This window comes from Ovis aries, chromosome 22, assembly GCF_016772045.2.
Source record: "Ovis aries strain OAR_USU_Benz2616 breed Rambouillet chromosome 22, ARS-UI_Ramb_v3.0, whole genome shotgun sequence".
NCBI lineage: Eukaryota > Metazoa > Chordata > Mammalia > Artiodactyla > Bovidae > Ovis > Ovis aries.
In genome coordinates, this window is record NC_056075.1 from 42,290,075 (window position 1) to 42,361,189 (window position 71,115).

General features: G+C 42.1%; 2 protein-coding genes across 7 annotated transcripts; one reads left to right on the top strand and one right to left on the bottom strand.

Moving 5' to 3' along the window:
* Window positions 1–6,851: 6,851 nt before the first annotated feature.
* Window positions 6,852–24,834, bottom strand: IKZF5 (IKAROS family zinc finger 5). Of its 4 annotated transcripts, XM_060404572.1 has the most exons (6): window positions 24,448–24,570; window positions 23,640–23,738; window positions 23,075–23,196; window positions 13,602–13,792; window positions 11,480–11,662; window positions 6,852–10,887 (listed from the first exon to the last, which is right to left on the bottom strand). In XM_060404572.1, the coding sequence occupies exons 4-6, from the start codon at window positions 13,732–13,734 to the stop codon at window positions 9,944–9,946; spliced, it is 1,260 nt and encodes a 419-aa protein (XP_060260555.1). In that variant the 5' UTR covers window positions 13,735–13,792; window positions 23,075–23,196; window positions 23,640–23,738; window positions 24,448–24,570; the 3' UTR covers window positions 6,852–9,943. The 4 variants fall into 4 exon arrangements, with proteins under 4 accessions (XP_060260555.1, XP_011958485.1, XP_060260554.1 ...); XM_012103095.4 differs by lacking the exons at window positions 23,640–23,738; window positions 24,448–24,570 and adding an exon at window positions 24,733–24,834; XM_060404571.1 differs by lacking the exon at window positions 23,640–23,738.
* Window positions 24,835–24,970: 136 nt separating this feature from the next.
* On the top strand, window positions 24,971–60,322 carry ACADSB (acyl-CoA dehydrogenase short/branched chain). Of its 3 annotated transcripts, XM_060404570.1 has the most exons (12): window positions 24,971–25,095; window positions 26,258–26,383; window positions 43,091–43,250; window positions 43,469–43,569; window positions 46,854–47,060; window positions 48,433–48,603; window positions 49,803–49,928; window positions 51,271–51,363; window positions 55,092–55,181; window positions 56,589–56,726; window positions 59,087–59,186; window positions 59,917–60,322. In XM_060404570.1, the coding sequence occupies exons 3-12, from the start codon at window positions 43,232–43,234 to the stop codon at window positions 59,985–59,987; spliced, it is 1,116 nt and encodes a 371-aa protein (XP_060260553.1). In that variant the 5' UTR covers window positions 24,971–25,095; window positions 26,258–26,383; window positions 43,091–43,231; the 3' UTR covers window positions 59,988–60,322. The 3 variants fall into 3 exon arrangements, 2 of the variants coding, with proteins under 2 accessions (XP_060260553.1, XP_027816120.1); XR_009597995.1 differs by lacking the exons at window positions 26,258–26,383; window positions 59,917–60,322 and adding an exon at window positions 58,277–58,357 and having other exon boundaries at window positions 56,589–57,790; window positions 59,087–59,206; XM_027960319.3 differs by lacking the exon at window positions 26,258–26,383.
* The last annotated feature ends 10,793 nt before the right edge of the window (window positions 60,323–71,115 follow it).

Sequence of the window (71,115 nt, forward strand, 5' to 3'; positions counted from 1 at the left end):
AAGACGCTTACTCCTTGGAAGGAAAGTTATGACCAACCTAGATAGCATATTCAAAAGCAGAGACATTACTTTGCCAACAAAGCTCTGTCTAGTCAAGGCTATGGTTTTTCCAGTGGTCATGTATGGATGTGAGAGTTGGACTATGAAGAAAGTTGAGCGCTAAAGAATTGATGCTTTTTAACTGTGGTGTTGGAGAAGATTCTTGAGAGTCCCTTGGACTGCAAGGAGATTCAACCAGTCCATCCTAAAGGAGATCAGTCCTGGGTGTTCATTGGAAGGACTGATGTTGAAGCTGAAGCTCCAATACTTTGGCCACCTGATGTGAAGAGCTGACTCATTTGAAAAGACCATGATGCTGGGAAAGATTGAGGGCAGGAGGAGAAGGGGAAAACAGAGGATGAGATGGTTGGATGGCATCACCCAGTCAATGGACATGGGTTTGGGTGGACTCCGGGAGTTGGTGATGAAAAGGGAGGCCTGGTGTGCTGCAGTTCATGGGGTTGCAAAGAGTCGGACACCACTGAGTGAACTGAACTGAATTGAACTGAACTGAACTGAACTGAAAGACCTGTTTAAAAAAAAAAAAATCAGTCCATTCTTCAAACAAATTCTTAGAAAGGTACAGTCTCCTTAGACGGAAACAGGAAGAAATAGAAAATATGAACAGAGCAATCACAAGCACTGAAATTCAAACCGTGATTAAAAACCTCCCAGCAGACAAAAGTCCAGGACCTGATGGCTTCACAGGCAAATTTTTTCAAGAGAAGAGTTAACATCTATCCTTCTGAAACTGTTCCAAAAAGTCACAGAGGAAGGAAAACTTCCCAACGCATTTTATGAGGCCACCACCACCCTGATATCAAAGCCAGACAAAGATACCACAGAAAGAGAAAATTACAGGCCAATATCACTGATGAACATAGATTCAAAAATCATCAACAAAATACTCGCAATCCATATCCAACAATACATTAAAAAGTTCATACACCATGATCAAGTGGTGAATCCCTGGGACTCATCCCAGGGATGCAAGGATTCTTCAGCATCTGCAAATCAGTCATTGTGATACATCATATCAACAAATTGAATATAAACCATATGGTCATCTCAATATATACACAAAAAGTTTTTGACAAAATTCAGCACCCATTTATGATAAAAACTCTCCAGAAAGTGGATATAGAGGGTACATTCCTCAACATGAGAAAGGCCTTATGACAAACCTATAGCTAGCATCATGCTCAGTGGCGAAAAGCATTCCCTCTAAGCTCAGGAACAAGACAAGGATGTCCACTCTCATCTGTTTTCTTCAACATAATTTTGGAAGTCCTAGCTACAGTAATCAGAGAAGAAAAAGAAGAAATGGGACTCCAAATTGGAAAGTGAGTTCAACTTTCACTGTTTACAGGTAGTGTGATTCTGTACATCAGTTCAGTCAGTTCAGTCATGTCCAACTCTTTGCGACCCCATGAATTGCAGCATGCCAAGCCTCCCTGTCCATCACCAACTCTTGGAGTTCACTCAGACTCATGTCCATTGAGTCCATGATGCCATCCAGCCATCTCATTCTCTGTCGTCCCCTTCTCCTCCTGCCCCCCAATCCCTTCCAGCATCAGAGTCTTTCCAATGAGTCAACTCTTCGCATCAGGTGGCCAAAGTATTGGAGCTTCAGCTTCAACATCAGTCCTTCCAATGAACACCTGGGACTGATCTCCTTTAGGATGGACTGGTTGAATCTCCTTGCAGTCCAAGGGACTGTCAAGAATCTTCTCCAACACCACAGTTAAAAAGCATCAATTCTTCAGTGCTCAGCTTTCTTCACAGTCCAACTCTCACATCTATACATGACCACTGGAAAACCATAGCCTTGACTAGATGAACTATTGTTGGCAAAGTAATGTCTCTGCTTTTGAATATGCTATCTAGATGGGTCATAACTTTCCTTCCAAGGAATAAGCATCTTTTAATTTCATGGCTGCAATCACCATCTGCAGTGATTTTGGAGCCCAAAAAAATAAAGTCTGACACTGTTTCCACTGATTCCCCATCTATTTCCCATGAAGTGACGGGACCAGATGCCATGATGTTAGTTTTCTGAATGTTGAGCTGTAGGCCAACTTTTTCACTCTCCTCTTTCACTTTCATCGAGGCTTTTTAGTTCCTCTTCACTTTCTGCCACAAAAGTGGTGGTGTCATCTGCATATCTGAGGTTATTGATATTTCTCCCAGCAATCTTGATTCCAGGTTGTGCTTCCTCCAGCCCAGCTTTTCTCATGATGTACTCTGCATATAAATTAAATAAGCAGGGTGACAATATACAGCCTTGACGTACTCCTTTTCCTGTTTGGATGGAACCAGTCTGTTGTTCCATGTCCAGTTCTAACTGTTGCTTCCTGACCTGCATATAGGTTTCTCAAGAGGCAGGTCAGGTGGTTCTGTACATAAAAGATCCTAAAGATGCCGCCAGAAAACTAGAGCTCATCAATGAATTTTGTAAAGTTGCAGGTTATAAAATTTAACACATGAAATCTGTTGCATCTCTACACACTAACAAACAATGAAAGATCAGAAAGAGAAATTCAAGAAGCAATTCCATTTACCATTGCATCAAAAAGAATAACATACCTAGGAATAATCCTACCTAAGGAGACTAGTGGTGCAGATGGTAAAGCATCCGCCTACAATGCAAGAGACCCAGGTTCGATCCTTGGGTCAGGAAGATCCCCTGGAGAAGGAAATGGCACCCCACTCCAGTACTCTTGCCTGGAAAATCCCATGGACAGAGGAGCACGGTAGGCTACAGTCCATGGGGTCGCAAAGAGTTGGACACAACTGAGCAACTTCACTTCACTTCACTAAGGAGACAAAAGACCTTTAGTTTGAAAACTATAAGATGCTGATGAAAGAAATCAAAGAGGACATAAACAGATGGAAAGATATACCATGTTTGTGGATTCAGTTCAGTTCAGTTCAGTCGCTTAGTCGTGTCCGACTCTTTGTGACCCCATGAATCGCAGCACGCCAGGCCTCCCTGTCCATCACCAACTCCCAGAGTTCCCTCAGACTCACGTCCATTGAGTCAGTGATGTCATCCAGCCATCTCATCCTCGGTCGTCCCCTTCTCCTCCTGCCCCCAATCCCTCCCAGCATCAGAGTCTTTTCCAATGAGTCAACTCTTCACATGAGGTAGCCAAAGTACTGGAGCTTCAGCTTTAGTATCATTCCTTCCAACGAAATCCCAGGGCTGATCTCCTTCAGAATGGACTGGTTGGATCTCCTTGCAGTCCAAGGGACTCTCAAGTCTTCTCCAACACCACAGTTCAAAAGCATCAATTCTTTGGCGCTCAGTGTTCTTCACGGTCCAACTCTCACATCCATACATGACTACTGAAAAAACCATAGCCTTGACTAGATGGACCTTAGGAATCAATATTGTCAAAATAACTATACTACTTAAGGCAATATACAGATTCAATGCAATCCCTGTCAAATTACCAATGGCATTTTCACAGAACTAGAACAGAAAATCTCAAAATCTGTATGGAGACACAAAAGACCCTGAATAGCCAAAGCAATCTTGGAGGGGGAGAAAAAGAAAACAGAGTTGGTGGAATCAGGCTCCCTGATGTCAGACTATACTACAAAGCTAGTCATCAAAACAGTATGGTACTGGCTGCTAAGTCGCTTCAGTCGTGTCCGACTCTGTGTGACCCCATAGATGGTAGCCCACCAGGCTCCCCCATCCCTGGGATTCTCCAGGCAAGAATACTCGAGTGGGTTGCCATTTCCTTCTCCAATGCATGAACGTGAAAAGTGAAAGTCAAGCCGCTCAGTTGTGTCCGTCTCTTCGCGACCCCATGGACTGCAGCCTACCAGGCTCCTCTGTCCATGGGATTTTCCAGGCAAGAGTACTGGAGTGGGGTGCCATTGCCCTCTCCATAGATCAATGGAACAGGATAGAAAACTCAGAAATAAGCCCATGCAACTATAGTCAATCTATGACAAAGGAGGCAGGACTACACAGTGTTGGAAAAGACAGCCTCTTCAACAAATGGTGCTGGGAAAACTGGACAACCACATGTGAAAAAATGATATTAGATCATTCCTTAACTCCATATACAAAAATAAGCTCAAAATGGATTAAAGACCCAAATGTGAGACTGGACACTATAAAACTCTTAAGAGGAAAACACAGGCAGAACACTCTCTGACATAAATCCTAGCAACACCATTTTTGACCCATCTCCCAGAATAATGGAAATAAAAGCAAAAATAAACAAATGAGACCTACTTAAACTCAAAAACTTTTGCAAAGGAAATAAAATGAAAAGACAACCCACACACTGGGAGAAATTACTTGCAAATTATGTGACTGATACGGGGTTAAGTCTCCAAAACTTAGAAACAGCTTGACACTTAATAGCATCAAAACAAACAACCCACTCAAAAAATAGGCAGACGACCTGAATAGACATTTATCCAAGAGGACAGATGTCCAATAGGCACATGAAAAGATGTTCAACATTGCTAGTTATTAGAGAAATGCACATCAAAACTACAGGGAGATACCACCTCACAGTAGCTAGAGTGGCTGTAATCAAAACCTCCACAAACAAGAAATGCTGGAGAGGGTGTGGAGAGAATTTAAATTGGTGAGAATATAAATTCTCACTGTTGGTGACAATGTGAATTGGTATAGCCACTACGGAGAACAATATGGAGGTTCCTTCAGTTCAGTTCAGTCACGTCCGACTCTTTGTGACCCCATGAATTGCAGCACACCAGGCCTCCCTGTCTATCACTAAATCCCAGAGTTTCAAACTCATGTCCATTGAGTCGATGAGGCCATCCAGCCACCTCATCCTGTCGTCCCCTTCTCCTCCTGCCCCCAATCCCTCCGAGCATCAGTCTTTTCCAATGAGTCAACTCTTTGCATGAGGTGGCCAAAGTATTGGACTTTCAGCTTCAACATCAGTCCTTCCAATGAACACTCAGGACTGATCTCCTTTAGGATGGACTGGTTGGATCGCCTTGCAGTCCAGGGACTCTCTAGAGTCTTCTCCAATACCATAGTTCAAAAGCATCAACTCTTCGGCACTCAGCTTTCTTCATAGATATGTGAAGAAACTTTCACATCCATACATAAGCACTGGAAAAACCATAGCCTTGACTAGGTGGACCTTTGTTGGCAAAGTAATGTCTCTGCTTTTGAATATGCTATCTAGGTTGGTCATAACTTTCCTTCCAAGGAGTAAGCGTCTCTTAATTTCATGGCTGCAATCACCATCTGCAGTGATTTTGGAGCCCAAAAAAATAGTCTGACACTGTTTCCCCATCTATTTCCCATGAAGTGATAAGACCAGATGCCATGATCTTAGTTTTCTGAATGTTGAGCTTTAAGCCAATTTTTCCACTCTCCTCTTTCACTTTCATCAAGAGGCTTTTTAGTTCTTCACTTTCTGCCATAAGTGTGGTGTCATCTGCATATCTGAGGTTATTGATATTTCTCCCGGCTATCTTGATTCCAGCTTGTGCTTCTTACAGCCCAGTCTGACAGAGTCAGACTCAACTGAGACTGAACTGAACTGAATGTTCACTGCAGCACTGCTGATGATAGCCAAGACATGGAAGCAACCTAAATGTCCATCAACAGAGGAATGGACGAAGATATGGTACATATATACGATGGAATGTTCAGTTCAGTTCAGTCACTCAGTCGTGTCCGACTCTGCAATCCCATGATTTCTTCGGCGCTCAGCTTTCTTTATAGTCCAACTCGCATGTTACTCAGCCATTAAGAATGAAACAAGGCCATTTGCAGCAACAGCACCTAGAATGTCATATTCAGTGAAAAGAAGGAAATAAAATCAGTTCATTTGTCATAACAGAAACTCCTTCAATCAGTCACTTGTCAGATGTGACATTGTCAGGAAGCATTTAACAGGAGGCTTCTTGTGTGCTGTTTTGGATCTGTCAGGAATTTTCTGTTCCTGAATATTCAGGAATTAAGAGGAGAGGCAAGTGGGGGGGGGGGTGCGGAATCCAAGCATTTCCTTCATTAGTTTTTCTATATGGTGTTAAGTACCCTCTTCCTTCTTGTGAAAGTGAAAGAGAACCATATGGTAGAAGTGATTATTTACAACCCTCTCTCTTTCATATGCATGACCTCATGGTTCCTTGATAACTCGTAAGTTTTGATTTTATCTCTGCTGAAAATAGCTATCTTGTAAGACAGTATAAATACCTACAAAATGTTGAATAGGACACCTTAGCTTCATCAGAGCTTCGGTCCCCGTGTCTTGCTTTCTCTCTCTCTCCCTCTCTCTTTCAGGCTGATCCCCTGGAACGCAGAGGCTCTCTGAGTTCACTTTCCTGCTCAGGCTTCTAAGACCCTCTTGAGAAGGTGCTCTGCGCCTTCACCCCATCGAGAGGGCACCGTGTCAGGGGCTTTACTGGCCTTCTGCATAAACCAAGGAGAATCAGCCTCTTTCTCTCTCCTTTACTTTCTTATCGGTCGACTCTGGATCACCAGGTTCCGGTCCATTAAAGGAACCCAACATGACATGAATAATTGAGCAGCAGAGGATCCTCATTCCTGTGCCACAACACTTTAAGGGGGTCACACCTTAAATAAAGAGAAATTAGGAAGGAGACAAAATGCTAATTATGTTACCATTTTTGTTTTTGGTAACTCATGTGACAGATCTTCTCATGTGTAAGGCATTCTACAAATCGAAACCAATGTAGCCATAAAACCTTTTCTTTAAAAAAAAAAAAAATTAACATTGACATACTGAAAAAATATTAACAAAACTAGATCCTAGTTTTTAAAAAAGAAAAATCGAGATCCATTAGAAAGTGTGATTTTTTTATTCATACATTACAAAAGCAAAGCTTCATTCACAATATGAACTACATACTAGATAGAGTTATTTCAGCATTAAACTGCTCTCTGGAATCCCTAAATATAGTGTGTTTTGCAACCATACTCAAGTTTTATATTTTACATACAAAATATGTTCTTTACATCAAAGTACATATTAATGAAACCAAGTTCTAGAAATCATATCTCCTCTATGACTACTTAATGAAAAGTCCTTAGCAGGGAATTTTTTAAAAATAATAATTTCCATTTGATAAATATTTTTGTAGAACTTAAATGAGGTTTATCTCTGGACATTTTTTTTAGGTAATATTCCCTTTGTCAAACAGTTCTGCAGATGAATGGCAAACACATTTCTAAAATGAGACAGCACTGGAAAATATCCAATTAAATTTTTTCAAAGTAAAAGTCTAGCTTTTACTTGAGTTTCAAGTTGTAGCTACATACTATATTAATAAAAATCTGAAATAAAATTATTCCGTGTTAATCTCGTCACAGTTTCTTAAAAAAATATTAGTGGAGATAAATTATCTACCAACTTTAAAAATCTAAACTTATGTTCACTGAACAAAAATAAATTTAGTTTCAGAACATTGCCTGTTATCAGCAAAGTATTATAAATAGTGCATGTTAAACTTTTCTCAACTCATTTCTATAAAATATATGATTAAAATGGGAGAAACATATTCAATACTTAATGGAAGATAATATCTTTCCAATACAGAATTCTCAAAAAATTTAAATAAAATCCTAAATATTTTAAAAAATACAATACTAAAAAAGTTTCTAAGTTAGATTTGCTTCAAAAACATTAGTGCATTTAGAATTAACTGTAGCTTTCAAGCATTGATACCTTTGGAATACAACTATGCTCTTTAAGTCATAGGAATTTTAACATTATACATTCTAGTTTGTAATTATGAAAAAATTATCTTAACTAAAATGCTCTTTCAAAGCATCTTTAATTGTCAGAAAAAAAAAAAAAACTTGTCACTATTTGGCCCAGAATATACAGTAAATAAACTGGTTTTAACATGAGAGTTCTTCCTTTTTGTTTAATGAAAACTTCCATTTTCTATTTTGTGGTATTGCTTTTATATGAAGAATAAAATAGAAGAAAAAAATAAATACAAAAGCATCCAAATGACAGCACCCTGTTTCTGACAGTATATACATATGAGGGTCAAGTTACACATCTGGAAAAGGCTGCTCTAAAACTGATCTGAAGAGCAAGAGCTCCAAGCGACAGAGCAGAAGAGACTGCAGACTTGAGATTCACAGGCCTCAGACTGACAAGGAGAGCTGTCTAGAGAAACTCCTCAGTGCTGTTCTTTCCACAGTGCAGTGGAGATTAGATTAAACCACAAGAACTCATTTTAATGGCTTTGTAGTATTTGGAAGAGAGGGCAAAAGATCCATTAACTTGGCACTTGGGGGTTTTTGTGGAAAGATACCACCAATATTTCCCTTTCACTTTAAGAGTAGAAGTCCTTTTTAGTTAATGCTTAATAATTAAAATGTTTGCTTTAAGAGGCCAATTAGTAACACTTTCAAGATTTGAACCAAATTAAAAACAAAAATTTTGCAAAGTACACAGAAACCAACAGTTAGTAATAATATATTTTATTGTTTGACCAAGCTGTCCTCAGAGTAAGCTAGTTATTACACAATATAAAAACAACAGCCTCCTATTCAAAATTATTCTAGATTTATATAGCAAGTTTTATTTTTGTAAACAAATATGTTTAAATGCATTTTTATATGTATATCCTCTTCTACTAAGGCGACAATTCAGTTCACAGTTTTCATATAGTTTTCTTGCCGTACATGAGAGACTGGTAAAACTGCAAGTAAGTGTTATAACTTGAATTCACAGAAAATCTTAAACGGCCAATTCTGAAGAGGAGAATAGAATTCGTTGTGGACATATGTTCTCATTTTTGTAAATGTTACTTCACCAACAGATTTTCCCATTTGTTTCTATATCTACCTTTTCTTGAGAATTATGCCAATAAATGGATAGAAGGCAGGAAAAGGAAACTTCAGATTTTTTTTTTTGGAAGGACCACATTTCCTAGGAATAAGATGGATGACTTCCACTGTACCTCTTTGGTCACCAAAGGAATGGAAGGAATAACAGATTCTCAGTTTGGTTATAAAATGCATATATAACATTAGAATGAAGATTTAAATGAAAAATTCAAATTAAAAGGAAAAAAGGCATCTTCATAGATAACCTTCTGATATTTCTAGCGTTCTGGAGTACTTCCTGGTAGTTTTAAAAATAAATTACAATAAAAATACAATGGAAAACTGCTGTGTTTAAACTAGAAACTGAATAAGCAGGTATTTTAAATATTAAACTCCATTTTCAATTTACAGTTTTAAAGTTTCATTTATTTTCAGAACCTTTACTTCATATATTTATAACTTTAATTTTAAAAGAATTAAATGTTTTACATTTGCCCTAACGGAAAAAAGGAAGATTTACTACTCTGATACTGCTTTACTATTACCAGGTAATAGTTGAAATATTCAACTAAGCTATGTTAACTAATTTTTAACTAAGGGCAATTTCAAAGGCAATTCCTCTACAAAACATTGAAATAAGTTGGAATAGATTTTGAAAGAGAAAGTAATTTATTCTACCATTTTGAAATTATGGCAGAAATAACATCTAGCGGCAATTTAGATGTTGAAATACCAAAAGTATCCATCAGCCTTGATGTTTTTATGGACTGTAAATGTGAGAAATTTAAATAACCACTTGTAAGATTATGATTGCACTCAAATTCTCAAATGTCTAAATGAAAGGAAAAAAAAATTAAGATACCAATGTGTCCAACTCTTCTAATACATAAATGACCCTGACGAGGCTTCTATGAAAAAAAGAAAACAGACATTTTGTTTCCACTGTCAAACTTATACTCTATATGTATAAAACTTTAAATTAGCAGACACCTTATTAGGGATGACACCACCCCACCCCTCCCCCGCAAGAAACAACAGTAAACTACAAAACACAAAAGGCAAAGCAAGGGAAGCAGAGCGTGATTGTTTTCAGTGTTGGTTATGTTGCCCTCTTGCAAAATGACAGGCAAAATCATACTTGTTTTTACATTTGCACCCACATATGTTACACTGAAAAGGATTTTCATACCCATGACATCCCATGTGGATGGTGTAAAGGATATTGTCGGCAAAGTACATGTCACAGTGCTGGCAGTGGTGGAGAAGCTGCGGGTCCTGGACGGGCAGGGTGGGAGCTGGAGTGCTCGGCTGGCTGTTTCCCACGCTTGGAGTACTTGTGTGGGCACTCGGTTCACTGCTTGGCCCTGCCACCGGACTGTAGTTCCTTTGACCGTGTGAGGGCCGAGGCTCGGGGCTGGTGGGAGAGGAGTTCTGCGGAAGACTTGCTGACACGGCAGAAACTACCGCCTGGGCAGAGGGCTGCTGCACCATGAAGGGCTTCTCCTCGGCGCAGGGAACTACATCCGGGGACGCGGGGTTTTGGTTTTCAGGTGGCAAACTGGACAGCTGTCCGGCTAGAGTTGAGAGCTGGTTTAAAGGGTTGTCAACCATGAGTTCTTGGGGGTCTCTTGGCAGGCCTCCAGTTGGTGTGGTTTTCGCCATACTTTCATAGGAGTCAGTCTGGATGTTTGGGATTTCGTGGGTAAAATCATTAAGGTAGTCTGGCTTCTGAACCACCATGGAAGGCGGGCTTAAGTTGATGAGTGCTCTTCTGCTATAGTTCAGGTTGCTAGTTTTCTTCTGTAAAACCCCCCACATTTTCTTGCTGCTTAAGGAAGACCTAGTACCTTTAATTGGTACCATTTTATGCTTGCGCCTTCGATGATGGGACAGGTTGCTTCGGTCACTGCAGCGGAAGGAACACAATTCACATTTGTATGGTTTTTCTCCTGTATGGGAACGCATGTGGGCTTCCAGATGACGCTCATAGGCAGATGCAAATGGACACAAGTGACATCGATGAGGTTTCTCACCTGTTTAAAAGGAAAAATGGGAGAGAAACTGCAGGAGTAGCTCATTTATGGAAAGTTTCATATTCTGTCCATTCATTATTTAGAAACTGATCAAAAATAAAATGCTTTTCGGAAATACACACATGCACAAAAGATTATTAAAATCTGTTAAGAAAGCTGCATACAACAATCTTCATACCATACTGACTAGTGGAAGATACTCCTTTCACAGAAGGGATGGCTAAGGCAACGTCTAAGGGTTAGCAGTGTCGCCTGCAATTGTACAGAAAACTCCTCCCTAGTCTGCAATGGCAATGGACTTAGGATAAAGATAAAAACATTTATCACTTCATTCTGCCTTCAGCATTAAGCTGGCCAACATGAGAAGCTGACAGATACGGAGTTTAGATCACGAAGGAAGATAGCTAAGGAAGGGGGAGCTTACAAGGGGCCTTCCTTCCTTGTATGCTGTCATGCTATTGCTTTGTAAAACTGGATTCACATCTCCATTTACTCAAACCTTACATCAACCTTCATTTTCAAACAATCACAACTATTTATATGACAGATCAACCTGCCCTCTTTGGACCCTCTCCAGCCCCTTCTCTGTTACCTGTGTGAATTCTAATGTGTTCAATGAGCCGGGCGGTGCCTTTGCTGGCATAGTTGCAGTACCGACACTTGAGCTTTCCATCAAAGGTCCTTTCAAACCCGTCTACTAACATTCCTGAGTTTTCATCCAGGGAAACTTCAACAGATGGGTGATCAAGTCCATTTTGATCACCATCTGTTCCAGCTACAAACAAAGTATAGCAAAAGAAATTATGCATCTCAGCATCAACTCAATTTAGCAATTTAGTGTTGAGTGGTAGGAAATCTTTCATAAACTGACAGGTCACTTAGCATAAAAGTTAAATTCACAAAAATCACATAGTCTTTCTGAACTGACGTTAATTCCATACAAAAGCAGCATTATAGGAGGGGTTCTCAAATCACTAACACATATCAGTGCTCAACATGCTTTTGAGGAAGAGAACAGGGCATTACCTTTATCTGACAGGTAAGGAGACAGAGGGGAGTAAACAGTGATGGCAATTACATGTTTAAGATTCTAGCCACTTCTATAAATACAATGGGCCGTCATGATCAACTCCCCAAATCCTAGTCTATTTAATCTAGAGTAATTCATGTTGAGTTTTATAGTTCCACTCAGCTTACATGTATGTTCTAGACCCTGGGTTGCATTTAGGATCTTAAAATTCTAATTAAGCACATAAAGGGAAACACTGTACCTCACATCTCTGGACGTTAGAACCTGTAAGAACTTCAGCTAAGAGATGTTTGGCTGTTCAATTTTAATCAACTAATTTGTATAGGTAAACTGAAGGAACAAGTGCTCAGGTCTGGAAAACCAGCAGATGGTGGGGACTACAGCCCTGCTCTCTCGGATCTGAGTCCAGGAATTGTACACTAAAGCATTTAGAGAGTGCCTATTCCTCCAGTTTCATGGGAAAAGCACTTCTACACCTTCTTCAGGAGGCAGCCATGGATGGACAGTATGGACAGTTTGAGCCCTCTGCTCTATGGCTTCCTCCATCCCTCACCAGGAGGAGAGAAGGGACTTTGTTGGTTAGTGCAAGTCCAAAATCCAGTGGGTCCACTGCACTGCTCAGTGTCCCCCTTCCTCTCATTGCTTTTCTAAGGCAGTGACTTCCAAAATTTTACGTGCATATGGAATCACTTGGGAAGTGTATAAAATACACCTGCTGATTCAGTCGATCTGGGGTGGGCCTGATGGTTTGCACTTCTCACCAGCTCGAAGGTGATGCCTTATCCCTGCTGTTGGTGGTCCCTGGATTACAAAGCCCTAGGCCATCTAGGTCAAAGGTTAGCATACTTTTCCCCCAAGGGTCAGATAGCAAATACTTCAGGCTTTGTGGGCCACAGGGTCTCTCACAGCTACCGGACTCTGCTGCTGTAACTCAAAAACAGCTATAGAAAATAGCTCAGCAAGCATGGCTCTGTTTCAGTAAAACTATGGATGCTGAAGTTTGAATTTCGTGTTAGTTTTCATGTGTCATGACATTATTTTTCTTTTTCCCACAAACCATTTACAAATGTAGAAACCACTCTTAGCAACCACACCAACAGTCCAGATGGGGCCCACAGGCTGCAGTTTGCTGCCTCCCAAGTGAGGGTCAGGAAGAGACCTCAGTCCATGCGGGAGCAAACCTGCCGGTCTCTCTGTAGGGCAGGCAGGACAGATTCAAGTACTCACTGCTTTCTCTCTGCTAGTTTCACCTCAGAGGTGAGCACACGTGGTGGGCCCTCTCTTCATTTTAAGAGAAGAAACAGAAACCTCTATTTTGTCTCAGGTCTAATACAAATTTCCTAATGGCCAAAGGCCTTGTGTAGTGAAGATGGACCCCCTTTGGGCTCCTTGTAACCACTGTTAGCTAATGGAACCTGGAGAATGGGAAGGAAATTTAGAATCTCCAATTTTTGCACAGGAGAGAATGCATCTCTGGACCCCAGGGTAAGCTCTGGGGAGGGGGCTTCCTCTCCCTCAGCAAAACCTGACCCGCTTAAAGAAAGGGGAAAAAAACTGCCCATCTTCTGACCAAAACAGAATGATTCACATTAGCAAGCAACAGTGGCTTTACACTATGGATAACAACACACAAACATTACATGTATAAAAAATGAATTATTTAATGGTATTAAGAGGAATCTACCTCCCTGAAGAGCCTCTGCTTCTTTGTCCCCACTAACTGATCCAGAAATCATGTTGACATGATGGGTCTGCTGAGTTAGGTATTCCTGGAAATCTTTCACAAAGTCCAAAGGCTCCGGTTTCTTCTCACCCATCTTTGATTTTGATATATATATATATATGAATATTTCTGGAGTTTACAGTTCGTTATACCTATGGGGGGAAAATAAAATAATTTTACACTATTTAGGGAGATGCAGTATGTATTAAAACAACAACACTGACGAAGATTATTATGGGCCAGGTACTACAAAGCAAGAGAACACAGTCCCTGCTTTTAAATATCTTATAATCTTCCTGGTGAACTAAAGAAGACATACAAAAAACAGTTAACAATTCATATATTTAATATCTAAATAAACTGGGATGGAAAGAAATTACAAAAAGAAAAACCCAGATGAAAGAAATCGGCATATCAGCAGGGATTATCATTGAAGGAGACAGTAGAGAAACCAAGCGGCTCAAACAGGGCTGGTGGAGAGAATTTCTGGACGACGCCCATGGTGCACGCCTGCATTGGCCAGTACAGGAGCTACTAGCCACATGTAGCTACGGAGGGCTCAAATGTAGCTAATACAAATGACTTGAGTTTTGTTTAATTTAAAAGTGAAATAGCTACATGTGGCTAGTGACTACATATCAAACAGCAAAGGGTCTTAAGACAACATTCTCACACGAATGAGAACTCTAGAAGTAGGCGATCTAGAACAGTGGTGGCAAACTTTCTGAAAAGGGCCAGGTAAGAAATATTTTAGCCTGCGATTGTCACTATAGCTAAAAGCAGCCATGGACAATACGTAAAGGAATAAACGTGATCATGTTCTAAATTCAGTTCAGTCGCTCAGTCGTGTCCGACTCTTTGCGACCCCATGAACTGCAGCACGCCAGGCCTCCCTGTCCATCACCAACTCCCGGAAGTCCACCCAAACCCATGTCCATTGAGTCGATGATGCCATCCAACCATCTTATCCTGTCATCCCCTTCTCCTCCTGGCCTCAATCTTTCATGCATCAGGGTCTAAGCAGGCACAGAGCCAGTTTGGCCTATGGGCTGAAACTTTGCAACCCCTGCCCTAGAAATCCAAATCACCACCTCTACCATCACTCACCATCCTACTCATTCTGAGAAAAAGAAAAAAAAATTTTTACAGAAAAGAAAAAAATACCTGATGCTGACGGGAGAGAAACTCTCATGTCAGATTTTGCAGTCATAAACTAAAAACTGGTCTTCACATAGGTGTATGGCCCAAATTCACAAATCAAATAACCAAAAAGTTTTCTAGTAAAAACAAGCTGAGGAAGTCTAGCACCTAGGAGACAACAAGTCTTTCCTTCCAATAAAAACATATTTATGCACATGTTCTAAAATATGCCTTATGCTAAAAATTTCTTTCCCTAAACCCCAACTACTTAATGAGTAATTTACTACCTAATAAAGTTATCTTTGATAGCCAGTAGTAGGCTAAAATCACTCATGTCTCAGTATATATGCTTAACTTTTTCTCAAAGCATAGCACACGCACAGAAAAAAGCAGCAGTCCTAAGGGTAGAGGCTTAGTGAATTGTCACAAAATGAACACATCCATGAAATGAACACTAATGTCAAGAAACAGAAGGCTCCCAGCATGCCAGGAGCCCTGCCGTGCATCACCAAGGGCTCCACATCCCTGACAGTTGAAACTGCTGGCCCGAAGGGTATGCTTCAGGTTCAGATAATGAACCCTGAAGGTTCAGCTTCAGATAATGAACCCTGAAGGTTCAGCTTCAGATAATGCCGGATAGTTTTTCAAAGTGAGCATACCAATCTGTACTCCCATCAGTGCGGAACAAGAGTCCTGTTGCCATACACCCTCACCAACGCTCAGGGGTTTTTTTTGCCTTTTTCATTTTAGCCATCTCGATGGGTGTATGGTGGTATCGCACTGGTTTTAATTTGTATGACTTGATAATTAATTAAGCTATGTACTTGTTATGTTAACTTCCCGCTTACATAACCTCTACTTCACACCCAGTGAAGCATCTGTTCAAGTCTTTTGTTCATTTCTCTATCGGGTTGTCTATTTAATTGACATGTAAGAGTTCTTCACAATATTCTGGACATTAGTTCTTTATTGTGCTGTGCTCAGTGACTCAGACGTGTCCTACTCTTTGCGACCCCCATGGACTGTAGCCCGCCAGGCTCCTTTGTCCATGGGGATTCTCCAGGCAAGAATACTGGTTGCTATGCCCTCCTCCAGGAGATCTTCCCAACCCAGAAACCGAACCCATGTCTCCCTCATTGCAGGTGGATTCTCTACCAACTGAGCCACCAGGGAAGCCCTTTATTAGGCATGTGTATCTTGAGTACTTCTCCCACCCTGCGGTTCGCCTTTTCACTTTCTTAATGGTGACTTCCGATGAACAGAAGTTCTTGATAGAGTCCAATTTACCCATCCTCCCCTACCTTTACATTTAGAGCTGCTGGTGTCCTTGCCTATGTTTTACATGAAGATGTCCTCCTGTATTTTCTTGTGAAATTTTTATTGTTTTTACCTTTCATATTTTTATCTGGAATTGAGCTTTGTCGATTGTAAAGTTACGAGTCAAAATACACTTTTTCTCCCCATGGAGATATCCAACTGTCCTAACAACATGCATTTGATAGACCAGTCTTTCTCCACCAGCCTCTTTTCTCACCTTTCTAAACCAGATGATATATGAGATGCTATTTCTGGATTCTTCATTCTGTTCCATTGGCCTATTTTTGTCTCTCCTCACACTATCACTACATAGTCTCAGTAATAAAAATCTTAATATCTCAGTAATTTAAGTCCACCAGTTGTTTTTCTCCTTCAAGAATATTTGGACCACTCTGGGTTCTTTTCTTTATGGTCTGAGCCACCACCGTTTTCAGCCTAAGTGTTTCCGTGGCAAGAATTACAGTGTTGTAGAAATGAGAGAAAAGCACGTTTTCCAATTAACAAAAGCATGATCAACTTAAAAAAAAAATTTTTTTTTTTTTTTTTTGGCTGCTTTGGGTCTTAGTTGCGGTGTACAGGGTCTTTAGTTATGGCATGTGGGATCTAGCTCCCTGACCAGGGATCAAATCCTGGCCCCCTGCATTGGCAGCATGGAGGCTTAGCCACTAGACCAGCAAGGAGGTCCCAAACAACTTGACCAATATTTTAAAAAAAAAACTTCTGTTTTAATTAACTAGAAATCTACTAGAAACAGACTAACTTGACAGTTAGTCTGTCAAGTAGCAACTATAGATTGTGTATACAAATATTAGTCTTCATTCCAATCCCAAAGGAAGGCAATGTCAAAGAATGCTCAAACTACCGCACAATTGCACTCATCTCACACGCTAAGTAAAGTAATGCTTAAAATTCTCCAAGCCAGGCTTCAGCAATACGTGAACCGTGAACTTCCAGATGTTCAAGCTGGTTTTAGAAAAGGCAGAGGAACTAGAGATCAAATTGCCAACATCTGCTGGATCACTGAAAAAGCAAGAGAGTTCCAGAAAAACATCTATTTCTGCTTTATGGACTACGCCAAAGCCTTTGACTGTGTGGATCACAATAAACTGGAAAATTCTGACAGAGATGGGAATACCAGACCACCTGACCTGCCTTTTGAGAAACCTATATGCAGGTCAGGAAGCAACAGTTAGAACTGGACATGGAACAACAGACTGGTTCCAAATAGGAAAAGGAGTACATCAAGGCTGTATATTGTCATCCTGCTTATTTAACTTATACACAGAGTACATCATGAGAAACGCTGGGCTGGAGGAAGCACAACCTGGAATCAAGATTGCTGGGGGAAATATCAATGATCTCAGATATGCAGATGACACCACCCTCATGGCAAAAAGTGAAGAAGAACTAAAGAGCCTCTTGATGAAAGTGAAAGAGGAGAGTGAAAAAGTTGGCTTAAAGCTCAACATTCAGAAAACTAAGATCATGGCATCCAGTCCCATCACTTCATGGGAAATAGATGGGAAATAGTGGAAACAGTGCCAGACTTTGTTTTTCTGGGCTCCAAAATCACTGCAGATGGTGACTGCAGCCATGAAATTAAAAGACGCTTACTCCTTGGAAGAAAAGTTATGACCAACCTAGACAGCATATTAAAAAGCAGAGAGATTACTTTGTCAACAAAGGTCCATCTAGTCAAGGCTATGGTTTTTCCCATGGTCATGAATGGATGTGAGAGTTGGAACATGAAGAAAGCTGAGCGCCGAAAAATTGTTGCTTTTGAACTGTGGTGTTGGAGAAGACTCTTGAGAGTCCCTTGGATGGCAAGGAGATGCAACCAGTCCATCCTAAAGGAGATCAGTCCTGGGTGTTCACTGGAAGGACTGATGCTGAAGCTGAAACTCCAATACTTTGGCCACCTGATGCGGAGAGCTGACTCATTGAAAAACACCCTGATGCTGGGAAAGATTGAGGGCAGGAGAAGGTGACGACAGAGGATGAGATGGTTGGATGGCGTCACCGACACAGTGGACATGGGTTTGGGTGGACTCCGGGAGTTGGTGATGGACTGGGAGGCCTGGCGTGCTGCAGTTCATGGGGTCGCAAAGAGTCAGACAGGACTGAGCGACTGAACTGAACTGAATTGAGGAACCAATAAGAACACGGGGCGGGGTGGGGAGGGGGTGGGGGGCTGGTTTGGTTTCTCTTGTTCACTGGCCCCAGACCGATACATTTTATTTTTGTCTTTTCTGCCTTCCTCTCTCCTAACATTTAATTTGTTCTTTATTCCAGACACATTCAGCCAAGTAAGAATCTGCAGGTAATTCTCACTTGTCTTAAGGCAACATGTTTGAATAGTTTCTTTGCTCCTTTTTGAGAAGATGCCTAGGGGGTCATTATTATTACTGTCTCTTTTCACCGTTTTCTACAAAGTTGAGGCTACTGAAAGTCTGTCCTCTAGATGAACAGAATATTATTGTGGTATTAGGTTAAAGCTACTACCTTAAAGACTCTGAACAGTGTCTTCTCTAGCCTTAGTATCCTATTTTGTAAAATGAAGTAACAGTACCAATTTGCAGTACCGTTTTAAGTTTTACACATAATTGTAAGTGTCTTGCAAGATGTGTAGTTTATGGTATGTTTTCAGACAACAGCAGCTTTTCTGCAGCCAAAAATGGTTATACTTTAGATTAAGAAATTCCCCATTGTCCAAAATTCCAAGTGTCTTATGTTATCATTTTATATATCTCATCTGCGGTTACAATGAAACAAACATGGGCCACTTTTCTCCATTATTCATATATTCCAATTTGCAATTTCCCAAATCAACTTACAATTTCCCAAACTCATCTCTTCTCATTTTCCTCCTTTAGGCCACCTCTTTAACTCACTCGCTTTAATCTGGCTCAGCTTTCTCAGTTTTAAGGATTACTGCTGGCTTCTGAACAGTTTGCTTCAGTTGTTTTCCCATCCTGTCTGTTAACCCGAACTGCTTCTCTGTTTTCTAATCACTGTATTAGTATTTATGACTACACTTGATTCTGCCGATTATTTGTCCTTTAAAATCTGCCCTTTGCTTAGGAAAAAAGAAAAAGTTGGCCAGTCAGCTACAATGAAAAAGACCATCAAGAATAAGATTAAAAAATATAATGATAATAATCTGTAATAGGGACTTCCCTGGCGGTCCAGTGGTTAAAACTCCACACTTCCATGGCAGGGGGCATGGGTTAGATCCCTGATTAGGCAACTAAGGTCCTCCAGGCTGCACAGTGCAGCCAAAAAAAAAATAAAAATAATCTATAAGAAGATGGACAGGGAAGCCTGGTGTGCTGCAGTCCATGGGGTAGCAAAGAACTGTACATGACTGAGCAACTGAATTGATAAGATTATATCTCAATAAACCTGAAAACCACACCTCAAAATATACAGGGATGGAGAGAAACATAAAAATATACATAAAAAGGTAAGAAATAATAGCAGATAAAGATGCAGAATGAATTCCAAAATGATAGAGAAAAATAAAGAGAAATGCTTTTTAAAGAAATGATCAAGAAATTTCCAGAATTAAAGATTTCTTTCATTTCAATCTGAAAGGGAGCATAGAGTACAAAATAGAACATGTAATAAAATAACACTTAGACACATTATCGTGAAATTTTAAAACCTCAAAGACAAAGGGAGTAATAGGACACTTTCTAGTGGGAAAAGACTGCCAACCCACACAGAAAAACAGAGTAGCAGCACTGGGTACAAAGAAACAACAAACTTCCTCAAGCTGCTAAAGGCTAACTTCCGGATGTCTACATCACAACTAAGGGATCAAATTTAGATGCATTCCCTCTAGAATCAAGAACGCAAGAATGCTTGCTATTACTGCTGCCATTCAACACAGGTAAAGGCCTCTCTCAATATAAAAAGGAAAAAAGTAATAAAACGTATAAGGACTGGGAGATACCCCCACCCCAAAAAAGAATAAGATCTGGGAAATTGTTTTTTAAAATATAAAAGCTGTTAAGGCCCTACAGATTGTGTTCTAATTATAAAGGCTGTAGTTTAGAAAGAAATCCTCGTGTTTCATCTCAACTTAGCGTCACTTTTTGCTGATCACTTCACATAAAAACCAATGTTTCCACTGGATATCTGAATATACTTCTTAAACAGCAAGATAAATTATACCAAATCCTGATTAGAAACCATAACACTGCTAAAGTACACACGACAAAGCAGGGGGGAAAACGCACAAGACTGCAGGGAAAAAAAGCAGGACATTTTTATACATGCGTCTCAAGTTTTAAGAACACAAATGAGCCTAATCACAGAGGATGGCTGGCATATTCTGACAGTCCTGGCTATTATCACATTGTCACATTACAAATTTCACTGTGTTCCCCGCCATAAATTTGATTTTCAATCAAAATGTACGATGGACTTAAAAAAACAACCACAAAGGATGCCAATGAAAAAAGGGAAGACAACATTGGTCAAGAAGCAACAGTAAGAACTGGACATGGAACAACAGACTGGTTCCAAATTGGGAAAGAAGTACGTCAAGGCTGTATATTGTCACCCTGCTTATTCAACTTATATGCAGAGTACATCATGAGAAACGCTAGACTGGATGAAGCACAAGCTGGAATCAAGATTGCTGGGAGAAATATCAGGAACCTCAGATATACAGATGACACCACCCTTATGGCAGAAAGCAAAGAACTAAAGAGCCTCTTGATAAAAGTGAAAGAGGAGAGTGAAATACTTGGCTTAAAACTCAACATTCAGAAAACTAAGATCATGGGATCTGGTACCATCACTTCCTGGCAAACAGATGGGGAAACAATGGAAATAGTCAGAGACTTTATTTTTTTGGGCTCCAAAATCACTGCAGATGGTGACTGCAGCCATGAAATTAAAAGACGCTTGCTCCGTGGAAGAAAAGTTATGACCAACCTAGACAGTATATCAAAAAGCAGAGACGTTACTTCACTAACAAATGTCTGTCTAGTCAAAGCTATCGTTTTCCAGTAGTCATGTATGGATGTGAGAGTTGGACTATAAAGAAAGCTGAGCGCCGAAGAATTGATGCTTTTGAACTGTGGTGTTGGAGAAGACTCTTGAGAGTCCCTTGGACTGCAAGGAGATCCAACCAGTCCATCCTAAAGGAAATCAGTCCTGAATATTCATTGGAAGGACTGATGCTGAAGCTGAAAAACTCCAATACTTTGGCCACCTGTTGTGAGGAACTGACTCATTTGAAGTCCCTGATGCTGGGAAAGATTAAAGGCAGGAGGAGAAGGGGAGGACAGAGGATGGGATGGTTGGATGGCATCACTGACTCAATGGACATGAGTTTGAGTAAACTCTGGGAGTTGGTGATGGACGAGGAGGCCTGGCATGCTGCAGTTCATGGGGTCGCAAAGAGTTGGACTCGACTGAGCAACTGAACTGAACACTGTCAACTTGAGAGAAACTCTATTCTTAAGAATTTTAAATATATCGATATGGTTTATAACCACAGACATCCTGCAATGATTTAAAAATTGTCATTCCATCCCTAAGCATTTTTGTGCCCACTTGACCTACATCACCTCCTCTCACGCAGACCTGCAAGACCCCTCCCCCACGGCAGACTTGCAAGCCCTTGCGGGGGTCTAGTCTATAAAACAAGCAAGTATATACGAGAGATGCCTAAATACAAATAGAGTCTACAGTTCAAAACCAAGCTTTCTCCATCTCAAGTCAGTAGTTCTAATCACAATAATGAAAAAAAGAACAATAATTCTGAAACTACAGAAGACTTCCTACTATCGAGGAAAAAAATTTAAGGGTTTTTGTATCCAAACCATCTTCTTATCTTTAATAAAGTACTCGTCAGTCTCAGGACCCAATGTTTAATTTAAGAACTCCATAAATTAACTGGTATCTAGAGATGCAGCTAAGACAGTGATAAATTTCAAAACTTCCGCAAATATTAACATAAAAATGTACTTTCAGAATCAGCAAACTATAATGTCCTCATTACCATACTCCACTATTATTATTTCCTATGATACAGCAAAATTCTGAGTCCTCCCTGTGACCCCTCTGATTAAAGTTAAGCTGGCATGGTATTCCACGGGTTCTAGATACGTCTATATAGAAATTGGCTAGAATGCACCTAAATTATTTTTATGCCAACATCTCTCCCCAACTACCCATTCAAAACTCACAAAATAAGGTTCTTACAAAACAACCAGAAATTACCCATGTTAGTGAAAAAAAGAAGCATCTAAGAAAGAAGTTTTGATATCCCAAAAGAACACAAAAACCTCTTTAAGCAGATAAGTTAAACTTTTCTCTGACCTTCTCTGGGTCCTGATATTCAAGTCCTCTGATCTCCCTCAGTCTCACACTAAGAAAGGGAAGTTGCTCATCAATACACCCACAAACCCTCTTACTAGGAGCTAACAATTTAAAACGGAGGCATCGTGATGCAAATTAGAAGACAATCATAAGAAAGAGAGGTAACATGAGAACCAGAAGGGGCTCTTTAACCTACCTGCCTTCCAAACTCTTTTTTTAATAAGCTACACTCTCTTTTTAAAAAGAGGTTTTGAGAACATGATTAGGCAGCAGTAGGATCTATTTTATTTAATCTACAGAAAGTAGTTGACTAACTTCCTTTTACAATAACTTAATTTGGGGTTTAGACAGCCTATATACATACAGTGACTGCAGTTCAATGAATGTATATATACTTTTATACCTTAACAATTATGGTCACTGATTACTCTGCTATAGAATACGTATCAAACGCTTCCTTTGTACAGAGAACATGGAACTTCAGAAAGCATTAGAACACATTTCCTCTGATTACATAACTGGCTAAAAAGCAAGTTCTTCAAAGGCAAAAGGGACATTATGAGGCTTTGAGAAATCATAAAACATAATATAAAACATAAATAAAAACACATTGGAAGAAATAAAGATGTATGCAATCTAACCTTTTCACCCAAATCAGTTCCTCCTTTTTCTTGCCACTCCAACATTGATGAAATGTAGAGTAATCGAAATTTACTCTGGAGACACACCAAGGGACTCCCAAAGGCCATGGAGGGAATTTCAACTAAAATTGAAAAGCCATACAGAGTTCCGCAAAGAAAAATATACCACAAATCAAAACCTTTGTGACAAAAAATTAGCATCCTCAGGTTTAATAAGCTAATAAAATAACGTGCCAATTTTACTAGTACCAGAAAACTAAGCTAAAAGAGAAAGACCAAAACAGCAGCTTCATTTCAGGAAAAGCTCCAACTAAACAACAAAGAGTAACATGCACCAGTGTGACTATCGTTTTTTTTTCCCCCTCCGCTGGTGGATTTCTTAAGATTTCATTTTTGGCAAAAAAATTTTGTCTTTCTAAATTAAATTATTTATTTCATTTGTTCATAGTACACTTCTAGGCTCAGGCTTAGTACTGCCGAACAGCTGTAACTGCATAAAAACAAGGTACTAGCCTAGCCCCGCAAGGAAACATTTGCCGGGAAAGGTTTAAAGAAAGAAACCCACCAGGCACGCCCAATAACGGCATATCTGATCCCCATCTTTATTATCCTCTCTATCGAGACTCAAAACACTTCGGGTTTCCTTTGGAAACTCTTGGGATCCCTGGAGGCAAAAAAACACCAAACACCTCAATTCTCTGTAACGAACTCCCAAGATTATATTAACATATATAGTCGTGTTAAATGCACAACATAAATAAAAACTAAAGGCAATCTGTAAAACTGTTAGCTCAGATGTTTAAATAGTCATTCTAAAGAAGTCGTGTGTCTTCCAAACTGAAGTTCTTCAGAGCTCACAACTTAAACAGCCTGTGTTTCTTTTCCCACTGGTCGATCCACTTCGGACCTAAACAGCACACTGAGGGGACATTGGGCCGCACGGTTAGGGGCAGCCGGAGCTGTTTAACTTCACTTTGGATTCAGTTACCAAGCACTTAGAAGGTGGATGGCTTGGCTACTCGCACTTCAGCCAGTTACGTTAAGATTTAAATCCTGCACGAACCTCAACAGTTCTTTGTTGCAAAATCCTCCCTACATCTCACATCTCCCCCCAAGTAGAGGGAGTGCTCAAGCAGTAGAAAAGGATCAAGACAGGACTGTCTGATAAAAGACGGGAGGTTTTAAAAGTCCTCCCAACCTGCAGCCCGCAACTGGCGTCGGGGCGGCATCCTCACCAGGATCCGGAACGCTTAGGAGACCCGCGCCTCAGCGGAGCCCCCCGGCCCAGGGACCTAGTGATGACGCGAACCTCGGGGCGCGCCCCGCCCCCGCCCTCGCGACCACCTGTCAGAGCGAGAGGGGCTACTCCCTACCCAGGAGCCTCCAAGCCCCCAACTGGCGGCGACCCCACCGCAGGCACCGCTCCCTCGGGGCTCCGGAGGCCCAGACACCGCACCCTCCGCGCTCCTGTCAGGAAGGTCCCGGGTCGCGACCCTAACGACCGACCGACCAACCACGCCCGCCCCTCCGCTGGAGCTGAGTTCCGGGCGGAGTCAGCCGGCCCGTCGAGAATACCCGGCTCTCTACCCCCGCCGCTCCTCCTTAACCGCTCTGCTCAGCTCTGTCACCGCCGTCCGAGCCGACGACCAGCTGCTTACCGCCTGACAGTCGCACCGAGGAACCCCCACCGCCTTGTTCAACGCCGCTGCCGTCCCTGTCGCCCCCGCCGTCTTCGTCACCGCCGCCGCCATGTTTGTTGTGTCTCCGGTTCCCTTCCCGCCCCACTGCCGTGCCCAACTCTCGCGTGAGCAGAGCGAAAAAGCGAAGAGAGGCTATTGTCCCTCTCGGCGTACCGTCGGGACAGGGGGCGGGGTGAGTGGGCGGGGCTCTGGCTCTACCTGCCTTCAGGTGTTGGCGTGCGGCCCGAGGTTCCCCACGCACATCTTCGGTGCATCTGTAGCATCTGTTTTCTAGCACTAATGGACCGAGCTACTGTTCGGCTGCTGCGCGGCGGCGCGCTGGTGAGTGCGCTAGAGGCCGGCGTCTTGAGGGGGCGGAGGAGGTCCCAGATGACCTTGGCAGCGGCAAGAGGGGTCTTTTCCAACAGGACTGGGGTGGTGTATGCCCGGTCCCTGTCCAGGACCAGCGGTTCCCTCCCTCCGCCAGGTCTGTCCCAAGACCCGTTACCGCGGGCGGGCCACGACCCCGACCTGTTTCCAGGCCTCTGGTCCAACAGGCCTCAGTTTCCTTAAGGAAGGCTGGGAGTAGCAGCTGGTGAGAAGTAGGCGAGGGGCTGGTCTAGAAGCTTCTTTGCAGGAGCAGTCAACCTTGCGTGCGGTCGGAGAGACAAGAGCTGCAAGGAAGCTTTTGCAGGTCATTGGGAATCTTTGGAGGCATTTTGCAGAGATGTCACTTATCTGATGCTGGCTTTTCCCAATGCTTACATTTTCACCGCCTACCTTTCCCCCCTAAAAAGATTGTTGAAATGTGAGCAGCCTCATTCTGCGCAGTGTTCACGCTGTCCTCTCTAACGCGGCCCTGCTCCAGCTTCTAACTCTGCAGTCCCCACAGCTCCTTCAGTCTTCTTCCAGCTTCCCTGGTCTTGCCTTATCTACCCTGGGTTCTGTGAACAGTGCGAGTGGAAAGACACAGACCAGTTAGAATACCAGCTCTACCATTTTCTAGTTAATTGACTTTGAGCAAGTCAAGTCACTTAACCTTTTTTAGAGTAAGCTTCTGCTTCTGAAAGATTATAAACTAATTTTTAGAATGGTTGTGAGAATTAAATGAGATGATACAGGTAAAGCACCAAGCACATGGCTGCCACATAGTATGTGATCAATAAATGTTGGCTCTAGAACATGAAAGAGGCTCAAATTGTGAAATACAGTGACCTTTCTGTGCTAAAGTATTATACAGTGGTTATAAAATGGTATTAAACAATAACCATAAAAGCATAATTCTTTGTAACAACACACTAATGTGATTTTACTAATTTCCTTAATACCCCAAGCCTGTAAAAGAGCCAAACATTAATTATCTCTAATGAAACAAAAAGCCTTGCCTCTGGGTATCAGACTGAAACAGCAGAGGGCCTATAATTCACCAAAAACAAAAGCAAATAAGTATAAAAAGCAAACAGCCAGCAGTGGGAAAGTTCTCATAAAGTGCCCCAACAAACAGGAGTGCATTGGGATAGCTCTGGAAAGCGCGTTTTAAGGGCTGAAGGTTCAAAGTGATGAGAACCCGACGCAAGAGTCTACAGTTTTTGGAGGCCTGGAAAGCGGAGTTCGGTACAACTCCTGGGAGGTAGGTTTCAGTTCCCTTTCTAGGGAGAGGGATAGGAAAGGGTTCCCCTGTGCCACGATGAGCCTACCCGTGCAAGATGCTCGCGTCCCAGCAGAGTTAAAGGGCAGAGGATATTCTCCTTCTGGCCGGTAAGGCCCACCAGCTCCGACTGGAGCTTTTTTGTTTACTAAAACACAGCATTGAAAATGCTATTACTCATCGGTACAGAAAGGACTGTATTTCTTTGCAGTTTGTTTACCACCCTCCTTTCTCTCTGGTGCCCCGAAGGCTAACCCTAAAGATCTTCTCTGGCAGCCATAAGATTCTTTCTCCTTTCTCTTACAATCGTTGGGTACTAACCCTATCTTTGACTCCCACTGAGATGGAGAAATTACATATTTTCTAAATGGAGTGGCTTAGTGATGGGTAAAGATTAGGATGTTTGGAGGAAAATTAATTTAGAGGAAACAGAGGGAAAATAATTCTCTGTTAGACTTTCAATTTTAAAAGATGTCAGTGAAACGTATCTCTGGAGAGTTTGGGAAGGTGGGCACGATGAGGATCTGGAAATCAGAAAAACAAGAACTAAAGAAGTAGGTATTAGCTGAAGTCACAGATGATCATGGGACATCTGAGGGACTGAAAGCTCCAGAAAGCACAAGTCTGTCCCTCTTGGGGTACATTACAGACCATTCTGGGTGAATGTTGCAGAAAGGCAAAGCAAAGGAAGAATAAATGTAGGATATCTGAGGAGGGTTTGTAGCAAACGTGCTTTATTCAGAACTGGAGCAAAAGAAAGTTTAAGTTAAGTCACTTGGTTGTGTCTGAATCTTTGCGATCCCGTGGACTGTAGCCCGCCAGGCTCCTCCATCCATGGGATTCTCTGGGCAAGAATACTGAAGTGGGTTGCCATTTCCTTCTCCAGGGAATCTTCCTGATCCAGGGATTGAACCCGGCTCTCCCGCGTTGCAGGCAAATGCTTTAACCTCTGAGCCAGCAAAAGAAGGAGAGGGCTATTTCAAGTCCTTTCATAAGAGCAGAAGTACAAAAGAGCAGAAGTACAAGCAGAGATTGTGCCACACAAAACAACCTAAGGAAAGCAAAGGCAAATGTTTTTTGAGAAGTTCCAAATACAGCCCCCTAACCCAGGGCAAATTTATGATGCTGGATTGAAAATTGAGGCAGGGTGTGACCTTGGTTCATTGAAGCATGAAGAACTGCCTGTTGGCGACGGAATGAAAACACCAACACTGCAGAGTGGTTTAAATCTTTATATTTTAACACTTGCTTTTTACAGCTGCTTAATTTTATATCTCTTGCACAACAACCTACAGGGCAAGCTGCCAAGCACTATAATTCAAAGACTATACAGTGCGCAGGTGCAGGGCGAGATAACCTTTACCTTGGCTTATTTACTGCAGCTAAGACTTTGTTTGGGGGAACTTATTTATCAACTTAGAATCCGTTTTGTCCCAAGGTCTGTTCCTTTTGAGGAATCAGAGAAACATCCTTGTGTGCAAGCAATGTTCTTTTCCCATGGGAACAAATAGGATTTTTAGCTGAACATCTCGTTTGCAAGAATGCTCAGCCCTGGTTGAGAGTCTCGTTTGCAAGCACTTCTCGACCTTCCTTAAATCTAGTTCCCTACACTGGGCAGAACATCTCGTTTGCAAGAATGTTCAGCCCTGGTTGAGTCTCGTTTGCAAGCACTTCTCAACCTTCTTTATACCTAGTTCCCTACAACTGCCTGAGGCGCTAGATCTGTCATCATTCGGTTTGGCAGCCACCTGGCCCCTGCTGGCGTCGGACTATGCCATGCCTGTTCTGGAATTTAGGTGTGCTAACTTTGACCTTTGTTTTATCTGCTACCAGCCTGGCTTCCCTGAAGAGGAGGAAGGGTCAAAGAAATTACCAGCTCCCAGAAGATATTGGACCCAAGTTAATCGCACAGTTAAAAAACCAGATTCAGTAATAATTCCTTCTTTTAAGATTCCTTTGGAAGTAAAGGGAAGTTAGTCTTTGCTTTCATTTTTGTGCATTGGTAGTTTGGGAAGGAGAACGCGCTGACTTGCAAAGGTTACACAGAAGGCAAACAGGTTTCCTTTATGCTGGTTCGGGCACTGTACTCTGTCTTGGTTGATTTAGCCCACTCCTGAGGCAGTCTGCTGTTCTTCTAGAAGGTGGTGGCATTGTTAGGAACTACTAGTGACTGGAATGAAGAGCTAGAGACTAATGGAAGGGAGAGATTACATGTTCAGTAGTTTTGGGGAACACCTTAGAAGAGAAGCTACTGTTTAGAGAGAAAGCATGCAGGAATTCAAGAGATTCTGCTGCTAAAGTTTTGGCTCGAGCATATTAAAACAGAGAAAGGATCAGCTTTAAAACCTACAGTAAAGTATGCAGTACTTATGTCAGATCTTAAAATGGATATCCTATGTTTAGTCAGAATTGAATAGGAACCGTATCTTTCAAATCTAAATTCTGCGTTAACTGACCTATCAACCTAGAGAACTGTTTGTATGCCATATTATGCCTTTATCTTCTCATGGAGCATAAAAACATCAGAAAATCACAGTTCTCGTCTTGATTAGGTTAATTAACCTAAAGCAGTAACAAGAAATGAGCATAATTAAGCGCATGCATGTGTGCTAAGTTGCTTCTGTCGTGTCTGACTGTGTAACCCCATGAACTATATAGCCCACCAGGCTCCTCTGTCCATGGGGTTATCCAGGCAAGAATACTGGAATGGATTACTGTGCCCTCCTCCAGGAATCTTCCTGACCCAGGGATCGAAGTTTCATCTCCTACATTGCAAGCGGATTCTTCATCCCTGAGCCACCTGTGAAGCCCATAATTAAGCAAATTGACATTTAATCTTGTATGTATTATCTAAAAAAACTTGGTATGAAGGACCTTCCTCCTCTCTTCTTCTATTTCCTTTTTGGAGTAACTCATATATATTTTGAAGGAGGAAATGGCAGCCCACTCCAGTATTCTTGCCTGGAAAATCCCATGGGCAGAGAATCCTGGTGGGCTACAGTCCATGGGGGTCACAAGAGTTGGTCAGGACAGAGCAACTAACACTTTCACTTTGAAACTGTTTTTCGCCTTAGCCCTACCATTGTCCATTCCTCCCAGCAGGATACGAGAGATCCTGTTTCTCCTTCTTCTTACCAGCAGTTGGAGTACTCAGTAAATTGTTTTAGTTTAGCCATTCTCATAGGTATGTAATTATATCCCACTGTGTTAATTTACTTTTAAAGTAATTCTTTCAGTTTAGCTCAGTTCAGTTGCTCAGTCGAGTCTGACTCTTTGCCACCCCATGAACCGGAGCGTGCCAGGTCTCCCTGTCCATCACCCAACTCCCAGAGTTTACCCAAACTCATGTCCGTTGAGTTGCTGATGCCATCTAACCATCTCATCCTCTGTCATCCCCTTCTCCTTCTGCATTCAGTCTTTCCTTACATCAGGGTCTTTTCAAATGAGTCAGCTCTTTGCATCAGGTGGCCAAAATATTGGGGTTTCAGCTTCAACATTAGTCCTTCCAATGAATACCCAGGACTGATTTCCTTTAGGATGGACTGGTTGGATCTCCTTGCAGTCCAAGGGACTCTTGAGAGTCTTCTCCAACACCACAGTTCAAAAGCATCATTTCTTCAGTGCTCAGCTTTCTTTATAGTCCAATTCTCACATCCATACATGACCCCAGGAAAAACCATAGCCGTGACTAGATGGACCTTTGTTGGCAAAGTAATCTCTCTGCTTTTGAATATGCTATCTAGATGGGTCATAACTTTCCTTCCAAGGAGTAAGCGTCTTTTAATTTCATGGCTGCAATCACCATCTGCAGTGATTTTGGAGCCCAGAAAAATAAAGTCTGACACTGTTTCCACTGTTTCCCCATCTATTTCCCATGAAGTGATAGGACTGGATGCCATGATCTTAGTTTTCTGAATGTTGAGCTTTAAGCCAACTTTTTCACTCTCCTCTTTCACTTTCATCAAGAGGCTTTTTAGTTCTTCTTCACTTTCTGCCATGAGGGTGGTGTTATCTGCGTATCTGAGGTTACTGACACTTCTCCGAGCAATCTTGATTCCAGCTTGTGCTTCCTCCAGCCCAGCGTTTCTCATGACGTATTCTGCACTAAGTTAAATAAGCAGGGTGTGCCGGGGTCCAGCCCCGGTGGATCCAGGGAATTCGAAGGGTGGACGGCGTCGGCGTGGAAAGACTTGTTTATTTATTAAAGTAAGATTAGATTAAGAAACTATAGTGTAGTAAGAAGATTAAGTGGAAGAAGAGGGCTGAATAGCTTGGTTTACGCGGAAGGCCAATAAAATTCCAGACAAGGAATTTGCACCATCTACGTTGGGCCACCGGCGCCCGCTTGAATATCTAAGGGTGCCTCGCCTTAAGCTCCCTTTCTCGCGGATCTTAATAGCCGGGGCAAGTAAGTAGACGTGGAGAGCCTCCGCGCTCCAGGTGGAAATTCAGCCCGAAATTAAAGTAAAGAGCAGAGAGAGGGAAAGAGAGAGAAGAAGAAAGAGAGACACGGGGGGAGCCAGAGTGTCAAGAAACCAGGCCGGGAGACTAGTTAGAGAAGCTGGTCCAAGAAGCTGGCCCCATCCTTTATTGTTCAGAAGGCCTTTTATACTTTTGATAAAACACAGAGATCAATGGGTAACACAAGATTATGTAGCGTTCGCAGCTCAAGCTCTTTCTATACATCATTTGGTATACAAAAGGTCTCAGGTGATTTACATTATCTTCTGGCCAAGAGGCTTGTTAACACTTTTTGGCTCTCTTCCTTAATGAATGTTAATCTTATTTCCCCTGAAGTGTTTTTCTTTAATCTACATCTCCTTAAAGCATTAACATTAAAGTTACATCTCTATAGAACAAAGGTGCAGTGGGACACAACAAAGAGGGTACTTAACTCAAAGATCTAATGTTGCTAACACAAGGTCTACTACTTGTTTTTCTAACTATATCTACAACTAAAGGATGTGAAAATTTGGCAGCAAATATTGACTCAACAAATGAAACCTTTAATCAGTCCTATTCTAAAGATTTTGACTCCTCGGAAGCTCCTACATTCCTAGGATGTTTTAAGCTTCCCGTGCCTCCTGCGGTCAGGAGGCCTCAAACAATCACACGCGCAGCTGTACGAGTCCTGCAGGCAGGCTAGAAAGCCATCAGAGGGTTTTTTGGATTGAAACACTTTTAAATGCAGAAGACTAAAGCCCTGAATTGACTTTTTCCAGAAAATGTCAGAAGAGTGGAAAAGCAGAGCACAAAGGCCGGCAGATTTTTGTTGGGGTACATGCTTAGGAATTTCCAGAGGGGTCCCTGAAGTCTGAGCACGCCTTGCATATGTCAGCTTCCTTCCTCATGACCTTGTCACGGGCGGGATTCCTCACACTGGCTCCCAGCAAGGGTGACAATATACAGCCTTGACATACTCCTTTCCAATTTGGAATGAGTCTGTGTTGCTTCCTGACCTGCATACAGGTTTCTCAAGAGACAGGTCAGGTGGTCTGCTATTCCCATCTCTTTCAGAATTTTCCACAGTTTGTTGTGATCCACACAGTCAAAGGCTTTGGCATAGTCAATAAAGCAGAAATGGATTTTTTTCTGAAACTCTCTTGCTTTTTTGATGATCCAGCGGATGTTGGCAATTTGATCTCTAATTCCTCTCCCTTTTATGAAACCACCTTGAACATCTGGAAGATCACAGTTCACGTATTGCTGAAGCCTGGCTTGGAGAGTTTTGAGCATTGCTTTACTAGCGTGTGAGATGAATGCAATTGTGCAGTAGTTTGCCCAGTCTTTGGCATTGCCTTTCTTTGGGATTGGAATGAAAACTGACCTTTTCCAGTCCTGTGACCACTGCTGAGTTTTCCAAATTTGCTGACATATTGAGTGCAGCACTTTCACAGCATCATCTTTTAGGATTTGGAATAGCTCAACTGGAATCCCATCACCTCCACTAGCTTTGTTCGTAGTGATGCTTTCTAAGGCCCACTTGACTTCACATTCCAGGATGTCTGGCTCTAGATGAGTGATCACACTGTGTGCAGACTTATAAATGAAGACAAGTATAAGAACAGTATGACACAAGTTGTTTGTTTTTTTTTTAAACTATGAGAGGCATGCAGAGACCTAAACATTGGCCTACCAGCTGTTTTGGCAAGATGCTAGGGACATAGGAACCATGATATATTTGTTAATGGGAGGGAGAATGGTTTAACTGCTGCAAAGCGCAGTTAAGGAAAAATTCATCAGTATTTTGAGTTTATCTTGCCCTTTGCTAGAGAATTCTTATGCTGCAGGTAGAAGTAAAATGCACAGACGTGAAATCATGTAGATCAAAAGTTACTCTTTGCAGCATCTTTTAAAGAAACTTTGCCAACAAAGGTCCATCTAGTCAAAGCTATGGTTTTCCCAGTAGTCATGTATGGATGTCAGAGTTGGACTATAAAGAAAGCTGAATGCCGAAGAATTGATGCTTTTGAACTGTGGTGTTGGAGAAGACTCTCAAGAGTTCCTTGGACTGCAAGGAGATCCAACCAGTCCATCCTAAAGGAAATTAGTCCTGAATATTCATTGGAAGGACTGATGTTGAAGCTGAAACTCCAATACTTTGGCCACCTGATGCAAAGAGCTGACTCATTTGAAAAGACCCTGATGCTGGGAAAGATTGAGGGCAGAAGGAGAAGGGGACGACAGAGAATGAGATGGCTGGATGGCATCACCAACTCAATGGACATGAATTTGAGCAAGCTCAGGGAGTTGGTGATAGATGGGTAAGCCTGGTGTGCTGCAGTCCATGTGGTCCCAAAGAGTTGGACATGACTGAGCAACTGAACTCAACAGAATCAGAATTGGATATCCATTGAAACATCTCTATCTAAAATTATCCTTGTTTTAATCAAATATAACCAAATTAAGGTTAAACTTGTTTGTAAACTGAATCTGGTTGATTGATCATAGTGGCTCCTTTAAATTGGCTGTGCTAGAATGTTTCATAAGGAGTCTCACGGCCAGGAAAACCATACCAAGTACCAAGGGCTTGTCATATGTTTTTGTGCTATGGATTTAGGTGAAGTCCTTGCTTTTTGAGATCCCCAAAATACTGTGAGATTTTTGCACCTGTTAAGATGTGGCCTTCCTAATTTCCCTGATAAAGCTGCTGGGAACGTAAGCGTTTTCAGTCTCTGGAGGGATCAGGTGGAGAGGAAAAAATGTTTCAAGTCTGCTGACAAATGTATAATTTACCAAATTGCTGTCAATCATATTAGCTTAAGGGGAAAGGTTTTCCTCATATCTGGGAAAGTAAGATTAAAAGCCAATAATATTTTACAAAACCAAAAAATTATAACCATATTCATCAGTGTATTCAAGTCAACTAGTTTCTTTTTAACAGTTCTATGAAATCAGTTTCCATTAGACCTTTTGTATATCTTAACTAGTTCAACAGTATGATTTAAAAGTTATTGAAAACCTGCAGTTGTCAAAAAATCCTTTCTTTGAATCTTCTTGAAGATTAAGCAGTTTTATGACGCACCATTTTAAGGGCAAGTCACTGCAGCTGGCAGCTCCAATGCAGAGCCCAGCCCCACGTTGGATACCAAAATCTGTTACTGAATTCAGGTTTGGCTACTTGCTACTCAAAGGCAATAATCAAGAGGCAAATGTCAGAAAAAAGGAAAAAATGCTTTAATCAGAAAAGCTGGAAATCTGGGGGAAAGGTGGGTTCATGTCCTGAGACCACCTCCAAAGATTCTGCTCAGCCCTGACAGTTTTTAAAGAGGAGAAAAAAGAGGGAAAGAATATCAGTGAATCCCTGAGGCAGAAAGTTGGATTCTGCCTCCTTCTCCATTGTATGTAGACTGGCTGATTCTCTTGGGGTTATACAGCTAGTCTTGGAAAAGAATTAGCAGAGTAGGCAAGGCAAGGTGTGCATTCTGGAGAGTGTAAGTCAGGAGTTAGGTTGCTCTGTGCTCTCATTTCTTTAAGTACGTTCTCTGAAGGGAAGAAGACAGAAATGGGGAAACAGGAAAGGGGCCGAAGAGCTGCTTTCACAGGTCTGTAGTGTCAAAATCAAGTTGAATAGAAGGACCCTCAGTTGGTGCTGGAAAGTTGCTCGTTGGTGTGGGGAAGCCCCTCAGATGTTGGAATTGGTCTCAGAATCATTACAAGTGAATCACACAACCATGCTGAGATGGGGTGAAGAAAGAACTTTCAGAAGCAGTCTTGACTGGGTTCAGTTCAGTTCAGTTCAGTTCAGTTCAGTTGCTCAGTCCTGTCTGACTCTTTGCGACCCCATGAATTGCAGCACACCAAGCCACCCTGTCCATCACCAACTCCCGGAGTTCACCCAAACTCATGTCCCCCAAACTCATGTCCATCGAGTCAGTGATGCCATCCAGCCATCTCATTCTCTGTCGTCCCCTTCTCCTCCTGCCCCCAATCCCTCCCAGCATCAGAGTCTTTTCCAATGAGTCAACTCTTGAGTTGGCCAAAGTATTGGACTTTCAGCTTTTAGCATCAGTCCTTCCAATGAACACCCAGGACTGGTCTCCTTTAAAATGGACTGGTTGGATCTCCTTGCAGTCCAAGGGACTCTCGAGAGTCTTCTCCAACACCACAGTTCAGAAGCATCCATTCTTCGGCGCTCAGCTTTCTTCACAGTCCAACTCTCACATCCATACATGACCACTGGAAAAACCATAGCCCTGACTAGATGGACCTTTGTTGACAAAGTAATGTCTCTGCTTTTGAATGTGCTATCTAGATTGGTCATAACTTTCCTTCCAAGGAGTAAGCGTCTTTTAATTTCATGGCTGCAATCACCATCTGCAGTGATTTTGGAGCTCAGAAAATAAAGTCAGCCACTGTTTCCCCATCTATTTGCCATGAAGTGATGGGACGAGATGCCATGATCTTCGTTTTCTGAATGTTGAGCTTTAAGCCAACATTTTCACTCTCCTCTTTCACTTTCCTAAGAGGCTTTTTAGTTCCTCTTCACTTTCTGCCATAAAGGTGATATCATCTGCATATCTGAGGTTATTGATATTTCTCCCAGCAATCTTGATTCCAGGTTGTGCTTCTTCCATTCTAGTGTTTCTCATGATGTACTCTGCATATAAGTTAAATAAGCAGGGTGACAATATACAGCCTTGATGTACTCCTTTTCCTATTTGGAACCAGTCTGTTGTTCCATGTCCAGTTCTTATTGTTGCTTCCTGACCTGCATATGTTTCTCAAGAGGCAGGTTAGGTGGTCTGTATTCCCATCTCTTTCAGAATTTTCCACAGTTTGTTGTGATCCACACAGTCAAAGGCTTTGACTGGGTACATGGGGCTAAAGACAGAACTGGACTCAAGCACCTTGATTAATTTAATTCTCATGGTGTAGTGTGTTCTGAAATGATTTCATGTATGTGCTACGTTTGAGTAAGCAAATTCATCCTAGATTATGAGCCCATAGCCAGGTTTCTCATTGTCAGAAGTTCATTCAAGAAAAACTGGCTGGAATGAACTGTTGTGAAGTCTGGCGCTTAGTGGAATTTAAAAAAAAAAAAAGAGAGATTCTGGCACATGTACAGGGAGGAGAGTCAGGGAGGAGAGTCAGGGAGGCACAGTGGAGGGAACCGCTGTGTACGGGGGTGCAAGGTCTTGTTGTATCCGATCGTGTCCTTGGAAAAGACCTCTCCTCTGTCTTCCTTTTTACCTTTCAGATGTGTGAAAGCTTCTTGACCGAAACACTTGAAGGATGTTTCCAACACCACTTTGTTAGCTAGAACGTGACAGAGAAGGGCTGCGATTCCGTCAATGAGTAAAACAAGTTTCACCAGAACGCTCGGCAGTTGGGCCTTCTTAAGCATTTTTGTGCTGTTTGTGGAAGGTAGACAGAAATGTAGTTGCGTTTATAGACCTTTTCTCAAAATGTTTTAAAATGCATAAAATATATAGGATCATAAAGGAAATCAGTTACCGTAAAAGTGATACGTATACCTTATGTTGTGATACAAGAATATGTGCTTCTTAAATAAGAGCTGACAGAAGTTTGGATAACAACTATAATTTTGAAGTGGTGATGAGCTCCCAACAATATTTCAACTGATGTAAAGGTATCTGTGATTTATTTTGGTGACAGTCACAGATGATAACAACTGTAACTTGTTGCCAACATTCATGATCAAAGAATGCAGATTTCTTTGATTAGCATTACCTGGCGTGCTATGATTCATGGGGTCGCAAAGAGTCAGACACTAGTGAGCGACTGAACTGAACTGAATCAAATATTAGCATACTCTCTAATATTCCAGTTAGAGGTTAGTGAAATAAAATATAGTTTTCCCCCATCTATGTTTCATGGGCTTTGTTGTTCTGCCTGTAGGAGCCTGCAGACCCCAGATTTGATCATTAGTACTTCTGAGCGCAGCAGAACTCTGGGCAGTTGAGTAGGAAACAGATCAGACTCAAGCTTTGAAAAGTATTTGGCAAGGTATAAATAACCATTATTCCGTTCAGCTAGCAATTGCTGCTCTATACAAAAAAATGTGATGATGTGGTGCAATGGGTTATAACCGTGGAAAATCATTTTGATGGAGTGGACACCAAATTGCAGAGGCTGAGGTCAACACTGAAGGGCAGGGGGCAGTTGAAAATCATCGTGGAAACCTTAGGCTGAGCTGTTAAAGGCAAGGCAAGGAGACATCTCCTTTATTAAGAACTGCTGTGTTAAAAGGAAATCTTTTTTTTTTTTTTCCTGCCCAAAAGGAGAGGTGTTATCTTTCAATGCTTTGGTTTATAATGGATTCCACTCACTTAGCATATACAGCCACTATTTTATGATGAATATCTTCAGTAATCTCCTATACTCATACACCACTTCTTAAAAGTACGTTTGCCCCTGTTATCTTGTGTCTAAAGTAACTGCTATGGGTTGGACAGTCATATACTTTATCAGTAGCAATACTGAGACTAAGGGGGTCACAATTGTGTCAGCGGGGAAAACTGGATGCAGTAAGACCCCTGGCATCTTAAGTTTCTCAGTGCTGGGTTTTCTGCTGAAGAGCAGCTTTGATAGAAAGGTGATGTACAGTGAGTTCTGTAGTGGGTTTAGTGAAGCAAATCTCCCCTAGAAATAAGAAATGTGGGCAGTGTATTACAGCTTTTGACATGTAATAGGCAAGATTCCAGAGCATTTTGTGGAGAACGTAGCTTGGTCCATTCTTTCATTCATTCGAATATAGATTGAGGGCCCCATCTGGCCACTGACCAGAAGCGCACGCACACTCACCTCCAGCTCCCCTTCTCCCACTCTTCTTCCCTCCTTGTGCCTGCTACTGCTGATCACTCTGTCTCCTGCTGCTGCTTAGCAACACTCCCCTGCCCCACCCCCCAGAGGCCGAGTGGGGAGCCCCTTCATATTTGCATTTCTCACTTGACTCCTTCTTGTCCTGTGTTTTCATTCTTGTTGTCTGTTTCAACAGTCAGAAAGTGGTGTCTTCCCCCTGCCTTTTATCTAGTCCCGAGTCTTCATGTCTCAGCTCTGTCTTTTAATGAGACAAAAAAAAAGGTCCATGCAACTTTGCCCTGAATTACCTGTCTCCTAATTCTCAAAACAGAATCAGCTAGAGAAATTGAGATGGACACATTTTTTCCCCCTGACTGGCCAGTATTTCTTTTCCCCAGGAGAACCCAGAGCAGACTGCATGTACTCTTAGGCACAGAACTGCAAAGACTAACCCCTATGTAGGCGAGATTAACAGTGGTGTCAGACATGGTGACTCTTGTTTCTTTTTTCCTCTTTGTATCAATAAGGTTTTCAGTGAGCACTCAAAGCTATTAAGAAAATATATTGCAATATATTACTACATATGCTTTTTTTTTTTTTTTTCAGGCCAGGCTTTATTGGGACTCCTGCTGCAGGGTGGGGGTGTATGAGAACAAATCAACAGGTTCCCTTGCTTGCTCTGCACCCCAAGGAAGGCTGAGCTTGTTCCTTATATGGGAAAGGGTAGGGATGTGTCCAGGGGTCAGGTAGGAGGGTAGCTTGCTTAGGTGGTCTGCCCATCCCTTAGGTGGTGGTGTGTGCTGTGGCATGCTTTTGCTCCAGGCTCTTCAGACATGGCAGTTGGGTTTTTTGGTCTCTTTGTATCTTTTGCCCAGAATCTGCCCTAACTGCTAAATGCAGGCAGTTATTTTTCATCCCATATAGTTTCTTTGTATTTTATTGCTGGAGGAGAGGTTGTTCAGGTATAAGCTTTGCAGCAGTGCAGCAAAGGGTCCCAGATCCCAGACCTGTCTCATTCCCCACTGAGAGACTCTGCGTTGTTGTTCTTAAGATGTTGAAGGTCTCTTCTTCTGAAACTTCCTCCTACTAGACAGGGACCATAGACCCTAGAGGTATAGAAGTCCCTCTCTGACTGTTCCAAAGACCTGTAGGGACCTGGGCCACTCTCCACTGGAATGGGCTGAGTTCCTTGAGCCACCATGAGCCTTACATCAAGCTGTTGGAGCCAAAAGGACACAAACTTAACCAAAAGGTTAAACAAGCAAGGGATGTAAAGGAGAGCAATAGCCATTGAAAGACCTAAAAAGAGAAGGAACCTGGTTAACTTTGGTCTTCCTTAATGTTGATAAGGGAGGCAATATCACCTGGGCTTGTTCAGTTGAAGCCTCTCTGCCTGGGCTTGTGCAGTTCAGTTCAGTCCAGTTGCTCAGTCATGTCTGACTCTTTGCGACCCCATGGATTGCTAGGCCTCCCTGTCCTTCACCAATTCCTGGAGCTTACTCAAACTCCTGTCCATCAGGTTGGTGATAGCATCCAAGCATCTCATCCCTTGTTGTCCCCTTCTCCTCCCACATTCAATCTTTCCCAGCATCAGGGTCTTTTCCAATGACTCAGTTCTTTGCATCAGGTGGCCAGAGTATTGGAGTTTCAGCTTCAGCATCAGTCCTTCCAATGAATATTCAGGACTGATTTCCTTTAGGATGGACTAGCTTGATCTCCTTGCAGTCCAAGGGACTCTCGAGAGTCTTCTCCAAAACCATAGTTCAAAAGCATCAGTTCTTCAGCATTTAGCTTTCTTTATAGTCCAACTCTGACATCCATACATGACTACTGGGAAAACCATAGCTTTGACTAGATGGACCTTTGTTGGCAAAGTAATGTCTCTGCTTTTTAATATACTGTCTAGGTTGGTCATAGCTTTTCTTCCAAGGAGCAAGTGTCTTTTAATTTCATGGCTGCAGTCACCATCTGCAGTGATTTTGGAACCCAAGAAAATAAAGTCTCGGACTGTTTCCATTGTTTCCCCATCTATTTGCCATGAAGTGATAGGACCAGATGCCATGATCTTAGTTTTCTGAATGTTGAGTTTTAAGCCAGCTTTTCACTCCCCTCTTTCACTTTCTGATATCAAGAGGCTCTTTAGTTCCTCTTCGCTTTCTGCCATAAGGGTGGTGTCATCTGTATACCTGAAATTATTGATATTTCTCCCAGCCATCTTGTTTCCAGCCTGTGCTTCATCCGGTCCAGCGTTTCGCATGATATACTCTGCATATAAGTTAAATAAGCAGGGTGACAATATACAACCTAGGCTTGTATTTCCTTAATATTAACTTTCATCTGTTCTGGCACATTGATCCAAGTGCAGCAGGAAGTAGTTGTTCTGCCAGAAGAGTATCAAGAGTCAGACAGTTGTCAAGAACCACATCAGCCAAGGGAACAAGAGCATTTCCAACTTCCTGTAAGTCTTCAAATAGGAGTCAACCCACTAAATCATTTTTCTTAGCTGTCTGATGGTGCCTGTCTTTTGAACAGGTATCTCAGAGCTTCTTCTGGCTTACAGGTATACTATTTTCTGTTGTGACCTGCCGGGTTTCTGAGGGCAAAAGCTTTAGTCTGGACAGGTGTACCCAACTAGATATCCCCTGCAGTTTGACAGCAATAGGGATGGTCAAATGTACTCTATAGGAGCCCTTCCCTTTTGACAATAGGTGATCTTGGAGAGACCCCTCTCTCCAGGTTTTAAGAAGAATTTGGTCCCCTGGGGTTTTTTGTTTTTTTTTTTTTGGTGAAAGTGCTACTCCTTCCTCTGTATTTTTAATGGGGCTGGCTATGCCTTGTGGGCTTAGTCAGATTGCCTAATTTGCTTTTTTTTTTTCCCCTCAACTTTACATTTGCTTTTTAATTTTGCAAAGCTTGACTTTGTTTCTTTCCTGTTCCATGAACTCTGTCTTGTCCTGACAGTGCCCTCAGCTTCTCAGAACTGGTGAACTCTGTCCCAATGTGCTCTCAGGCATTTGGCAGATCTTGAGTATATTCTGTTAATTTTTGTTGGCTGAAAGGAAAACACTAATTTTTTTTAACAGCTTCACTGAGGTTTAATTTACATAGCAATATAATTCATGCTGTGTAATTATGTGTGGTTGAATGGCATTTTCATATAATTTCTTCATGTATGCAATTTACACTTATCCATTTATTTAACTTCCTATCTTTTAATACCCCTACACCTGACATCAGATTCCCTGCATCCCAAGCCACGGTTGTCTGTGCTCCTTCTCATCCTCTTTACCTCCGTCTGCCTAGCATTTTCTGGGTTCTTCCCAGGTAGAGGTGATACTAGATATCCTATGTACTTTTTTTCTTCACTTTTTTTTAAATTGGAGGGTAATTACTTTATAATATTTTGTTCAGTTCAGTTCAGTTGCACAGTCGCGTCCAACTCTTTGCGATCCCATGAATTGCAGCACACCAGGCCTCCCTGTTCATCACCATCTCCCGGAGTTCACTCAGACTCACGTCCATCGAGTCCGTGATGCCATCCAGCCATCTCATCCTTGGTTGTCCCCTTCTCCTCCTGCCCCCAATCCCTCCCAGCATCAGAGTCTTTTCCAATGAGTCAACTCTTTGCATGAGGTGGCCAAAGTACCATACATCAACATGAATCAGCCACAGGTATACATATGTCCCCTCCCTCCTGAACTCCTCTCCCACCTCCCACCCCACCCCACCCCTCTTGGTGGTCACAGAGCACTGGGTTGAGCTCCCTCTGCTATTTATCTTACTGATGGTAATGTATCTGTTTCCATGCTATTCTCTCAATTCGTTCCGCCCTCTTAACACATGCATATGGAATATTAAAAGATGGTACTGATGAACCTGGTGGCTCAGATGGTAAAGCGTCTGCCTGCAATGCAGGAGACCCGGGTTTGATCCCTGGGTCGGGAAGATCCCCTGGAGGAAATGCCAACCCACTCCAGTACTCTTGCCTGGAAAATTCCATGGACAGAGGAGCCTGGTAGGCTACAGTCCATGGGATCACAAAGAGTCAGACACGACTGAGCGACTTCACTTCACTTTCACTTCACTGATGAACTTACTTGCAGGACAGCAATGGAGATGCACACATAGAGAACAGATTTACAACAAGCATTTGAGATCAGATGGCGTCTCTCCCTTCTTTTCATTGAAATCGGATGGCCTCTCTCTGTTTCTGGTCAACAATGGATTTGTTGTTGAAGAACTTGGGACCCTGTGACAGGGGGACACACTAATGGCAGGAGGAGCTAGCCTTGCAGTTACACTGAGTTACAACCCTAACTGCTTCTCTTAGACTACCACTGCTGTGTTCTTAGGGCTCAGAGCAGAGTTAGTCATTACCATTTGTTGAACTCCTACTATACAGTGGGTCCCATGTTAAACCCTTGATGTGGATTGCTTCCACACAGTTATTATCCCTATTTTCCAAAGGTTATTTCCTCATTTTTATAAGGAAGGAAACTAAGACTGAGAGATTTTAACAGAGAGGTTAAAAACCACCTGCCCAAGATCCATCTGCAATGCAGGAGACCCCAGTTCGATTCCTGGGTCAGGAAGATCTGCTGGAGAAGGGAAAGGCTACCCAGCGCGGTATCCTTAGGCTTCCCTGCAGCTCAGCTGGTAAAGAATCTGCCTGCAATTCAGGGGACCTGAGTTCGGTCCCTGAGTTAGGAAGAGCCCCTGGAGAAGGGAAAGGCAACCCACTCCAGTATTCTGTCCTGGAGAATTCCACAGACTGTATAGTCCATGGGCTCACAAAGAGTTGGACATGACTGAGCGACTTTGACTTTTCACTTCACGATCACATAGTAAGCAGCCAGACTGACACTAGTTCTTTCGGACTCCGGAGCCCGTTTTCTTAACCTGTATCTTCTGGTACTAATTAATGAGAAGCTGAAGAAAAAAAAAAACACTGGCCACAGAAACCCAAGAAGCAGACCTCCTTGCAGCCAGGTAGGGCAGCTGGGATGCTCGGCTCCCTCAGCTGTCCCCGGGCCCTCACACATCCCTGCCCCACGAGAGAATTCTCTTCACTGTAGTCAGTACTGTTAGAGTCCAGTTTTCCTAGTCAAGAAGTTACAGAAACGTGTCATTTGAAGAATGAGTTCCACCTGGAACGTTCTGTTTCCTCGAAGGTAAGAAGTAATTATGTGGGGAGACGTATTCCTTTAGAACAGCTCCTTCCCGGATAACCCAGCTTGGGTTTTTGGTCACAGGATGGTGAATCTTAACGCGCCAGGCCAGTCTCTCTTATCTGCTGAAAGAAGTTATGAAGGGTGGGTTTGTAAAGGTAACTCCCAAAGCAGCTGACGCTCCCTCCTCTCGACGGGCTTTTCTGCCCTCGCGCGCATGCGTGTATTCGTTACTCAGTGGCGACTGTTCCCACAGCTACGAAGAAACTTCCCAAGCTGCCTGTCTTCCTGGAAAACTCCTCCTCATGCCCTAAATTCTTCTCAGTCAGAAGCTCAGCTCAAAGCGACAAGCAATGGACTACCTCTTGCCCCTCTGCAAACATTTACGGATGAGGAGATGATGATAAAGAGCACAGGTGAGTGAACCCGGGTTCACCAGAGTTCTCCCCGGGTCACGACGTGGCCTTTGGTATGAGATCACACGGCCTGTGACAGGACTTGCGGAGGTGTTCTCCTAAGTTTGTGAGTGGATTTTTGCCATTAATTTTAAGTCTTCCTTTTTTCTTTTTTTAAAATTAATACGTGCCAGATTTATAAAATAAAGACTTATTAGTGGTTTTTTTTTCCCCTACAGTTAAAAAATTTGCCCAGGAACAAGTTGCTCCTTTTGTTTCAAAAATGGATGAAGATTCAAAAATGGAAAAATCCATAATACAAGGATTATTTCAACAAGGGGTATATAATTAATAATTATTCTAATTTCAAACTTTCATAAATACCTTCCAGTGTTAAAATGTATGTATACTTTTAAATTTAGAAATGATAATGATGGCATAATTTCCTAGTCAGAATTATGTGACTTCTCTTTCAGATTGAGAGCCTAGTTAAAAAAATTTTTTTAGTCAAATTAACTTTTAAAATTAGAAATACGGGTGCCTTGTAAGTAAAAGGTTAGAAGCAAGAGTGATTTCTTCAGACCAGTGGTATTCAACTGGGGGCTATTTTTGTTCCCCAGAGGACATCTGGCAATGTCTGAAGATGTGGTAGTCACCACTAGGTGTGCAACTGATGTGCAGTAAGATGCAGGCCGAACATCGCAGAGTGCACAGGATGGGCTGCTGAGACACACAATTATCCAGCTCAGTAACGCCAAGGTTACAAAACCTTGCTTTAGTAAAACTTCATACCAGAGCATCTACCTGACTCTCTGTGTATGTAGGAAACCTAAAAGCAAGAGGTTCATATCTGAAATCCATCAAATTTAACCCAGGCAACCAATTTCCAACTTTTTAATTGTGCTTTAATAGAAGCACAGTATATAAAATGGATAAAAATAGAAATGTTCTGACTGTGAATATAGGGAGAGGTTATCATCATGGGAACCCCACGGAGAACATTTCAGAATCACCAGACTCTTTGCCTCTCCCTTCTGTATAGGTGGGAAGTTTTTGTTCCCCGCCCCCCCCAATACTAAGGCTATCCCTGATAGCTCAGCTGGTAAAGAATCTGCCTGCAGTGTGGGAGACCTGGGTTCAATCCCTGAGTCGGGAAGATACCCTGGAGGAAGGCATGGCAACCCACTCCAGTATTCCTGCCTGTAGAATCCCCAAAGAGCCTGCTGGGCTACAGTCCATGGGGTCACCAAGAGTGGGACATGACTGAGCAACTAAGCACACACATGCAAGGCTACCCCAGGCAGAGATGCAGGTTCTATCCCTGGATTGGGAAGATCGCCCGGAGAGGGCATGGCAACCCACTCCAGTATCCTTGCCTGGAGAATCCCATGGACATAGGAGCCTGGTGGGCTACTGTCCATGGGGTCGCACAGAGTCGGACACTTAGCAAGTTAGTACACAAGGCTGTCCCAGAACTAATAGTCCCTATTAGTTCAGAGCCATTGGCTTAAATCCTAACCAGTTATCCTGTTTGAAAATTAGCCTTTTCCAGTAATTTTTTAATTTCTTACTGTTCAAATAATACTACCTTTGGTTTTTTTTAATACCATACAATAGTTTTTCAATTTTCTTTTAGCGGTGAAACTGTTGGGAAAATAGAATCTTATGTGAAGTCACAATGGTTCAGAAAGCATCCATTTCTCAGCCAGGTCCATTTACAGAACCTCAAGACTTCTCTGAGCGGTCTTGGGGTCCCACGCTTTGAGCTTCACTCTCGAGAGGGGGTAGTTCTTGCAGGCAGCGTCATTTGCAGCGACAGGTTGCCTGCCACGTCACAGTCACTCCTGCCTGCTTGTCACACACCCCTTGGGGGGGTCTACTTCATTTCACATCTTGGATCAGCTATTCTCAGCCTCACGTGACTCCTAACTTCTGACCTCTACAGAGGTCACCTGCCAAGATAACTGACAAATATGTCCATCGGTGACCTTTTTTAGAGAAGCAATGTCTCTTGACAGCTGTTAAAGATACGATAGTCCGATATTCTCATGCCTCCGTCAGCCTTCAGGCACCTCCCAGTCCTGAATTCTTCCTCATAGAACATCATTGCTGGTTTGCTCAGCCTTTCTATCTTCCCCCTTGTGGTTCTCACTTCCTATCAGCTAAGTTTGTCATCAGCTAAAAACATAACAGCCATACCCTGGCTGTAGCGCATGCAACTCCCTACTACCTGGAGAAGGCAGAGAGAAGCATTCCTCTTTGCCTGGTCACAGCTTTGTGTCTTTTTTTCCCCTCTTAAGTGAGTGAAGTGAAAGTCACTCAGTCATGTCCGACTCTTTGCAACCCCATGGACTATAAAGTCCATGGAATTCTTCAGGCCAGAATCCTGGAGTGGGTGGCCTTTCCCTTCTCCAGGGGATCTTCCCAACCCACAGATCGAACCCAGGTCTCCTGCATTGCAGGCGGATTCTTTACCAGCTGAGCCACAAGGGAAGCCCAATGATGTATTAAGTAAGTATGCTATTTACCCCATTAAATTTTAATAAAGTAGAATTAACCCACAGAAATAATGTTCTAATGTCACAGTAAGTTGGGAATTGCTGATGCAAGCCACAAATATCAGGAAGCAAACTAAAGATAGGTGAGCATGAAAGAATTCTGATGGCCATAAGGCAACCAAGTATGCTAAATAAGTCTATGCAGATGCTGAATATAAAAGTTAATATTTGGGAACTCTGGGATTTGCATGTTGTTGTTTAGTTGCTAAGTCATGTCTGACTCTTGTGACCCCTTGGGCCATAGTCTCCCAGGCTCCTCTGTTCATGGGATTTCCCAGGCAAGCCTGGAGTGGGTTGCCATTTCCTTCTCCTTTTCCCCCTTAGTAAAAGGCAGAAGATTTATTCTATGTGAAGAGAAATCAGCAAATACACAGTTTTGGGTCTTGAATTACATATGCACACATTCTCTTTCTGAAACGAGGACACTTAAAAAACGGAATATTGTGGATGTTTCATGTTCCAGGCTGAGGACTGGTTATTGAACAGTCAGGCAGTTACTGAAAAGCCTTGATCAGTTTTGACCGTGATTACCAGGCAGCTGGGCCTTGTCTTGTGTGATTCTAGGAAACACTACCACATGTGGTCTGCTAACCATCTGGACTTGCTGAAATGGCCCCAAAAGGAATGGCCATTCAGCTATTTATTCAATTACTGTCTCAGTTTAAAGGGTCAAGGTGGAGGGGACTGACTCAAAGACATTCTGCTCAATGAGACTGGAGATATTCACTGCTTTCTCCAGTTTCCTTATTACATATTTTATTACTATTCCATTTCAGTATCTTTTAAAACAGTTTACCTCTCTTATTTTTGTTTTTTAGATCCCCAAAGCAAATAATTGATAGTTCCAGCATGTCATTTTATCCTTTGAAAATATATATTTCTGTTATAGATTTATTTTTGTTACTTAGAGGGATAGAGCCATACCAAATAAAAATAGGAGATATATACAGAATTTAAAAATTAAGAACTTATATAGTTACAAATTATTTTTGAACTCATTCTTGCAAGAAATTGTCCCATATAAAAAATAGCTTTCTTAATATATGTTTCCTTCTTTTTCCTTTAGTTGATGGGTATTGAAATTGACGCAAAATATGGAGGAACAGGAGCTTCATTTTTTTCCTCTGTCCTAGTGATAGAGGAGTTAGCCAAAGTTGATGCATCTGTGGCTCTGGTATGTGATATTCAGAACACATTAATTAACAGGATGATTGGAAAATATGGAACCGAAGAACAGAAGGCTACCTATTTGCCCAAGCTAGCTACTGAAAAGGTGAGTTGACATGAGTTGTTCTGATCTGTCTTGTCTAAATGGATCTGATCTTGTCTAAATGTAGGATGTTTTCAGGAGAAAAGTAGCTACAGTGTTGACTTTTCTGTTTAAGACAACAACACAGCACCACTAATTACTCAGCTCAGTTCAGTCGCTCAGTTGTGTCCGACTCTTTGTGACCCCATGAACCCCAGCACGCCAGGCCTCCCTGTCCATCACCAACTCCTGGAGTCCACCTAAACTCGTGTCCATTGAGTTAGTGATGCCATCCAACCATCTCATCCTCTGTTGTCCCCTTCTCCTCCTGCCCTCAATCTTTCCCAGCATCAGGGTCGTCTCAAATGAGTCAGCTCTTGGCATCAGGTGGCCAAAGTATTGGAGTTTCAGCTTCAATATCAGTCCTTCCAGTGAACACCCAGGACTGCTCTCCTTTAGGATGGACTGGTTGGATCTCCTTGCAGTCCAAGGGACTCTCAAGAGTCTTCTCCAACACCACAGTTCAAAAGCATCCATTCTTCGGCAGTCAGCTTTCTTCACAGTCCAACTCTCACATCCATACATGACCACTGGAAAAACCATAGCCTTGATTAGACGGACCTTTGTTGACAAAGTGATGTGTCTGCTTTTTAATATGCTGTGTAGGTTGGTCATAACTTTTCCTTCCAAGGAGTAAGCGTTTTTTAATTTCAGGGCTGTAATCACTATCTGCAGTGATTTTGGAGCCCAGAAAAATAAAAAGTCAGCCACTGGTTCCACTGTTTCCCCATCTATTTGCCATGGAGTGATTATTACTCAAGCAGTGCTCAGTAAATTAATGCTAACCTGGTGGCTCAGACAGTAAAGAATGTGCCTGCAATGCAGGAGACCTGGGTTGAATCCCTGGATCAGAAAGATCCCCTGGAGAAGGGTACGACACCCCACTCCAGTATTCTTGCCGGGAGAATTCCATGGATAGAGGAGCATGGTGGGCTACAGTCTATGGGATTGCAGAGAGTTGGACATGATTGAGTGGCTAATACACGCTAGAAAAATACACTCGGAAATTTAGAGAATGACCGTTGCACAATTAAATCATTTCTGTTTTATCTATTATTTTGATTGGTGGTTTCATTTACATTGCAATTATGAAAACCAGTTTAATGAAACATAACTTTGAATATGTGCTTAGATCTTTAAGTCTGACCTAGACAAATGGTGGAATATATTTGGGAAATAACGCTGTCAGAATGCCATTACTATTTTGATACATACAGGCTTTTGGAAGTAGCTGAAAGTTTTTGATTTTCAAATGTTGATTTTACTGTAAGTGGGTATTTGTTATGCAGAATATAAATACAAGTCTTAATTTGGAATTTTTTCCTCTCATGTGTAGGCATCAAGTATCTGCATTTCAGAGGCTGGAGCAGGTAGCGATTCATTTGCTATGAAGACCAGAGCTGATAAAAAGGGAGATTATTACATCATCAATGGGTCAAAGATGTGGATTAGCAGCGCTGAGATTGCTGGGCTGTTCGTGGTGATGGCAAATGCAGACTTTTCTGCTGTAAGTTTGAGGACAAACGTGCTCACTGTTGCCCCCCTCATCTTTTCTCTTTGTTTCTTTTCCTTGCTTGCATTTTCTTCTTAGGACTTAGTCTTAAATTCTTCATACTCCTCAGAATTGGAAAAGTTAGACAGCCGACATCTTTTCATCCGCTTATTTACTAAACTCCTAAAACAAATATTACAATTAACAATAAATTTTAGCTACATGGAAGACCATTTAATTAATCTCCTAATCTGTTAGATAGGAGGCTAAAATATTGAATTTTATAGAATTACAGATTTTCTGTTTAATAATGAAGAATTTAAGTAGCTATTTAAGTACATTTATTTATTTTTGATGTGGATCATTTTAAGTTTTATTGAATCTGTTACAGTGTTGCTTCTGTTTTATTTTTTGGCCAGGAGGCATGTGGGATCTCAGCTCCCCAACCAGGGATTAAACCCACACCTCTTACATTGAAAGGTGAAGTCTTAACCACTGGACAGCCAGGGAAGTCCCCTAGCACATTTATTTTTTAAAATTCTTTTTCTAGCACATTTATTTTTAAGAATGTTTTATTACATTCTTAAAATAAGAAAGGCTTATTCTTATTTAAAAGAAAAAGGGCTTCCCAGATGGCTCAGGAGTAAAGAATCTGCCAATGCAGGAGTCACAGGAGACACAGGTTCAAATCCTGAGTCTAGATGAACCCCTGGAGGTGACAATGGCAACCCGTTCCAGTTTTCTTGCCTAGAGTATCCATCATGGACAGAGGAGCATGGTGGGCCACAGCCCATGGGGTTGCAAAGAGTTGGACATAACTGAACACGCTCGTACACGTTCAGTTGAAAAATAGACATATAGCAAAATGGTAAACATTGCTTTTGTTTTTTCTCTAGGGTAACATTTAATTTAATTAAATTTTGAAACTTTATAAAATAAAGTTAAGTTGAAGATGGGGAATTAATCATGTAATACTTTTGTGTTGCTTAATAATTTTAATAGCAACAGTGGTTTCTGAAAGTGTAAAATAAAGAGTAAAATTCTTGACTTTGAATCTTTCACCACTCTGGTTTCATAACACACATGGTGCAATTCTGAGCTCATTAGTAATTAATGCTGAAGTCTGCTTTTAGTTTTCTGTTTACTTTGAGCCCTTTGGGAACAAGAGATCTTCTCAGTCAAAGTGGTGATAGCATTTTAAATCTTCATTTCAGGGGTATAAAGGAATTACCTGCTTCTTGGTCGACGGTGAGACCGAGGGCCTTCATGTAGGGAAACCAGAGAACAAATTGGGAATCAGAGCGTCTTCCACCTGCCCAATCACATTTGAAAATGTCAAGGTGGGTATCTTAGACAAGGAATACGCTCTGCCTGTATGCATAGTTGCGAGTAAGGTATCAAAATTGTTAGTCCTACACAGGAGAGTATTTTGTAAACCTCTTGAACAGTGATCTTAGTTGAGGTCATGACCTCAGTGTGCTTCTCACAAGCGTTGAGACCAAGGATGGAAACCTGTCTGCCCAGCCGCTGGTCTCAAGTGTCAACCCCGAGAAGTCATCTCATTCATAGTTTAGCAACCTGTTACTTGTGTACCAAACATGGCTTTGGAGGAGGAATCCCACAGCAAGGCCACAAGATGGGGCTGTTGCCCAGTAAGAGTGGAAAACAGCCAGGCAGCCCCCCGCAGGTGAGAGCTGAGTCTTAAAAAGAAAAGAAGCGATGACTAGAATGGGGTGCTTTAGACTTGACTGAGATATAGCAGCGATCCATCAGCTGCCAGTGGTGAGAATGTCACCTTTTTGGCTCCCTGGTGACTGTGTATGTGCTCCTGGGGTGTCCTTATGGGGTCGTGTGAGCCTCACTGCTGCACCCCAACTCTGTTTCTTCTCATCTCCCTTTGCTTTCCCCACGCTGCCCACTCTTGTCTCCTAACTGCTCATGTTAAGAAGCTAAGTGTATTTTTTTTTTTTCATTTCTCTCCTGCTATCTATAAAGCAGGTTTATTTTTGTGGCCATGCCACACGGCTTGTGAGATCTTAGTTCCCCAACCAGGGACCAAACCTGTGCCCCCAGCAGTGAAAGCGCAGAGTCCTAACCACTGGACCACCAGGGAATTCTGCTAAGTGTATGTTTTTTTTAATTGCTCCTGATCTAGATTTTTTTAAGTATGAGTAAACAGCTTAATCTGTTTCTTCACTCCTCCTTTATCTTGTGTCCACGTGCATGTGTCCACACACACCCCTGCATTGATTTTTGTCGCAATAATAGTCTCAACAGAAGAAAGGCTGACTACCCGTCTACGTTTTCTGTTATTCCTGATAGTTTATCTCACATTGTATCATACAAGTAAGAGTTCGGGGAAGGGGGCGGAAATTGTTATTCATTTATGTTGTTGATTAATTGTATGAGATTTCATTCTTCTAGATCCAACAGATGTCTGTGCTAGGCTCTGGAGAATGCAGTAGTGAACAGCGTGGACTTGAGTTCTATCTCTCTGAGAGTGCGTGGGAAGCAGTTTAGAAGGAGTTACAGAGACATACTGGACAATTTCCTTGGAGTTTAATGAATACTATGCTACAGTGTTATCACAGAAATTGAGAGTATATGTGCATTTAAAAATATATAATCAAAATGAATTATGGCAAATTAAATTGAGAAATAACTGCATATTTTTCTTTTCAGGTTCCAAAAACAAATATCCTGGGACAAGTTGGGCATGGCTATAAATACGCCATTGGGAGTCTTAATGAAGGCAGAATAGGAATCGCTGCACAGGTTAGTCAGATTTTACCCTTTAACTTGACTCTTCCTCACACAGTCAATTAAAATGTAAAAAGAAAAAAAAAAATCAGTAAAACCAGTCAGTATTTGGAAGTTTGTCAACACAAGATGGCGCCCTTCCCTTCCATGAAGTGAAAGAATAGCTTCTGGCTGATTTCTTTAAAATTCCGCTTTGGTCAATTATGTAATGTCCTGAGACCCAAACGGTGGCTTAGAGCTAACAGTTTTTTTCTGCTTTGAGAGCATTAAAGTATTATCTAATACCTAGATCGATAACTTAAGTACATTGTAGATTAAATGTGGTATTTTTTTTTGAAAATCAACTTTTCAAAGCATGCAATTCATTTTGCAATTTTAAAAATTAAGAATAAGTAACATTCAGGGAACTTCCCTGGCAGTCCAGTAGCTGACTCCAGGTTCCCAGTGCAGGGGGCCCGGGTTTGATCTATGGTCGGGGAACCAGATAGCACAAGCCACGGCTGCAGATCACACGTGCTGCAAGGGAGATCAAAGGTGCCAGGTGCCACAACCAAGACCCAGTGTAACCAGATAAATAAATAAACATTTGAAATAAGTAAATAAATCTTTTAAAAAAAGGAAGACGTTACAGTCTTAGTGAGAGTCTCTGTAGATAACGAAAGATTTTTACTTAGTGTTTTGCATGTGAAAATCAAACAACTTTTTGGCCTGGCACTTAGAGATAAAATGGCAACAATTAAACATATATAAGATAAGAACTATTCAATTTTTTTAACCAAATTTGCCCTTTAAATAGCATATTAAATTTTTGTATTAGATGACACAAAATGAATCACAAAATGAAATCTTTGGTTTTATGAATTCATTTTTGTAACATATTAACTTATAATCAATGAGTATTCAGAATTCAAAACCTTACAGCTTTTAGATTTTGAAGATACTGCATATATCAACTATTTGGAGTAGTTAGATTATAATTTTACTCCAGATTTTTCTTCATTGCTGTTAATCTGCTAAAAATATTCTTAGCTCAAAACTTAACCCATATTTCCCACAAAGCACAGATAACATATCAGTAAAGAGAACTGTCTTTTCATTTTAAAGTTTTTCTGTGATTCCGCTTCATCAGATATGGCATTAAAAACTACAGCACTGGATTTTGTTCTTCCCAGACACATAAATAATACAGATGGCTGGCAGTAAATACACAGCCTGGGCTTTAGTCTAATTACTCCAAGTTATCGTATAACCTAATTAAAAGTTAAGGTCAGAAAAAAGAGAAACGAAGAGTAAGGTCTGGTAGTTATTGTTTCTTCATTAATACTGTGAATGACTTTTAGAGGAGGAGGTACCTGTAACAGTGAACTGAAGGCATCCATCCTCAAAACTCTATAGTTGTAAAGAATTTTAGTTTTTCACTGTTTATAGTGAACACATTGTACTCTGTTTTGGAAAAGCCTGTGTTGACTGACAAGTGATTACTACAATTTGTGTCCATTTGCTATATTGTTGGCATCCTGTGAACTTCAGTTGTAAGAGTTTAGCAGCAGCATCTTCTCTCACAGCCGAAAGTGCAGTGAGTTGTTGCCTCATTTTAATTTGCTTTTGGGGTTTTGACTTCGTTTGGGTTTTGTCCTTAATATAATGGGGCATAATATTCCATCCTCCAGAAAGTTCAAAGTAAAAGGCTGAGGAAAAATTTGAATGAACACTAATGAAATATTGATAAGCTTGTGGGCATTTCCCCCAAAAGCTTTAACTATTGATTTTCTTTTTCCTTTTTCTAAAACCTACATGCTTTGATGTAATTAGATAGTGATTTAACAGCTACCTAATGTTGAAATGTAGAAACAGTTTCTAAGCTCAAATTCATTCAGTTCTGATGGAGATGGGGATGGCAGTGAGACAGTCCAGCTATAACTGCCACCATATCCTGATTTGTTCCTCGGATGTATACACTGATATTTTTACTGGCACCTCTGTGTCAGTTGTCCCCAACTCCCACTGTGCATTAAATCATTAAAGAGTTTTCAGGAGGCTAGTGCTCAGGCCTGCTCTCCCTCCCCCTTCCGTCCCACGCCCAGGGTTGGGGTTTGGTTGCTAGACCCTCACATTGTTTGTTTGTTTTTCCACCATTGAAAATAATTTATTGAGGTGAGGTTTGTTTAACAAAATTAGTCATTTTAAAGTGAATAATTCAGTAGCATGTGTTATATTCCCAATGTTGCTTAGCGGTCACCACTCTTACCCTAGAACATTTTCGTTGCCCCAGAAAGAAGCGCTGTGCCTTGAAGGACTCACCCCGAGTGCTGGGCAGACTTACCTTTATGGTCCCTCTCATCAGTTCAGTCCAGTCACTCAGTCGTGTCCAACTCTGTGACCCCATGGACTGCAGCAGGCCAGGCAGATGGAGGGTTCTGACAAAACGTGGTCCACTGGGGATGGGAATGGCAAACCACTTCCGTATTCTTGCCTTGAGAACCCCATGATCAGTATGAAAAGGGTCCCTCTCATATTCTGCTCTAAGTCAAGTGGCAAGGGAAGGAGGGTGGCTGAGCATTTGTGGTCCTGGAGAGGTTACTGCTCAGGGTGGCCCCACATTGGTATTTTTATTATTTGAGCTCCCCTAGATGATTCTGACGTGCTGTCAGGGTTGAGAAACACTGCTCCTTTACGTTCTGACACCCAACCCACTGAAGCTCTTGTCATTCAGTCGCTAAGTCCTATCCAGCTCTTTGCGACCCCTTGGACTGCAGCATGCCAGGCTTCCCTGTCCTTCACCATCTCCCAGAGTTCGCTCAAACTCATGTCCATTGAGTCGGTGAATCCGTCCAACCACCTCATCCTCTGTCACCCTCTTTTCCTCCTGCCTTCAGTCTTTCCCAGCATCAGGGTCTTTTCTACTGAGTCAGCTCATCGTAATCGGCAACCAAAGTATTAGAACTTCAGCTTCAGCATCAGTCCTGCCAATGAATATTCAAGGTTTTCTTTAGGATTGACTGGTTTGATCTCCTTGCTGTTCAAGGGGCTCTCAAGAGTCTTATTCAGCACCAAAGCTGTTATTAATCCTGATCATATACGAAATGGACCGGAAGATAGAAGGTTCAGAAGCGATAAAATTTCTGAGGCTTAGTTTGTGCCTAGAAACTCAAGCTTAAAGAAGAATCCATAAAAGTGGGCATAACCATGCCAAAAAGTCTGCCTCCGTGCTGGAGTCAAATGTACTCCTCTTCATAGGAAATTACTCACATTTTCTCCCAATTCACGACTTCATGACTTCCTAATCTAAGCTTAGTAACAGTGGCAATAGAACACAGAGGGAGATGGAACCCCCTGCCCTCCTGCCTGCTTAGTCACATCCAACTTTTTGCGACCCCATGGACTGTAGCCCACCAGGCTCCTCTGTCCATGGGATTTCCCAGACAAGCATATGGAGTGGGTTGCTATTTCCTTCTCCAGGAAATCTTCCCAACCCAGGGCTTGAACCCGAGTCTCCTGTATTTCCTGCATTGGCAGGCAGGTTCTTTACCCTCTGAGCCATCAGGGAAGCTTTCTCCCAATTACTAGAACTTAAGTTCTATAAATGCAGTGGGTGAAGGTCATTAACATATGCCTCACCATCTTGGTATGCCTAGTTCTTTCTCTACCCCAACTTTTCAATTTGCCTGTAAAAAGAATTTGTAACCTGAATAATTAAGAACATAAACTATTAATAAAAAATAAATTCTGATTTTTTTTAACAGATGCTGGGACTGGCTCAAGGCTGTTTTGACTACACTATTCCATATATTAAAGAAAGGGAACAATTTGGCAGAAGGGTATTTGATTTTCAGGTATGTAATTATTAGCATCTTTCTACCGTTGCATACTCTCTTGTCTTCCTGTTAATGAAAAGTTTCATTACAAAGCCGCAAGGGAATCCTCTCTGGGATTTTAATGGGAGAGGCACAGGGAGGAAGGAATAGGTCTCAGTGTGTATACTTGTGACTGCACTGACCTTCTCCAAGGGTAGTACAGTAGTCTTTGACGCCTGGTTATGGCATGATTCAGGATATACCGGTGAGCACTTGGGAGCTGCCTTCTCATGGCTTCCAAATTCCAGAGCCTGGGGTTTGTGGTCAGACATCCTGGGTTAGAATCCTGGTTCTTTGTCTTGCTGGCTTAGTCCTTGAGCATGTTACATCACCTCTGCAAACTTCAGCTGCTTCATCTGTAAAATAAAGATAATACTACATACTCTTAAGGATGATTTGGAATCAAATAGATGTTTTAAGGGGCTTCTCTGGTGAATCAGATGGTAAAGAATCTGCCTGCAGTGCTGGAGACCTGGATCCCTGGATTAGGAAGATCCCTTGGAGAAGGGAACAGCTACCCTCTTCAGTATTCTGGCCCGCAGAGTTCCATGGACAGAGGAGCCTGGCAGGCTACAGTCTGTGGGGTTGCAAAGAGCCAGACACAACTGAGCGACTTTCACTTTCTTTCAGATGTTCCAAGTGCTTGACACAGTATTAAAAATAATACATTTTTAAACATAATTCTACGATAATTGATCTTTTAAATCTTCACGTGCATGCTAAGTTGCTTCAGTTGTATCTATCTGACTCTTCTCGACCTGATGGACTATAGCCCGCCAGGCTTCCCTGTTCATGAGATTCTCCAGGCAAGAATACTGGAGTGGTTTGCCATGCCCTTCCTCAAGAGAATCTTCCCTACCTAGGGATCAAACCTGCATCTCCCACGGCTCTTACATTGCAGACGGATTCTTTATCGCTGAGCCACCAAGGAAAGCTTTAAATCTCGGCAGTCGTAAACAATTTACATGAGCTTTGAAAAATTTTTCAGAAGCAATATGTGGAGCAGTTTATTTTAGATTGCAGGTTTTAAACTGCCTTCTGGTGGCTCAGACAGTAAAGAATCCGCCTGCAATCAGGAGACCTGGGTTCGATCCCTGGGTTGGGAAGATCCCTTGAAGGGGATCTTCAAGGAAGAAGCCCCTTGAAGGGGCTACCCACTCCAGTATTGTTGCCTGGAAAATTCCATGGACTAGAGGAGCTTGGCAGGCTACAGTCCATGAGGTCAAAAAGAGTTGGATACAACTAACTAACACTTTTGCAAAATGAATGTTTATTTTGGGGCAAGTATGTTTCGAGTCTGTCAGTGTTCCATATACAGGCAGGATTTTGACAATGAGCTGTGTTTCCAGAAACTGTGATTCTCTTCTTTGGATCTGCCTATGCCAGGGGCTCCAACACCAAGTGGCTCACATGGCCACCCAGCTGGAAGCTGCACGATTACTCACATACAACGCTGCGAGGCTCTTAGAAGCTGGGAGGCCAATCATTAAAGAAGCATCTATGGCCAAGTACCATGCATCAGAGGTAAAACAAACAAGAGTAATGCAGTCTTTTAAAATTAACTTTTTATTTTGTATTGGAGTATAGCTGATGAACAATGCTGTGATAGTTTCAGGTTGCAGTCTTTTAATTTTTAAGATATTTATTTATTAACCTTGTCATTTAGGAATGTTGCTCGAACATTTGTTTGTTTTTCAAGTAAAATAACATGGACCTTCTAGTTGCTACACAGGAAATGCAAGAAAGTAAAGCTGCCATAGGAGGTGCTTTAACTCTGTAAGGTTTCTGTGTTCCCGTGGCTCTCGGGTGGAAACCAAGTCACCCAGTTCATGTGGAAACCCCACTGTAAATCCCTAGGTGGGCCTCAGCTGAACACTGGCATCATGGCTGTGGTTCCAAGTTGGGGTGAAGCGAATGCCCTGGAGGTAACATGAAATAGAAAATAGCAGGAAGATACCATCCTCGTGTTGACTGTACTCTGCATGTAACACGTTGGACTTGGGCTGAAACTTGGTCGTATCACAGGGCTCAGTAGTGTGTTAGTCGCTCCCTGGCCTCAGATATTACTTTAACCCCTTCAGTCCCCAGGTCTAATCTTGTGCTTCAACCTCCTTTCTGAGCTCCAGACTAACAGATCCGCTTCTGCTTTACCCACCCCATTCCCCTCCCCCGAACACCACCCTCCCTCCCCACCCTGCACAGTCACAAACCTGAGTCCCCTCAACGCCCCTCCTTTGCTCCCACTCCCTGTTGAATCCGTCATCCGTTACGAGAATTCTGCTGCTCAATTTGTCTTGAATTTGTTTCTCTCTCCCCTGGTATTTATTACCAGTCATCTAGTCCAAGCTGTGCCACGTCTTTACCAAACCACCGGAGGCAACTTCTAACTTCTCGATGGTCCTTGTGGCTTCCTCCAGTCCAGTGTCCCTTTCAAGGTGTCCATGAGGCCATGCTACGCTCCAGTTTTAAACCCTTCAGTGACTCTTCACAACAAATGGGACCTTTTTATTCACCTATTGTTGCTTTGAACAAATTACCAAAAATTTAGTGCCTGAGACAGGACAGTTCTATCGTCTCACAGTTGTGGGGTAAGACATCTGAAATGAGCCTCACAGGTGGTGCAGTGGTAAAGAGTCCACCTGCAATGCAGAGACTCGAGTTCGATCCCTGGGTTGGGAAGATCCCCTAGAGGAGAACATGGCAGTGCACTCCAGTACTCTTGCCTGGAGAATCCCAGAGGAGCCTGGCAGGCTACAGTCATGGGGTTGCAGAGAGTTGGACACGACTGAGTGACTGAGCACACACACGCACATGCATGCACGTTCACACACGTGTCTACACACGTGTGCATGCACATACACATGGGGTGAACTTTGAGTGTCAGTGGAGCTGCCTTCCTAGGGGCTCTAGGGGAAAGTCCATCTCCTCTTCTTCCCCAGCTTCTAGAACCCACTCGCTTTCTGAGTCTCAGGGTCCCTTCCTCCGTCTTCAGAGCCAGCAGTGTGTCCTGTGTTTAGCTCTTCCTGTGTCTGTGGTCACATCACCCTTCTCTACTTCCCTCTTTCCCTTATAAGGACCCTTGTGATGGCACGGGACCTCCTCGGATAACCTGGAATCATCCCTTAACTTAACCGACCTGCAAGTTCCTATGCCATGTAGGTGATACACATTTATACTTTCTGGGGATTCTCCTGTGGACACCTTTGGGGGCCAGCAGGTTATTTAAACTGCTCACATCACATGAGGCCCACTGCTGCCCACACCCATTCCCTGTTCACAGCTTACCCCGATCCCACCCCATTGGTCCTCAAGCCTTGGAGCTCGATGAACCCACTCCCTCCTTGGAGCCTTTCTATGTGTCAGTCCTCAGTTTGAAATGTCCTTTGACTTGTCCTTTAGTTGTCAGCGAGGCTGTACCTTCCTCACCCATTGCCCCATCTAAACCGTGGAAGCTTCTCCTGCAGGCTTTTCTCTGACCCCATACAGTTTTTCAGTTTCAGTGATCGTGGTTCAACATCTGTCTCTCTGAATGACCAGCAAGACCAAAAGGGCCGTGACCGGTCAGCACCCAGACATTGTGGCTGGCAGAGTGGATGATACAGGGAGGCCCTTGGTTAACATTTGCTGAGTAAATGACACCGTTGACAAGTGTATGAGTCTAAAACAAAGACCCTAATTGTCTTAAGAAAAGAAGAATTTTATGAACTAATAGGAAATTTTCCATAAATGGTATAGAGACTGGGACAAAGAAATGTTAATTTACAAAATAACCTTGATCCTTCCAGTTGCCAATGGCAGTGAATCCATGTTACTAAGAATATTTTAGAGTGTTGGTCATGTGTAAGTTATGTGGTTTCAGCGTCATTTGTGCTTCTTTTTGGTAGCTTGCAGGCGTCATTACCAGCAAGTGTATCGAGTGGATGGGAGGCGTGGGCTACACCAAAAGTTACCCTGTGGAAAAATATTTCCGAGATGCGAAGATTGGTAAATAGAGTTTTAAACATTTATTTTGTTTTATTTGACTCTGTAGGTGTTTTAGGCTGTTGTATTGGTTTGATATTTTTGTTGTTGTTACTGGTACCTAGGCAGAGGCAGTTTTAATCGCTTCAGTTACTATGTTTCTTGGCTCTCCTTTTTTTGTGGCTGGATTTTTCCCCCTCTACTTCTTCCTTCAAAAAAGTAGGTTTATTCTTTTTTAAACATCAAATTGTCTTTTTAAATGCCTCATGGCCTCTGAAGGCCTTTCAATAAAACCACAACAGATTCTACTGTCTTAATTTTTCTTTTACTGAAAATGTTAATATTTTTGATTGGCTTAATGCTGTTGCTGGAAGCTCAGTTCTAATTTTAGACATTAAGTGGGTAACCAAGCTTGAGCGTTCCACTGCTCTACTGCCAGGTAGGAAGATAGAAACTTAGCAGTTATAAAAGCTGCCTATTCCCAGGAAACCATACAGGCTGGTGCATTGATAGTTTAGGAACGGGAAACTTCACCTGTTTAATACTGATTCTGGGAATCTGTAAATCAAATGGAATATTGTGATCTCTTAGGTAGAGTTACCTTGTCAAATAATACCACATTGAGGGGACATTGGATAGTGTTCCTGGTAAAGTTTTATAGCAAATGCAGAGGTGGTGTTTGCAGACCTGATTCTCGTACAGACTCTTACTGTGGCTCCACGCTTTTATGTTCCTTTTCTCCCCTTTCTATAAGGCACAATTTATGAAGGAACTTCAAATATCCAGCTGAACACCATCGCAAAGTGCATCCGTGCGGAATACTGACAGGACAGCCAAAGAAGTGGGCCCTCCCTGGTGCCACTGGTATCAAACTTTAAGCTCCGTGCCTTGTTGGGGGCTGTGGACCTCCATCTCACTGAATGATCTCATTTGGGCCCTTCGTCTTGGATCTGAGACCCTTTTTGTCTTTTTGTCTTTTCTTTACAGTCTGCTTAATTTAGGCACAGAAAATCATTTTTAAAATTTGGGAAGAAATGTACCCGTATTTTCTCCAAAACTACTTTTAACGCTCTGTATGCATTATCATTCTAGCTTCAGTATACAGAAGTTTCACTTTATTAGAATTTGGAAAAATAAAGACAGTTTAAGTCTTTCTTGCAGATATGGCTATTTTATATTCTATCATTATTCATCATCAGTCAAAGAGACATTTGTGATCTTTGGCAGTTCTATAGAACAAACAGATTCAATTCTAAGTTGCTAAACTAGGCAGACACTGATAAAAATTTATTTAGAAAAATCTAAAAGTTTTTGGAAAAGACTCATTGGAAAAGACCCCAATGCTGGGAAAGATAGAAGACAGGAGGAGAAGGGGACGGCAGAGGATGAAATGGTTGGATGGTATCACCAACTCGACGGACATGAATTTGAGCAAACTCTGGGAGTTGGTGATGGACAGGGAAGCCTGGTATGCCACAGTCCATGGGGTCGCAAAGAGTTGGACACAACTGAACTGAAAAGTGTTAGTTCTAAATAGAAGAAAGTGAGTGGAACATGAGGGTATAACTCGATAGTTTATATAATTGAAGAAAACATTTTAACAAAGGAAAGCAATATAATTTGTTACTGTAACTGACCAGTGTAAAAGGTGTCTTTTATGATGATTGCAGTAGACCATTTTGAAAACAAGTCTTGAGGATTTCTCTGATGGTCCAGTGGTGAAGAATCTGCCTTGCAGTGCAGGGGACGTGGGTTTGAGCCCTGGTAGGGGACCTAAGATTCCATATGCCATGGAGCAACTGAGCCCATACTCGGCAACTACTGAATGTGCATGCTCCAGGGTCCCCGTGACCCAACTAGAGAGCCTGTGGGCCTCAACCAAAGATCCCAGGTGACAGAAGAGCTGACAGCAAAAAAAAAAAAAAAAAAAAATTTAAATAAATAAATAAAAGATGATCAGACTTAAAAAGAATAAAAAGTCTCTACATTAGTTTTCAAGTATGAAGTTTGAATAATTTAATAATCAGAATATACTCAACATTGTAATATTCATTTTACCAACGATGCTGTTTACTTCTGTTTATATTGAATACTTAAGCTTCAATTTAAATTGAATACTGAGTAAAATTGTTTACTCAAGCTTAGTTATTGAGCTTTATCATGATAGGTAATTCAGAAATTATACCTTAGTTTGGTGATTCTCCAGAGGGGTTGTCTTACCCTCTTAATGAAGTATATTAAAATCTTGTAAGGAAGGAGAAATATAAGAGAGCTGTAGGGTTTGAAAAGCATATTGAGATATTATAAAAAAGGACATATCTGGGAAGGCAAAAATCTGTTGTTTTACAAATTATGGAAAGGCAAAGCTCAACAAAATATCTAGCTGGCGATGCCACTTCTTCAGTATCAGGGATTCTCGACCAGAATAGGATCTAAGTCCTCTGTCCCCTAGTGGGGAGGTGGACAGTGAAGGGCTGAGTGTGTTATATTTCCTGAGACAGGGCAAGGATTAAAGGTGTTGGAGAATGTTTCAATGTTCATCCAGTTGTTTAAAGCAATCACTGCTGTCAAATGGGAAGCACTTTAGTACTTTAATGAAAAGACGACGTTTATTAAGAAAATGACATTTTCAAAGTAATTTTGCTTTACATATTCATATTCTTCAAATTTGTATAATGCGTATCATGGTTAAGTATTCAGAATTGTGTAAGGACAGTGGAGATAGGAGTTACGTTAGAATATTAAAAAGAAATATGGACAAATTTAGACCTCCGATCAAAAGAGATCAAGTCTACTTAACTTTCAGATAGGGAGCTGACAGAAACTAGTCATTCAGTCTTTCAGAACAAAAGGACAGTACTCTGATAAGGAAAGTAGGGGATGGATGAATCGTCCTAAAGCGGGGCAGGGACACCTTTGATTTCTGTGGTTATTTGAGTGAGGTGGGCTTTTCAGATGACAGAGTAGAAACCAACATCAGTAATGCTAACTACCTCCCCTAGAGTTATAAACATGTGAAGCTACAGTGAACCTTGTTCAGATTAGCAGTGCGAGAGAGGCTTCTGTGTATACCTGAACCTTGAATTTTTATTTCAGATTAATACAGTTCTAGTTGTGTGTATATTTTTGTGCATGTTCGCAAATGACAACTGAAAATCATGTATTATAGTTCATATCTGTCCCTGCCTTCTTCCATTAGTGAATTTTGTTATTGTACCATTTACCAAAGAGGATGTGGTGGCTTTTCCTCATAGTTCTTCCATGATAGCTCTTCTTAATAACCATGACTTTGGGGGTTTTGAGTTTGTGTCTAGTGGAAGGACAGGCTTGTTTACTTCCTGAAACCTGTCATTACTGTTTGTTAATTTGAGGACAGGGCCATTACGGGGCCCAGAAGGAAGAGACTTGAACACAAGCACCAAGTCATATTTATGTGGGCAGAGCTGGACTCACCCCAACCGCCACATCAGTACTGTCAGGAATTTCACTTTACCACACAAAAATGAATCAGTGTCAAAGATTTTAGAATTATGGAAAGCTCCCAATTCCTGGTGTCTCGGTAAAGAATCTGCCTGCAATACAGGAGATCAGAGTTCAGTCCCTGGGTGGGGAAGATCCCTGTAGAAGAGAATGGCTACCCACGCCAATACTCTTGCCTGGAGAGTTCCATGTACAGAAGCGGGCTACAGTTCATGGTGTCACAAAAAGTCAGACACAACTAAGTGACTAACACTTTCACTTTCAAATCTTAGAAAGACTTTAGAGAACCATCCAGCCAACTCTCTTGTCAATGTATGGCAAAACCAATACAGTATTGTAAAGTAAAATAAAGTAAAAATAAAAATTTTTAAAAAAAGTTAAAAAAATAATAATAATAATAAATAAATAAATAAAAGTGAAGGATTCATATAGCCCAGAATACTTACCCAAGATCATCCATCCAGGGCCAAAGATAAGACAGAAATCCAAATGTACTGGCTCCCAATTCAGTGCTCTTTCTCCTGTTCACCACTGTCTCTGTTCAACACATTCTGGATTTCATCCTTGTTATATTTTAGTCCTCTTATTGATCTGTTTTAGGTTTAACTGATAAAGGAATAACATTTCAGAAGTGTTAAGACTGATGGGTGTCATTACTTATACTTATAAATCACCTGCCAAATATACCAGCTCTCCTAGGATGTAGCTTGTATGTCAAATGTGAGGATGATTGTAATCACTTGGTTTTGTGATTATGGTGTGTTTTAGTAAATGTACTAGTTATATCCTTGCTGATGTATTTTTGCTGATCTTTCAGAAAGTAAAACTTTTGTCATAATGGTACGCATCAGACTGTAATCAGTGTTACAAAATCAATATTCTGCAGAGAATGAAAAAATAAAGCACTACCTGGAGGTTTTTGCTACTTTAATAAAGCCAAATTGTTTGTTATGCATACAGAAGTAAGAAAACAATGTACTCTTCCCGCAAGACAGACACTGCACCTTTGTTTACCAAGCTGGTAGCTTGCCTGTCACGTAAGCCGATTTTGTTTGTTTTCAGGGAAGAGACCAATTTTAAATTCGTGATGCTAAATAAAATTTTTACCAGGTTGATCATCCCCCTCCCCTGCTTCTTTTTAAGGCAAAAAAAAAAAAAAAAAGGCAGCTCTTCAGTGGAGAGGTCACTTCTTTTGAGCACATCTTCACAGTATGTATGGGGTTTCCCTGGTGGCTCAGACACTAAAGCGTCTGCCTGCAATGCGGGAGACCCAGATTCAATCCCTAGGTCGGGAAGATCATCTGGAGAAGGAAATGCCAACCCACTACAGTATTCTTGCTTGGAAAATCCCATGGACGGAGGAACCTGGGAGGCTACAGTGCATGGGGTCGCAATGAGTCAGACACAATTGTGACTTCACTTCACAGTATAGCTCACATAAATATCTAGCTGATATTTATGCCTGTGTTTGTAGTATCACTTCTGGAAATCTTGTATTGTCGGACCTTTTCCTCAGTGATACACTGTTGTCTAAGCTCATAGGAAGTTTCAGCCTATCTCTTCCCCATCATTTCCTACAATGTGTTGGAAATCTAAGTATCAGTCCGTCTTTACATTTCTCATTCAGCAACGTGAGTCGGGCAGTCACTGCGGCCAAGGGCACAAGGTGCTGTGCGCTCCAGGCTGCCGTGTAAGGATGCGTAAGACCACAGTCTTATCAAAATGTGTATGTCAGGTGTCTTTTTTTCCTCTTCTCATTAGTGAGTCCTCACACATAGAAAACCACCAAGGCCAACCCCATGCAAAAGTATTTAGGGACTTCCCCGGTGGTCCAGTGGTTAAGACGCTATGCTCCCAATGCAGGAGGCCTGGGTTCCATCCCTGATCAAGGAACTAGATCCCACAGGCTACAATTCAAGAGTTTGCATGTGAACCAAGACCTATCACAGCCAAATTAGTTTTAGAAAACTCATCATTTAAAAAAGTATTTCTTTAGATCCATTAGAATGATAACAATAGCACTAAGGTCTCTCACGCTCTTATCACATGCCAGCCATTATTCTACGCTCTCGACACGTTTTTAACTCAGTCCTATACAGTAGGTGCTCTTGTGAGCCCATTTTAAAGGCAAGGAGACTGAGGCATGGAGAGAGAAATAAGTTGCTTATTGATACAGGACAGAAATGATTCAGACTCAGTCTGTCTGGTGAAGGCCCCGTCAGATTCCTTCCTTTGGGTCGTTAAGGTTTGTTCGTTTTTAGCAGTGTCCTAATAAAAAGGTTGTTGCCACCTAGCCCTTTACTAGCTAATAATTCTTCAGAGATTGTTTCAGATCATTTCAAGCGGAGAAACTAGCTGAGAACATGGCCTGTAAGACAAATAAACCGGTGTGGTGGGAGCATGTGGGTTTGGTGAGAAAGAATGGCGGGTGGGTGGATAGGGCAATAGGAAGAGGCAGCAGAGGAGTGAGAAGGGTACTGAAAGGAAACTAAGGAGATTCCAAAAGAAGCAATTCATCTCCATCACAGCCCTCAAAGAACTGCCCTGAGGAAGGAAGAAAGATGGAGCAGAATGCAGATCTGGGCGGGAGTGGCTGCAGGATGTTCGACTTGGCATCACTTGTATGGGTAACTCAGAATATATAGGGAAAAAAAGACATGTAACTTTGAGGACTTCCCTGGTGGTCCATTGGTTAAGAGTCTGCCTGCCGATGCAGGGGACATAGATTTGATCCCTGGTCCAAGGAAGATCCCACATGCCCGAATGCCGCAACTAGTCAGCCTATGAGCTGCAGTTTCTGAAGCCCATGAGCCTGGAGGCCAAGCTCCACAGTAAGAGAAGGCACCACAATGAGAACCTCGTGCACCACCAGGAAGAGTAGACCCTGCTCACTGCTAGAGAAAGTCCATGAGCAGCAAAGAAGACCCGGTGAAGACCATACATAAAATACAAATTTTAAAAATAATTTAAAAAACCTTAACTTTACACAGCTTTTTTCCCCAAAGAAATTATGGTAAGTGGAAAACAAAGCAAGGTAGCCAAACATAGTAAAACTTAGAGGTATAAATGGGTTAAACTCACCCATTAAACTATGTTAAGATGGGACAGAAGAAAAATTGAAATCCCAGCTACGTAATGTTAGTAACACCTAAAAAAAACAGTAGCACAGGAAAGCTGAAATGAAGAGGAGAAAGCCCATTCAAAATGCTACCAAGAGGGAAGCAAGAACAGCAAACTTAGCATCAAAATGGAGTTAAAGACAAAAATAATTTTTAAATGGCAGAAAATGATATCTAGTAATATAACAGGAAGCCTTCACCAAGAAGGTCCAGTAGTCATGAAGTTGATACCTCTTACAGTGTTGCTGGGAACTATAGACAACCAGACAAATAATAAAAATACAGTGAAAACATTGCTAGAGTCATAATCACAGCCTCCGACTTAGAAATCAACAAGTCAAGTAGGAAATGGTAAGAACAGAGAGGGACTGGGTAGCATAATCAACAAGTCTGACATATAGTCATATACAGGGAGAAGTTTTTCTTTTCAAATGCAAGTGATTTATCTAATTTTGAATTTTTGCCATAGAGGAAGCTTTTGTAAATGCCAAAAAGACAGACTTATAGGCAACATTTACTGTACACAATGAGAAGTAAATAACCAAAAGGTAGGCTGCAAAAGAAACTCATCATAACTTTAAATAACCTTGGTTAATTGGAAAATAAACATAAATTACAGATTGTTGACAAAAGAAACCCAGCTGTTGTGGTCAGTGCCTCTGGGAGGATGGACAGGAAGGCATGTCAGGGACTTTGAGGGCAGCAGAGTTTGCGGTAGTGACAAATTAGAAATGGCTAGGTGGGAGAATAAATAAATTGTGGACACACACACCATGTAATCCAGTGCAGCAGTTTAAAAGAGTAAGACCCATGTTCTGAGATTAAATCATCACCAAGTTCCATTGTTTAAGAAAATAACACATCATGTAAGATTTGTGCACAACAGTACAAATCTATATATTCTGTAAGTCCAAGCATGTATATAAATTCTTGGAATAAACTCAGAAAATACAGTCAACATGCTGGGGGCTGCCCTGGGGCTGGGGGTCAAGAGGGCAGCCACGGGAATCACTGGTATCATCCTGACTATTTGAATTTCATAATTATATTAGAACATACAATTGTAATAAAGTAAATATAATCTTGTGTAATTTAAAATAAAATTAAAGCTACCTATGGGGTTACTGAAAGTTTTCCCTTTGTGCATTCGTTTACCTTTAACTGACTGTTCTGCCTTTGTCAAATAGACACAGCCATGCAGTCAGCTCCATTCAGCCACACGGGACTGAGAGGACAGAAAAGGGGTCTGACACCTAATTCCTTGAAGGTTTAACCTCTGTGGATAAACAGCGCTGACCACTTTGAAAGACCCTCCCTCACAAAGCAGTGTGTGTGTGCTGAGTGGGAAGACTTCCCTGGGGGAGCCTCTCACATGAACTGGACCATCCACCCTGGCCTTGGGATTGGCAGCTTGCCTTTGGTTGTAATTTGATTATATGTGATTTGACTTGAAGTACTCAAACATAATATTTTCTTGGACCCCCCCCCCCCCAAAAAACACAAAAAACTAACATTCAAAGCATCTCAAGTCCAAGGACCCAGGTTTAAATTGGGTGGGCAGAACCAGGGCCTGGGGGTTAAATCTGACATGGTTTTATTATGACCTGCAAAGTAATTTCTTTTTTTACATTTAAACGCTAGATACACATGGACCTGATATCCCCAAGTGTGCTCCTTGCCCACGAAGCCTAAAGAAAAACTGGCCAACGAGTGTTACCTCGTAAGTCAGATGCTACCAAAGCTGGGCAGTTCATCTGGGTGTCACATCATAAAAAGAGAGAGAGAAGAGCTTCCCTAGGAACTTGGATCATTATTCTCTCATAATTTCACTTGTAGTTGGTCTAGGCCAATTGTATGGAAATGAATTTGAACAAACTCCAGGACAGAGGAAGCCTGGCGTGCTGCAATCCATGGGGTCGCAGAGAATCGGACATGATTTATCGACTGAAAAACCAAGCCCGATTGGCTCCCCTCCTGCTCCTTTAATCCCTTTTTGGTTGGTGTTCACTTTTGTCAGTGAATGTAAATGATTTTCTTAAAGTTATCTTTTTACCCATAATTGGTGACATTATAGCGTTGAATACCCCTCTTCTTGGCTTCCTTTGCTTTTTGACAAACGTCTACTTTTGATCCACTCTTGGTTTTTTTCCCTTACATGGACATTCTTTCATTTATCAAGATTCTACCATGACTCATCTTCTATCCTTTGTATCAACGTCCTCACTGTGCTTTAGAGTAACTTCTGGAGTCTTAAAGTGCAGACCATGGAATACCAGTCCCAGAATTCCTGAGTCATTAGACACGATGTTTCTTTTCAGGTCTGTCCCAGTAGGATGTCCAGCAGGCTCTTGGAAATTTATATGTAAAGTGCAGGAGGGGACATTCCTGGTGGTCAAGTGATTAGGACTGTGAGCTTCCATTAGAAAGGGCATAGATTCGATCCCTGTTCGGGAAACTAAGTGATTTGGCACAGCTTTAAAAAAAAACAAACATAAAATATGGTGGGATGTTGAGGTCTGAGGGACAACGTAACAGTTACTAGTGGTGTAAAGACAGCCTTCTCCTGGGCTTTCTGTCCTGTATCACCTGCAGTCCTTGTGGAAAGAGACTTCCTGACTTACCAGTCAGATCCCTGGGCCTGGGATCTAGAGTCTGCCTTTGTCAGGAACTCTGCCCCTCAGCATTTTCATCACACGCTCAAACTTGAGTAATGTTTGAGTAATGATTCCAGCCCCAAAGTCCGAATTCCTTTTCAACTTGTGCAGCACCCCAATATAACAGAACCGACTAAGCAAACCCAGAAGTCTCCAAACACCCACCTGATCAGAGGGGTAGAGCGGAAGGAACGAGAGGGGCACCTCCTACCGAATCCAGAGGTGACTTCCTCATTCAGAGTGACCAGTCACTCTCCCAGGGCTCCAACTAGAAGCCGTGCACTTAGTTCTGTGGAGCCAAAAGCAATCGTGGGCAGTGTGTTCACTGAAATTCTCCCGCCCCAAAATAGGAGGCTTGGTGAGGCTTGCCTTAATGAGAGTTTACCTTTGTTAGCAGCAGAGTTAATGATTAGATAAATCACTTTAGATTTGGTGTTTGCAGCCATGAAATTAAAAGATGCTTGCTCCTTGGAAGAAAAGTTACAACCAACCTAGACAGTATATTAAAAAGCGGAGACATTATTTTGCCAACAAAGGTCCGTCTAGTCAAGGCTATGGTTTTTCCAGTAGTCATGTATGGAGAGTTGGACCGTAAAGAAAGCTGAGTGCTGAAGAACTGATGCTTTTGAACTGTGGTGTTGAAGAAGACTCTTGAGAGTCCCTTGGATGGCAAGGAGATTCAACCAGTCCATCCTAAAGGAAATCAGTCCTGAATATTCATCCGAAGGACTGATGCTGAGGCTGAAACTCCAATACTTTGGCCACCTGATGGGAAGAACTGACATATTTGAAAAGACCCTGATGCTGGGAAAGATTGAAGGCAGGAGGAGAAGGGGACGACAGATGAGATGGTTGGAATGCATCTCCGACTCAATGGGCATGAGTTTGAGTAAACTCTGGGGAGTTGGTGATGGACAGAGAGGCCTGGCATGCTGCAGTCCATGGGGTCACAAAGAGTCGCACATGACTGAGCAACTGGACTGAACTGAACTTGGTGTTTTAAAATCTAATCACTTCTCTTAGAGAGAAATTGTTCTTTTTTTCCTCTTGGAGATGTAAACGCAATAAAGTAATACCAGAATTGTAAGGTTTTGCATCTTTGGACAGTTGGGGAGTCTGAGGGGAGCACCTCTGATTGAGTAGACAGCTTCTGTGGGTCCTTTGAGTTATTTTGCACTCGGTCATATGAAGAAACCTGTCACTGTATAATGCATGTACAGTTCCTTTGAGTATTAATGCTCCATCTTTTCAACCCAATTGATTTTTCCAAGTAGACAGAAGAAACTCAGGGTATGCTGCTTATTGATTGCTGCTAAGCTCATTTTAAGTGTATTTCATAATAAAGAGCATGAACAAACCTGCAGTTGTACAGCGGGCAAGAATTCTTGGGAATTACTCAGGTTGAAATGTACCAACACTAAAAACTGACTAGATACAGAAAGGCGTGGGTGTTGCTTTACTCAACACTAAAAAACTGAGGCTCCATTCATCCACCGTCATGTTCTAACAGGTCATCATTTGGTGTGAACCTTCCTGCTGTCTTGGAATTAACACACTTCTCACTTCAGTTGGCCTTGTGTGTGAGTGTGGTGCTCAGTCATGTCCAACTCTTTGTCATCCCATGGGCTCCTCTGTCCATGGAGTTTTCCAGGCAAGAATACTGGAGTGGGTTGCCATTTCTTACTCCAGGGGACCTACCCAACCCAGTGTTTGAACTCATCTCCTGCATCCCTGTATTGCCAGGCAGGTTCTTCAATACTGAGCCACCTGGGAAGCCCCCAATTGACCCTGGTGGTGGTGGTGGTTTAGTTGCTAAGTCGTATCCAACTCCTGCAACGCCAGGGACTGTAGCCCACTAGGCTCCTCTGTCCATGGGATTTTCCAGGCAAGAATACTGGAGTGTATTGCCATTTCCTTCTCCAAGGGATCTTCCTGACCCAGGAATCAAACCCAGGTCTCCTGCACTGCAGGCAAATTCTTTACCGACTGAGCTATGAGGGAAGCCCCCAGTTGACCCTAAATTCATACAGATGTTTGCAGCCTCCCAGCAGGTTTTTTGGTCTAAAATTTCCACCGGGCCTCAGCAATCCATGGCAAACCACAGAAGAATAAAAATTTCAAGGGACTTCCCTAGTAGCCCAGTGGTTAAGACTCTACACTTCCACTGCAAGGGCTCTGGGTTCAATCCCTGGTCAGGGAACTCAGGTCCTGCATGCTATATGGCTCAGGCTAAAAACAGAAAAGACAAAATTTCCGAACAAGTTTATACAAGTTTCAAAACAAGCCTTTGCTTCTAGTGTTTTTTGACCCCTAATCCCTCTACCATTTTTACTGCCCTACTTTCTGACTTTCCCACGATGATTTCAGCATGCATGAGACAGAACATGGGCCCATGCCAACATCTCTGCAAATGTTCCCTGAAGGCGAGGAGGCCAGGCTCTGATAGCCCTGGGCCTGGAGCTAGCCTACCACCAGAGGCGCAGCTATGGTCTCGTTGGGTTTTTTTAAGTAATTAATTAAGTTTTTGGAGAAGGAAATGGCAACCCACTCCAATATTCTTGCCTGGAAAAACCCACGGACAAAGGAGCCTGGTGGGCTGCGGTCCCTGGGGATACGACCGAGCTACTTCACTTGGTTGTACCTCACAGCTGGTAGGACCTCAGTTCCTTGACCAGGAATTGAACTTGGGCCATGGCAATG

What these genes read in the sequence shown, in the direction of transcription:
- IKZF5 (XM_004020252.5), bottom strand. Translation starts at nt 13,734, where the DNA reads ATGGGTGAGAAGAAACCGGAGCCTTTGGACTTTGTGAAAGATTTCCAG. An exon ending in AGCAGAGGCTCTTCAGGGAG is followed by an intron (nt 11,663 to 13,601) that starts GTAGATTCCTCT and finishes CTTTGTTTGTAG; the next exon opens with CTGGAACAGATGGTGATCAA. An exon ending in ACACATTAGAATTCACACAG is followed by an intron (nt 10,888 to 11,479) that starts GTAACAGAGAAG and finishes CCTTTTAAACAG; the next exon opens with GTGAGAAACCTCATCGATGT.
- ACADSB (XM_027960319.3), top strand. Translation starts at nt 25,054, where the DNA reads ATGGACCGAGCTACTGTTCGGCTGCTGCGCGGCGGCGCGCTG. An exon ending in GAATAGGAATCGCTGCACAG is followed by an intron (nt 51,364 to 55,091) that starts GTTAGTCAGATT and finishes TTTTTTTAACAG; the next exon opens with ATGCTGGGACTGGCTCAAGG. An exon ending in GAAGGGTATTTGATTTTCAG is followed by an intron (nt 55,182 to 56,588) that starts GTATGTAATTAT and finishes TGCCTATGCCAG; the next exon opens with GGGCTCCAACACCAAGTGGC.